The sequence below is a fragment of the Triticum urartu genome, chromosome 2 (assembly GCF_003073215.2).
Source record: "Triticum urartu cultivar G1812 chromosome 2, Tu2.1, whole genome shotgun sequence".
In the NCBI taxonomy this organism is placed as follows: domain Eukaryota; kingdom Viridiplantae; phylum Streptophyta; class Magnoliopsida; order Poales; family Poaceae; genus Triticum; species Triticum urartu.
This window is the reverse complement of record NC_053023.1, coordinates 724,572,526-724,644,614: the sequence shown is the minus strand read 5'-3', so window position 1 is coordinate 724,644,614 and position 72,089 is coordinate 724,572,526. Positions and strand designations below refer to the sequence as shown.

Below are 72,089 nucleotides of genomic sequence, written 5' to 3'. Positions count from 1 at the left end.
TTGCACTTTCTCGAAATACACGATTTTGCTGGGCTGATTCTAATTATAATGTTGGGTTGGGCCAGCAATATTATCAAAAAATAAAAAGGGGTTGAGCATTTTGTTATAAATATATTTAAATAATAAGTGATATTATTACATTCGTCCTTAAATCTTACCAAGCTTTTGTACACAATCACTAGGATTTTCGTGCCAAAACAATCTAGGATTTTATTTGTTAAGAAATTATTTTTATAAGTTAATAAGATGTGGGATATTGTTTTCTTACATATGTAGGTATCTGTTAAATATATGATGACAATAAAAATAATATATAATAACATATGAAATATATTTTTTAGAAAAACAGGGAGCATCTCCCCGGTTCCATTGCTGAGAACGAAACCACAACATATTCTGATACAGCAGCTCAAAGAGCAGTTCGAAAGCAAAGGTAGAAAAGCTACAAACTAGGGGGGTGGATGAACAAGTTCTCTGAATAACACAAATCACCCGAGCGGTGCCAAAGGCAGAGCGGATAGAGCACTCAAATGACACAAGGAGGGTCCAGCGAAGCCTTCATGGTCTTGAGCCGAGGGGCCGTGTCAGCCTGCGGCGACTAGTAAGCAAGCGGAGAGACCGGGCTGGAAGGCGTAGCATGGTGGATGTCCCTCTTTTTGGTGCCAGGTGCCCATCATCTTCATCAGAGATCTTGAGACGAGCCCACGGGTCCAGCCCCAGAGCAGGTCGAGCCTTGTTCAGCCACAAGTGATCGCCAACGGTTTCTGGAGGGATCTTGTTAGGGTTTCCACGAAGCTCATCAACTTGTCCTTGTCCGATCCAGAGGAGAGAATCGCCCAGTTCCTCACCATGTTCCTGATCAACCTCAAGACCTGCGGAATGGAAATCCAGGAGGTGTTACTGAAAATCATAGCATTTCTATATTTCTAGAGGCACCAAAGGACAGCTAAGCTAACAGTGTTTAAAACTGAGCACTTTTTGGTAGCAATCCAGAATCTGGCGACAGATTCGAAGGATGAGCCAATCTGACTAGAGAAATATTCCTCAATGTGGGCCCAGATATGTTTAGCAACTATACATTCAAAAAATAGGTGAGAACAAGACTCTTGTTCCAAGCAGTAAACACAATCAAGGGGTTTGATGATGTGTCTCTTCCTAAGGTTATCCCTAGTCATCATTTTGTTTTTGGAGAGAAGCCATAGAAATACATGAATTTTAGGGGGAACTCTCAATTTCCAGACAGCAGGGATAAACACGGGTTGAACCCCTCTAAAGTTGATAACATGATAGAGGGAGCTGGAGGAATACTTCCCCTTATTGTCCAGCTGCCAAATCAGGGCATCCGGCTCGGCAGTAAAGGTAATGCTTTTGTTAAAGAGAGTTTTAGGCATTGACCGTCCCAAACTTCATTGACACTTTTGTTAAGCTCATTGCGGACAGAGTAAATAGGCCAAAATTGGACTGCTAGGGGGGATGTGCCAAACCAACTATCTTCCCAGAATCTGGTTCTGCTCCCATCCCCTATGTTCCATCTGTAGCCAAATTTCACAGCATGCATAATAGATTTTAATCCTTTCCAGAATCTAGAGGTCTTAGGGTTGGAGGAAGGGACAAAAATATTAGGTTTATTTCCTAGGTATTTATGGGTAATAAGAAGCTTCCAGGTTTTAGGTCTTCCTCATAGAATCTTTTAATCCAAGACCCTAGAAGACAGATGTTAATTTCTTGGAGGTTAGGTATGCCTAGGCCTCCAAAATCTTTTTTCATAGAGACTAGGGCCCAATTAGCAAGGTGTAGCTTCCTATTTCCCTCAAAATCATTCCACAAGCAATGAGACATCTAAGAATTGATGAGGTTCACTGCCCATTTAGGGAACATGAAGAAGGAGAGGAGATACACTGGAATGCTAGCCAAATAAGCTTGTATGAGGATCAATCTACCTCTATAAGAGAGAAGTTTGCCCCTCCACCCAGCAATCATTTTAATGATTTTATCCAGAAGGGGTTGGATATCCTCTCTCCTCAGTTTATCATAGTGGAGAGGGATACCTAGGTACTTAATGGGGAAGTTACCTTTATTACAGACTAGAAAAAAGAGGAAGTCCGCTAACTCCTGATCATCCATGTTGATAGGGATGAGTTCACTTTTAGAGTAGTTGATTCTCATGCCTGAGACTTGTTCAAACCAGGTTAGAACAGTTTTCATATTGCTAGCATGTGTGGAGTCATTGTCTAAGAAAAGGATGGTATCATCCGCATATTGAAGGCAAATGATGCCACCAGGGCAGACCTCAGGACAGAGCCCTGCAATCAGACTATGATCAGCAGCTTTGCTCAGCATTTTAGTAAGAACGTCCACTACTAAATTAAACAAAAGCGGGGAGATGGGGTCACCTTGCCTAAGGCCTTTACCAGCAAGGAAAAAATCACTTTCACAGTTATTTAACTTGACCCTAACAGACCCCCCATGAGTAAGTTGCTGGATCAAACTCTCCTCTATGAAAGGCTTGGAAAAGATCTAAGAGATCATTTTTCACCAAGTACCAAAAATGCTGGTAAAACAAGAAGGGAATCACATCAGGACCAGGAGCCCCATCAGGATAAGAGCTAAAAATGGCTTCCTTCACCTCTGTCTCTGAAAAAGGGGCTTCTAGCAGCTCATTTTCAGCAGGAGAGACTTTTTCAGAAGCAGAGAAAAAATTGTTTTATAGAGAGAACCCAGAAGGGTTTTCTTTCTTAAACAGGTCTTTGTAGAAGTCACTAGCCACTTTCAGCATCTCATCTACCTCAGTAACAAGGCCATTAGGGCCATCAAGGGAGTGAATGAGGGTTTTCCGCCTCCTCTGGTTAGCTACTGCATGGAAGTAAGCAGTATCTCTATCACTTCCAACATATCTAGCAGAACTGTGGGTTTTCCTTCTGACAGGGCAATCCTCAAATTTATGGGTAACCATTTTGCAGATAAAACAACTCTTGGGCTTGACACATTTATCCAAATGATGCCCTGGTTCCCCACAGTTGTAGCAGATCACCTCAGAGTATGCCATAAGGCCCGAAGCAGGGGCAGGAGCAGTTTTTTGGATGTCCTATCTCTTCTTTTGTTGATTCTTGCCTTGAGATTTCCCACTGATCTGAGAGTCAGAACCACCAGCAGATTGATCTTGGGCAATTATAGGAGCCTGCCCAGATTGTGCCCCCATTTGGGGCGGAGGTGGGCCGTACCACTACCCAACCGGCGCTCCCCCCATTGTGATAGGGGAAATTCATCGGAGTTCCTGGTTCCTGCTCATCCTCCAGCCAGATGTTGTCTCTCAGGAAACAGAAATAACCACCAGACAGCTCAATTGAACCAGATTGCAAGCCTAATTTCAATCTTCTGCAGGTTTGGGGGAGAGGTAAGGTAGGGGATCCACCTGCTCCGGCTCCGGTGGCGTGCTGGTGGGTAGGAGTCCAGTCAAGCATTCCCATCTCGCAGCACGACGTGGATCTCCTGAATTCACTTCTCCTTTCGCCCATCGAACGAACGCAATCGGTGGCTCACTGGGGTGGGGCATCCTGTGCTTCTCCGAGAAATCTCCTTCGAAGTAGATCCGCAGGGCTAGATTCAGCAGCTCCCAATCCACATGATCCTTGCACATCCGAGCATACCTGCGCGAGTGAGAGAACGGATTCGGTCCCTCCTCGGCTTCCTCCCTCACAGCTTCCTCCTCTGCTTCCCTCCATTCGCGCGTGCACTAGGTCCAAGAGAGAGCGTCGTCGCCGATCCGCATCGCCCGCTCCCTCCATCTCCTCCCTCGAGTCTCTCGCAGCACCGCCGGCGCGACGGAGTCGAGCTGCTGGAGCATCCGCGGGAAAGCTTTGTAGACATATGGGAGATGCATCTTGTACATCTGCCTGTCTTCCAGCCATTCCCCTGTGGATATGGCCGGCGACTCCATGGGGCGCGCGAGCGGACTTGCTGAGGGGGGCAGGCGCGCCCGGAGTCAGGAGGCGGGGGGTGGCGGCGAGATCTATTTGCCAATTACTCTCTCCTTTTCGGTTTATAGGGCTCAATTCAAAAATTTCACCAACCAAGGTAGATGATGAATGGTGGAATAATTTTTGTAGTTTGCAAAAGCACCTAATTAATGCACTTGTTTTCCTCAAAAAATTATGTTTATTAATGCATAAATTGCAATGCATGCATGCATAAAGTACATGCATTGGTCAATTTTCTCTTAATACTTGCATGCAATGATTTAATGCACCTTGGAATCTGAACATGTGATGGAAAACAACCAAATTGAGCCTTATAAAATTGAAAAACTAAAATTTTGAGATAAGCCCTATAAACCGAAAAGGAGGGAGTATGTGAACTAAACAGTCAACATATAAAATAATTTAAATATATATAATATAGTTAGAAGGGAAACATAAGTTGGACCTGGCGTTCCTATTCTTATATAGAAAAATAGAACACACCTCTGCGTTTTCTTCAAAAAAATACATAAACTGGGCTGTCAAAAATAAAACCTCGGATGGGAAGTCCATAGGCCGGTCGATACATGACGGCCCTAAGAAAATACAAACAGGCCTATGGACCTCCCATCCGAGGTCGTGGGCTGCGCATGTTAAAAATAAAAGCCTAGACGGGGCAGCCCAAAACCACGTCCAACACTTGCCAAAACTTCGTCCCTCGTTTTCTCTGTGTTTCGCACACTCGACATTGTGTGGGCATTTTGACTGTGCATCATATGAAGATGTGCTATGCATGAATGTTGATCAGCATGATGTTAACTGGTTGGTAGTTCCATTTTCGACCATGAATAAAACTTCCAACATGATGTTAACCCTGTTTGAAAAGGCCGTGTTAATATAAATGCTCTGCCTCTAAAAGTTGTAGTTTCTTATCTGAAACTGAACTTGCAGTTTCTAATCTGAAACTGAAACTTGCAGTTTCTTCTCTGAGAATCACATTGTCTGCACTTTTATACTCCTATGAAACTACATTTTTTAAGTGCTAAAAATAGATCTCTGGAATTCATAAAATACTTCATATGCTCAATACTGCAAATCTGAAATTTAAAAGACATTCATATCTGAAAGTACTCTCAAAATACATAACACAAAACACAATTCACAACCTGCAAATACTGACAACCCTAAGCTCCTCCTGACAATTCACAACCTGCCCGACTATTGGGCTGGGGGAGGCAGCCCCCTCCTATTCCTCAGCGGCAGACAGCCGCCCCGTGAGACGATGTGAACGGCGAGGGAGACGATGGCGGGGAAGCGTCATCGGGCCAACTGCTTTTCTCCTCTTGCAGTTGGGTTCGGTCGACGAAGACTCCACCGGCTCGCTCTGGTAGGACACCCTCACAAACGGCACCCTGTAGATGCTCGATCCTTCAATCTCTGGTGGATGCTCCATCTGGGATCGATACTCCCACCACCGCTCCCTCATGATCGGATTCGGTGAATCTGTTTGCTCCATGGCCCAGAGGAGCAGCTCTATGTACTTCGACGCGACTCCCTCCGGGAGTATCGCCGCCTTTTCGCTCTGTTGCAGATATTTGGCCATGGATGTCGCCGTCGCTGCTAGTTGGTCCTTGTTGTCAAACCAAGACTGTATCTCCAACATCCTAGCTAGCTTCACAGGGTCGTCGTCTGCGATCCTCACGTATCGGTTGTACTCCTCCATCGATCTACTTCTCCACAGCACCTTCACTCGCCGGCGGTGGTTTTTGAATGGAAGAGGAGAAGAGCAGCGCTGGTTTTGGATTAGAGCGGGAGAGGAGCGACGCTGGTTTTGGACTGGAACAGGAGAGGAGGGGCGGTGGTTTTGAAATGGAAGAGGAGAGGAGCGGCGCTGCATTTAGATTGGAACAGGAGAGGAGCGGCGGTGGTTTAAGAGGAGAAGAGCGGAAGAGCGGCGCTGGTCTTGGAAGTTTTTTTTGTTGTTTCGCGTATTTTGGGTCAAAGTTTGACCACATACTGTATTTGACAAGCAAAATGTGAAGGCATGTCACCAAAAATTGTACCGTTTGGTTCGTATCTGAATGTACTTTCAGATTATACTCCCTCCATTTTTATACAAGGCCACAAACTCATATTACAGGTACCAAGGTAAAAATCAATGCTATGTTTAAGTCAATGTTGCTAGCTAGCTTGTCACCTTGATTGTCGTGTTAATTAATGTGGTTTTTCTCTCCCAAGCACAACAAGCCAACCTTCTTACTCCTCATTGGTTGATTAATGTTGGGAATGCAAGCTAACCTTCTCACTCCCGCATGCACACAAGGGATATTAATATCCTCGGGTGCTAGTACGAGGCAAACGCCATCAATTTTGCCTCGATTAATGTTAGTGGCCTTGTATAGTTGCAAATTGTAATTTTGATAGTGGCCTTGTATACAACGTATAACATATATTTTATGTGCGAAAATCATGGTCAATTATGACCCTGAATAAAAGGGAGACTAGTTAATGTCGGGTCGCTTTCTTAATTGAAGGGTAAATTGATTTTTATTTTGATCCAGTCAGAGCGCGCCGGCCCTCTCGTCCAATCCTAAATCGCTGTCGCACGCTCCTCTCCCTCTTATCCATTGCAAAATCACCTCCTCTCCTCTCCATCATCTCCATTCCAAAACCACCATCTCGCCTCTCCCTCTTCTCTATTGCAAGACCACCGTGTCTCCTCCGTTTTCTAGACGCTTTGCTCCAGGGCGCGGGCGCAATCCATGGATACAAAATTAGTATACTATATACTATTTAAAAGTCGAGGGCGGGGCTTTTCCTGCGCGGTAGGCGGCAGGGCAGTTCCGCCTAGTCGGTTCGACAGAGACGCGAGAAGACGAGGGAGTAGACTGCTGCAAACGTAGGGCTGTGTGATTTGACAGCGAGTTACTGCTGGACAGGTGGGGCCCCGTGATTTGACTTGCCATTATCATTTTAACTGCGGCGCTACGACCGGCGTGAGTCTCCCAGATTCCTGACCACCTCCATACAGGTGCCTCTCCCAATGCTCCACCATGTAGTAGAGGCTGGCTCTTGCATGAGAGCCCACTTCTCCACTTTTTCCTTGCCTCTCTTTCCTCCACATATGCAAAAATGCCATGTAAAGCGCACTATTGTACTTACTTTTACTTGGTCCTACAGGTGCTTAAGCTTGCCACATAGGCATAAAGTCTGATGTGGCAAGTTAATCAAGAAGAGAGAGACTAGTTTGGTGACCCAAGGAAGAAACGGTGCTAAGCGCATGTACCTAGGTGAAAAGACAATTTTGAGTCTATAGCTAATTAAATGAAGCAAACTTAACAACACCATTTCATTGGAGGAGGTCACTCCTTGGCAAATGCAATAAATACACGCGCTTACTAGCACCGTTTCTTCCTTGAGTATGAAGAAAGAGATAGAGAGGAGTAACAAAAAATACACTTTTAGCCAACCTTGTTGTAGTATGAGTGACTAAGTGATGATTATGTATGACATGCCAACATTAGATAGCCTAACGCACCGTGTTAAATCTCCAAGGGCGCGACCGCGCGAGCGACGCGACGGTCGTGGTAGGCGCGACCATGTTACGGGCTGCTGGCAGCCCTTGGATCTGAGATCAAACGGTCGCATGCTAAGTTGCTGAAAATTTGCAGAATAACCCTCCAGGATAGGATATTCACCCATAGGTCTAGAATCACGCCATGCAACCATTCGATCTCAGATCCAAGGGCTCTCGGAAGCCCGTATCATGGGAGAATGGAAAGCCACTACCCTACCGTTCGCATGCTGGCAGTTCGCTCCTACTCATCCCCGCATGTCCTTCAATACTACGTCGGTTCACTCCTAGTCGTCTTGTCCATTCACATTACGGCAGTTCCACTAATCCTAACCCTCCTCCCAAATCCATGGCGTCCCAAATCTCCATGATCGGCGATGAGTACAAGGTTAGAACCATCACCGGCGATGAGTTCGACGTCATCTACACCCGTTCTTCCGCGACAGTGAAATGATGCCTTTCTCGCTTCAGACGCATGTTCGAAAACTCAGATGATGAGTGGGTCGCTGGGCTAGATGTTGAGTACACCATAGTCCTGGGACGAGAGAAGGATCTAAAGGACGAAGAGAGGAAGAAGCCCGCCGTGATCCAGGTTTGCGTGCATGACTTATGCTTGGTCTACCACATATGCCATGCCGACGTTGAGTGCCAGGATTTTAAGGACTACCTCGGGAGCAACCTAGTCAAATTCGTTATTGTAGACTTTGGTAACGACAAAGAAATCCTGGGTCGGATAGGCCTCGTTGTAGGCAACCCCTTCGACCTCCAGAAGAATCGGCTGGTGCCCTCTCGTCAGCCTTCAATGCTGACCCTGGCAGGAGCCATGGTTCATCCTTCGTACGGTAAACTGGTGAAACCTCCATACACGTTTCATCGTCATGCATGGCAGCGGAATGTACTAGATATAGACCACATCCAGTACGCTGCAATGGATGGCTACCTTTGCTTCAATATCTACAAGGGTTGGATGAAGAGCAACGGCCAAGTGTGAGGTTCAAGCAAAGAAGTATCGGCCAAGAGGAAGAGGGACAAGGACGAAGTCGAGGACGTGGACGAGGACTCTGAGTAAGGTGGCAGTGTCGTTGCTCATGGTGGTTCTAATGTAGTGTCTACCGAAACAGTTGCAAAGTTTAATTTCAGGTGTGCTTAATTTAATTTCAGGGGTGTGTTGTGCTGAGCCCCCAGCAGAACTATGTTATGTTTCTTCTCGTTACATTAACTCTTCAGTACGTACATACTAGTATTTCTTACATTTCATCTTTTAGTTGGTATAGTACTACCACTCATTTCTTCACATTATATACGTACAATATATATGGCCAACATCATATAGCCAGCAGTTTAGTTGTCAAAGAATTTTAGGGTGCTTAGTTTTGTCAAAGAATTTCAGGATGCTTAGAGGGTGCTTGGATCCAAGGGACTTATTTTAGTCTGACTAAAAATAGTCTCTTTAAGAGGCTAAAGTTCCAAGCACCCCTGACTAAAGAGGGGCTAAAACTAGTCTTGAGACTAAATTTTTTTAGTCAGGGTTACCCCTACTAAAATGTGGATTAGTCATCTCTCTACTCATTTAACTCCTCTCCTTTAACACAGGTGAGTTCTAGATTGGAGGGTTTGGAGGATAATAAATGCTCATTAACTTGATTTTAGCCTTTTTGGTATTTGGATCCAAGCATGGGTGAGGCTAGCATGTTTTAGTCCCACTACTTTTAGTCATGGGACTAAAATGTATCCAAGCACCCTCTGAGTTTTATTTGAGGGGTGGGTTGTGCTGGACACCATTATTGTGACTAGCCTTTTTAATAGTACTATATGCATAATTTGGCGACGAGCGCTCTCTATATGTACAACCTTTTTTTTAATTTCAAGTTTTGCTCCATGGCGCAATCCATCGATACTACTGTTGTACAAAAGTATACATTTTTTAAAAGGCTAGAGGGCGGGGCAGTCTAGCTTGGTCGGTTTCATGAGAGGCGAGGGCCTTTGTGATTTGACGGCTCATTACTGCTGGAAGGCGGGGCCTTGTGATTTGACTGCTCGTATAAATGCGCCGACGACCTGATCGAGGAGGAGCAAAGAACCGTGCGGTATACTCAAGTTTTCCACTGGAGTAGTACTGCGACGGAGGAGCATGAAACACGGTAACCCTGTGCCATATGGCGATAAAAATGATCTAATTTGCTAGTCGTCTCATTGTTAGCATTGTTCTATTCATTCCCTCAAAAAAAACATTGTTCTATTCATGCCTCGCAGAGAACGTGACACGTGCGGCGAAACAACTGAAGCAAAAGATGAAGCACAGGAGCAAAAGAAGAAGGAAGATTATCACCCCAAATGATCTAATTCGCCGCAGAGTCGTAACTGCTTCTTCATCGCCTGCACGACCTCCATCTCCTTGCGCATCTCCTCCGCCATCTTCATCATTGTGTCCATGACGCGGCATTTCTCGACGCGAGCCTTCATCATCTGTTCCACGGCCATATTACGTACCTTGACAGCAGCCGAGTGCTCGATGCGGAGCTTCGCCAACTCTTCCTTCTGTTCCATGGCGAGGGCCTGCAGCATCTTCATCGAGGAACTACTATTCTCATGCAGCTTCTTCCAGCCGGCGTTCTTCTCCTTCAACAGGTCGATCTCGTGGCAGAGCTTCGCATTGTCCTCCCGAAGTCGCAGGATTTCGCCGGTCGCCTTCTTCTCCTTGGCAATGCTCTTCTTCAGCAGCATCACCAAGCCGGCGGTCAACTCCCCCTGCTGATTGAGCTCAGCGGGCATGTCATCGAGGCTCTCCTTCAGCAACTCCATCAAGCCTTGGATGAACTCCTTCTGCTTATTGAGCTGATCGGGCATGCTATCGAGGGATAACGACTCCAGCTCCGCCGGCTCGGCATGTTCGCCTCTGCGGCTAGGGCGCTCCTGGGAGCCATCGCCTTCCCGTGAGAGATCTTTCGAGGTCTCTGCGTGGCGGCGAGCCCTCTTTTTTTTTCCGCAGCCTTGGTTGCCGCTCCCTTGTTATGAGTAGTTCTCGACCTAGAGCTCCACTCACCGGCCATGGCAACAACGGACGAAGAAGAAGCACTTATGAGGAGGAAAGGTAGAGTGATTTTCGGTTAGGTAGTTCCCCTTTTTATAACCTAAGTACTAGCACTAGTACTAATACCTGCATAGTGGGAACAAGTTCAGGTTTGGTACGTACTACTAGTAGGTGTGAGCAGGCTTTCGAATGTGATGGGAACAAGGTAAAGATTAATTGATGGTTTTGGTTTCGAGGCCCGAAACGGCTCCCGATGAGTTTAGAGGAACATAAATTTCAAGTACTACATTGCTCAAATGCGTAAATATTGAGTAGTATGTTACTGTCAGAAATTGGCATAAAATACGAAGGAGAGCAATGGAAGTACTACTAGCAACCCACGATTTAACTACTCGCATGCGCGCAGTGGAGTAATAATGTCTTTCTTCCGCCCTCACGTCCACTCAATTTGCATGCGCTGTATTAATCGACCATCAATGAAGTGAACGACTATACACGCGTCAAATTATCACATGGGGTGGATCTTGGTACAAAATTGCATCCGCCCGTGTACCTGCGTGTGCGTGCGAGGAATGAGTGCGTGCATGGCGTGCATGCACACATCTTCGCTTCGTGCATGTACCGCCAGTATGGCTCAGGGAGGACGAGTACATTCTTGTGGAACCAGCAGCACGTCACTGTGATCAATCCACGCAAGGAGGTCGCGACAACGCCTACACATGTGCAGTGGCTTCATGAACTGTAAGAGAGACACTGTGTAGCGTGCCATTGGTATTCTAGTTTACGTGTTTTGCACAAACTCGAAATACTAGTAAGGTACACGTGCATTGCACGCATCAGATTTTGCAACCAAATTATGAATAAATACCACACTATAACATGTAAGCTCTGAGTCATATATGCCTGATGTAGCCCTTCGTTTAATTCTTATAGTTCATCTCATTCAAAATCAATTAGTTTTTATAAAAAAGCTAAGAACACGGGAATAGGAAAAACATGGGATTATAGTGGAATGTCGTCTTGAATCCTACAGGATTGTACGAGTGTTTGATTGTGCATAGAAAAAACGCAGAATTCTTTCAAAGAGGTTTGAGTGGATGGGATGTTTCCTATGAAATCTAGTGCAAATGAATCATATTGAAAAATTCCTATGGTTTACAATCCTACGAATCAAAAAACCAAGATAGGAAAAATTCCTAATGATTAGAGTCCTCCAAAATTCCTTTGAGAATCCTTTGAATCAAAGAAGCCCTTAATATATTTTATGATTCATGGAATTGTGCGTTGTAAAGCATAAAGTAAAAACAAATAATGGCAATTCAACTAGAAAAAAAGTTTGGGCAGTTATGATACGGAAGAATCTAGAACAAAAGAGAACCACTGTTGTTTTGAGGTTTGTGCATTATGCTTAAGTTCAACCATGGAGTCTGCTAGATTATACATGTGGCAAAATCCGGTGGGTGGGCTAGAAGATGGTGCGAGGGGCCGAGTGGAGGGAGACTATGAAGGAATGCACAAGTGGAGATCGATATTTAGAGAGAGGGGGCGAACACGTCCGCTGATGCGCGCAGTGGCGGAGCCATGAAAAATAAATGAGCTAGGGGGCCAAGCATTGCTAATCCTTTACGAGGAGGGTCAATTCATGAACTTAAACCATTTTTAGAAGCAATTGTCTAATGATCACATTCATATTAGCCTTGATATATAGTGATGTTAGGGGGGAGGGGGGCAGGGCCCTTACTGCCCCTGTCTTCGCCATTGTGCACGCGTCTGAGAATGAAGAGGAAGGCATGGATGATGAGAGGGGGACGCTGGATACATAATTAATGTGGGTGTATTAGCTATATATGTTAATCCTATATAGAGAGATATAGATTGATCTATGTGGACGTGGGAAAGAGGGTGAGACCTCACTGGATATATCGATTGATCGATTTGTGTGGAAAACTATTAAAGACCTAGCTATATACACACATACATAGAGGAACATCGATCGTTGCGCATGCACGCGTGAGAGATAAAGAATGCCTGATATGATGGAGAGGGGGATGTGTGTTGGTGTGTGCCTTCATGGGAGACCGACCTGAAGAAAAAGATTGCATGCGTGCGATGGATAATGCCGACTGCTAGTGTGTGTGCATGCATGCATGAGAGAAAGTTAGTTGTACAATTATAAAGAGAAGACTACTGTGTGGGTGTAAAAGAATAGGTGAATAGGTGAGGTCACAATCAATGTAAAGTTGAATTTAAATATTTGAATAAGAGATCCTGATGTTTGAAACCCATGCATGCATGAATATAACGGAGATCTGCATGGTGTGGTTTGGAAACGAGCATGTTGTAATGTATACACATTGAACAAGGTCAGACTGATTTGAATTTGAGATACCGATGGCACACATCATTTGGCCACGTCGCATCCGTGCATGGACACACTATTCTAATTGGAGATGATGGGCATCTTTTGCATCACGTATCTATATCTATACCCCTATATATATTATATTTTTTTTATATTGTGTGCGGCTAACTTTAACATTGAAGATGGTCGTTGGATAAGGCGAATCCGATGGTCCAAAGATGGCAAATTTGAGCACTACTGGCCGTTGGATATCATCTAGATTCCACCAGATTTCGCCACATGTATAATCTAGAAGACTCCATGGTTGAACTTAAGCATAATGCACAAACATCAAAACACAAGCACTTCTTATTTGTTCTAGAATCTTCCATATCAGAATTTCCCAAATGTTTTTCTACATGATTTGCCATTATTTGTTTTTACTGTATGTCTTACGACGCACAATTCCATGAATCTTAAAATAGATTAGCTTTCTTATAAAAACTAGATGATTTTGAATGAAATGAACTATAAGAATTAAACGAACATCTACATCATGCATATATGACTCAAAGTTTGCATGCTATAATGTGGTACTTATTCATAATTTGGTTGCCAAATCTCATGCGTGCAATGCACGTGTACCTTACTCTAGTCTAAATGGTATTTGTGTGTGTGTTGTGCGTGTTGAGGTGCAAATTGTCTTTTTTTGGGTACACGTTAAGCTTGTTCTTCCAAAATTTCAAGCCGCGCCTTGTTATGCCGAAAATTCAAGTGAGCGTATCTATCTATCGTGCTGCGAAACTCCCGCCTCTTCAACCCGCGCCTTGTTAGCCCGAAATATTTAAGATATATCTTTGTCTCGTTGTGCTCCGACTACTCCCTCCATGTCAACCCGCGCCTTGCTATTCTGAAATTACAACGCGCGCGAAAACTCCCACCTCCTGTGAAATCCAGACACGCGAAATTCCTGTGGTACCCCTGAACCGAAAGAACTGCCTCAAATCGGTGGGGGTACTTTCGCAACTTACCCCACATTTCGGACAAGCGCGTCTCTAAGCCATGGTTCCCCACTGCCATCCCATACGCCCACCCATTCGTACACCGAGGCCGCGAAAACCCGCGACGAAACCCCACACCCTGCTCCGTCTGCCACCCAGCCGGAGCCTCTTCCCCGATGACGTCGTCCATAGCAACACCTCGACGGCCCTCATCCACCGTACCGGATGAGGATCCATCGTCGATCTCATCGTCCCGCCGGTTCAGCCACCCCATCCTCCACCTCCAAGGAGCTGCCCCGACGTTCCCCTCGTCTTTTGCGCCACCTCCATTCCCACACTGCCGTCTTCACCTGCACCACAGGAAGAGCATCATCATCACCATTTCCTCGGATGAAGCTGCGGCCCAATCGGTGCCACCAAAGAGGTTGTACACTAATCGCCGCATTTTCTTCTTGATTCGATCTCACGGTGCTGCCAGCGCTCGGTCCCGAGCCGACACGGCGCGGCTCCATCCACGGCGGCGTCGCCAGCCACTTCCTCCACGGCGTCGCTCCCTCGGCGGCGATGTCCACATTAGTAGGACCTGCTGCTACTTTAGCTCTCGCTCGCGTTGCTGCTCTGCTCTTGCTCTCGGTCCCCTGCCTGGTCTGCTCTTGCTATTGCTCTTGCTCGCGCTGCTGCTCTCGCTCTTGCTCTTGCTTGCGATGCTGCTCCGATTTAGCTACACTTCAGTCGACTGAATCGACTTTTGGGTCAGTCGATTTTCAGGTGGTGGGGGGCTCGCCGGGGTGAAGGAAGAACCAGCCGCAGCAAGGAGGGGGGTCGCCGGAGAGATACCCCACTATCTATCTTAGGGTTCAGGATGGGGGCGGTGGTCACCGGCGGTGGCGGGGCGTTGGCGGGGCGGTGGTGTGGGGATCGCCGAAGAAAAAGCTCGGCACGGGGTGGCCTAGAGGGATGGCCGGGGCGGCGGCGGACCGGCGGTGGGGAGTGTTTTCGGGGCAGGCGGGGCGGCGGGGGGCTGTTATTTGGTCGGCTCAGGGGGGTGAAGGTTGAAGATGAACCGTAGGCCCTTGATTTTGTATCCAACGGCTGCAAAATCGACTGACCAGAGATGAAAAAGTCAGTCGACCGACGTGTAGCCTCACCTTGCTAGTGCGTTCAGTTTCGACAGCAAAATTCAGTTTTGACAGCAAAATTCAGTTTTGACAGTTAAGTTCAGTTTCGATAGTTAAGTTCAGAGATGAGCGGCTGATGTATTTTACATCTAGCACTTTGTGGTTATGTATTTTACGTCATGTATTGGAGATTCTATTAGAATTCCACTCAGGTTAACGTTGTTCGTTGTCTCTCTTGTCCTGCTTCAGCCTCGGCGTCGTACAACTCACCGGAGCTGCTCCAACGAGGAAACCCTCCATCACAGCGGAGCAGTACCTCGGGCTCCATCTCCAAACGCCTAAGATCTTCTTCCCCACCTCCGACAGCCAAGTCAGCCGGAGCATCCTCACCGGCCAACCCAGTCACGCTGAGATCGACATGGCTTCACCAAAGAGGTTCTACAGTTGTTGCATCTCTTTTTTACTCTACATGTTATATATATTGTCCACTGAGCACTCGTAGTAACGGGAAATACGATTATTTTATCCTACTATATGACAAGCAGTGAGGTACTAGGTAACTTAGCTATCCGTGATGGACTCTCTTGAATGCCATCATTATTTATCTCTGCGCGTTTCAGCTGTGCATTTGTCGATGGGCCTGGGAGTTGAGCTAGTATGGCAGTGGCTTGGGTCCAAAGTAATAGGAGTAGCACAAAAACATTTTTTTAGTGTAGGATTTTCCTTGCTCAAGCCTGCCTACTAGAATTTCCAGTGCTTGAAAGGAAAAGTGAATGAAAAACATCGGAATTGGAAAGTTTCCTATGGCACTACTTTTCATGAATTTGGTGCAAAGGAATGGAGCAAAGCTAAACTGTAGGATTTGTTCCTTTAGTGTCTCCTTGAAAGAAAAACCATAGGAATTCTAATTTCCACTTCTCCTCCTTTTCATATTCCTATTCATCAAGCACAAGACTAAGAGATAGTAGCATAATAGCATTATAATCGTACATTTTCTTGTGGTTTGACTTAATCTCACCATGCTTTTTTTGCATCCTATGATCTTCCAATTGTTGTGAATCAAACACCTAGATTGGCAGAAATCCTGTCTTTTTAAATTCTCTGTTTTGCACATGCATTCCTATCCTATTCCTGTCTATTTCCTATCCCTACATTGTTAGAATCCTCAAATTCAAACAAGCCCTTACTCAATTACTTCTGTTACAGATATGTGTCAAAGAAAACCTTGTGTGGTTTGTCCTGCTCCTGCGGCGCTGTGTTCCACCCCAGCTCAGCTGCTCCAACGATGGAAGGGTTCACTACAACAGGGATCCGCTCTCCAGATTGTCTTTCGCCGCCTCAGATCTTCTTCCCCGCCGCCGACAGCCACGGCAACTGCATTACCATCATCAACTGAGCAGATGACCTTGAGGACTACACGGGTCCGCAAGAGAGGTCGCACTCTTCTGTGTCTTCTTACGTTATGCGTTGCTTAATATGATGACATGCTACATTATCGTCGTGTTCACCTATTAGACTCCGAGTCAGTTCCAAACTAATGTTGAAACTTGAGTTTTTAAATGGTTGTGGGGTACATATTGGGGCAGCAATCAGTATTATCTGTCTACTATCTGGTTAATCTCCGGTGTCTACTATGAGTTTCATATTGGGTGCAAACAAACATTAAAGGAGCCATTATCTGTATTTTTTAACTAAAGCTATTATCTGCCTGCTATCATTGGTTTTGGGTCTATCCACAGTTTGCTACCATCACTCTGGATTTGTGCATGCACTCCTTACATAATCTCACTATGTTTTATTCCTATGCATGCCAGTTATTGTACACAATGGAACTGATCATGTAGAGCAAAAGAGACGAGCCTTGCGTGGCAATAAAATTTCATGCAGACATCGTTCCATGGTGGGCGCAAAGGCAGCCCCCCCCCCTCCACCCATTTCGGATCGTAATCAAGAGGAAGATAACTGTTATGAGGGGGATTCAGAAGGAGAAGACCACTCCTATTTACCCCATGAGGTCTTCGCTCTAACTTGGCATGCAGATGTTGGTAATATCATGCATATGGTGCCTTGCATTGCTTACTGTATACATTAAAGATGTCATCTACTTAGTTTACACATGCTTTGTGTCAATGCCATCTGTTTAGTTTCTTTATCATATATGTAAATCATGCAATGCCATCTTGTCTAGCCAGGCATCATATATGTGAATTTTGCAATGCCACCCTGGTTAGCCAGTCATCTTATATGTGAATTATATCATGCCATCATTTTTTTATTACGTGTTAAATTTGTCAACAATTTTGGTACATTCAATTACTATTCCTGTGCATCAGCCATTTGGCACGGTCATGGAAAAATCTGGAGTGGAAACAAGGTCTTCAGAGCAGACAATGCTATCTGACGAAGCGCATGTCTTGCTGGTTACCGATAGCTCCTCAGAGGAGGATTCAGAGACAGATGACCAGTCATATTCCCTCCCCCCCCCCGAGGTGCATGCCCTAACTTGGCAGGGTTATGTTGCTCATATCGTGCGTATGGTATCTTGCATTGCTATGTCATTTGCTTAGTTTAGACATGCTTTGTGTGAATGCCACCTGTTTAGTGTCTAATTACCATATATGTGAATTATGCAATGCCATCTTGTTGCAAGACATTATATATGTGAATTATGCAATGTTATCTTTTTGCAAGGCATTATGTATGTGAATTATGCAATGCCATGCTGTTTAGGCAAGCGTCATATATGTGAATTATATCATGCCGTCCTTTTTTTGTATTTCTCGTTGCTTTTGTCGACAATGTTTGTATATTCAACTGCTCTTCCTGTGCATCAGCCATTTGAATTGGTGATGGAGAAATATGGAGTGAAAACAAGGTCTTCAGAGCAGACAATGCTACTTGCTGAAGAAGATATCTTGCTGGTTACAGATAGCTCTTCAGAGGAGCATTCAGAGGCAGATGACCAGTCCTATTATCCCCCTGAGGTGTATGCTCAAACTTGGTAGGGTTATATTACTCATATAATGCATATGTTGTATTGCAATGCTTAGTATTTACATCATATACACAATATTGAATGTCATCTCCTTAGTTGACACATCATATATGCTATTGCCCTCTGCTCACTTCCTTAGTATATAAATCATATATTTGAATTATGTCATGCTATGATGTTTACATAGACAGCATGTATCTGAATTATGGCATGCCAACCCATTTTCTAAAGACATAATATAGTTATATCATCTCATCCTGTTTACATAGTCATCATATTTAAATTATGTCATTCTATCTGTGAATTATATCGTGCCATCATGTTTCCATCGATGGCATGTTTGTGATTTATGGCATGCCATCCACTTTAATAGACACATCGTATAGTTATATCATGTCATCCTGTTTACATAGTCATCATATTTTGAAGTATGTCATTCTATCCTGTTTAGTTAGCCATCATACATGTGAAATTGTGTCATGCTATCCTGTTTAATTAGCCATCATATATGTGAAATTATGTCCTGCTATTTTGTTTGCTTAGACAACATAAATGTGAATTATTTCATGCCCTGTTTTCTTCCCTACTATCCATTGCACCTGTCTATCTTACAATGTCTGTACATTCAATTACTTTTCTTGTTTATCAGCCATTTCAATTGGAGGGAGTGATGGCAATATCTGTGGGAGTAAAAACACGGTCTTCAGAAAAGATCGTGCTACCTGTCGATGCAGGTAGAACCACGGTTGTACTTGCCCAAGAACCAGCCCCACCACACATAACCCACACTCATGCAGATTGTACCCCTACCCAGTTGGACAGAGAACCAGCTACACCCCTTCTAACCCCAACCCCAGCAGATAGACACCCAGTTCCCGTTGACACAGCACCGTCTCCACCACAGAGCACCCAAACACGAGCAGTTAGTAAGGCAACTGCAGTGCCCAAATCACGAGGACCACCACTCCGAACCTGAAGTCAACGCTTAAAGCAGAAGAAGAATTGTTCTTAGGTCAGGTTCCGTAGCTATGGTTCATAATACTTTGCTCTTGCATCACTGTATTTACTGATACCAACTAATTTCAAATTTGAAGGATGCAATTGAAACTACAATGGCGCAACAGGTATGTTTTAAACCTGTTTCTTCAACGTGTTTGGCTGTTTGCTGTTGTAACTTGCTCTATGTTGATTTCAGTTTCAATTGAATAAATAGTTATGTTCTCATGCCATGCACATTACAAGTGTTGTTATTGCTGTGTAGTTTCCCACACTTATATTCTGTCTATGCTGCTTTGTCTTAAATAGATATGATTCGAACTGTATCTATCTTGATTTGGCAACATAAACTAGAATGATATAGACCATACAGTGACCATACTACATAGATATATGTTTGTTTCATGTTGTTATCCTGTCCACCTTACTACTGAACTGGTAAACCTGAGATGTGTTTGTTTGTTTCTCTTTTAGAACGCGGATAAAATATTGGAGAAGAGTACCCTGTTATGCAATGGTAAAGGATGTAATGCAGATAAGGTTCAAGATAGTGAGACATCCCTGTTGGTCTCCAAGAAAGCTGATAAAAACTATATTGAAGACACTGAGACAACCCGAAAGTCATGTATTGATGTAGTGTTCGAGTTACTGGCTACCACTGCTGGCACCAGCTCTTCGAACTCGTTGCCTGAATCAGTTCGGCTTCTTGAGTTTCAACTTCAAGTTGAAAGACATCGATCAGATGTTATGCGACAGGAAGCCGAAGGACTAAGGAAGTCCCTACAGAATTCAGATGCATACTTTCTAGTGCAATAGCAAGCGCTGGAGGACTTAAGCGCCAAACAAGAGAAAGTTAATAAGCTTGCTAAGAATCTTGCCAGCATTATGGGTACCCAGGATATTGTTTCTTGAGCTCTTCTCAAGTGGTTTTAGTTCTGGACTTGTTTTGCTGCGGCGTTTATATGTTGTTGTGTTCCCTATATTTGCACTGGTGGCGAACTTTGATGCCCAGTGGATGTAATATGTGTAATAGCCGTGATAGACTAGTGTAAGTTGCTTGCTTATTTATTTCCTTGTTGTCTTGTTTATTTATTTGCTTATAGTCAGTGCAGTTCTTTTTCTGCGGTTTGCTAGTGGCTGCAATAACCTATTTTTTAAAACTAGGCCACAATAACCATGGGCTAATATTTACTGTAGTGACACTGGGCCTCCTACGGGCCGTAGAAACTGTGGGCCTTCTATGGGCCGTATAAACAGTGGGCCTTCTACGGGCCGTAGAAGCAGTGGGCCTTCTACGGGGCCGTAGAAACAATGGGCCTTCTACGGGCCGTATCATCAATGGGCCTTCTACAGGCCGTATCATCAATGGGCCTTATACGGGCCATATGATCGATTGGCCAAACATGGGCCGAACAGACCGCATTCTGGCCGTAAATGGGCTAGAGTTGGAATCGTCCGTTCATGGGCCGACCATAATGGACCATCGTTAATAGGCCGTATTTGATGACGCTATGAAAACGGCCTAACGTATTAACGGACCACAAACGGGCCGACTGTAACCACGGGCTGAATTTGGCCCACAAGTAGAAAATGACAGTAACGGGCCGTAAGTAAACGAATGTTGGAAATGAGCCCAAGAATAAATGGGCTCTGAAGAAGGCCGGAAGATAACATGGGCTGGAAACGGCCCAACGGTATAACGGGCCGTTAATGGGTATAAAGTGATACACTGTTCATCACGGGCCAGTTTCACCACGGGCCGTTAACGGGTGTAAAGTGATACATTGTTCATTACGGGCCAGTTTCACCACGGGCCGTTAATAGGCCAAGAGTTACATAGGGCCTCATATGGGCCGAAAGACGTCATGGGCCATACATGGGCCAGAAGTGAAAACAGGCTGGAATCATATTGGATGGCCCAGATGACGCTACTGGGCCTAATTCAGATAGGGCGTAACGGGCCTTGGGTTAGCGGGCTGTAAATGGGCTATATTCGAGCAGGCCGTTAACAGGCTTTCCATGGGCCGGCCCGCCAGCTTTTGACCAAGTCAAACGTGCCGGCCTTTACACAGGAATGGGCCTCTGTTGGGCCGTGCCACGTGTCGATGTATCATAGGCGCCTATCTGACCCACTGACGAGCTGACACGTGTTTCGCCCGGCCAATATGAATTTTACACGTGGAAATTTCCCATTGGTCGGGGCTGTTAACGGGTTATCGGATCCAAAACCCGACCCGATAGCTTAACGGCGTTCCGTTACGGTGGATGCCACGTGTCGGTCACCCTTGACGAAAGCACTTCTATGACGCGCGATTTATCGTCATGGAAGTGGACACTTCCGTGATGATAATTTTGGTAATGTCATGGAACACTTCTACGACAACACAGGTATGACTATCTTGATTCTGTCATAAATTTGTCATGGATGTACATGCATGACAAAAAAACGACCTACTGTGACAAACACGTATCATCACGGAAGTGTATTTTTTTGTAGTGTCACATGTGGCTCGACTGACCACTATTCGAGTTCTACTTTCACTAGCTGCCTCGCATGGTCTTTTCGTTCATCAAATGGATGTTAAGACTGCTTTCCTGAATGGAGAGTTGGACGAGGAAATTTATATGGAACAACCAGATGGGTTTGTACTAGATGGTCAGGAAGGAAAAGTGTGCAAGTTGCTGAAGTCTTTGTATGGACTCAAGCAAGCACCCAAACAGTGGCATGAGAAGTTTGAAAGAACTTTAACAGCTACATGCTTTGTTGTAAACGAAGCTGACAAATGTGTGTACTATCGCCATGGTGGGGGCGAGGGAGTTATCCTTTGCTTGTATGTTGATGACATACTGATTTTCGGAACAAATTTGAATGTTGTTAAGGAGGTCAAGGATTTCCTATCTCGTTGTTTTGAGATGAAGGATTTAGGAGTGGCTGATGTCATTCTGAACATCAAGTTGTTGAGAGACGATGATGGTGGGATTACATTGCTTCAATCTCACTATGTGGACAAGATCTTGAGTCGCTTTGGCTATAGTGACTGCAAGCCCTCTCCAACACCATATGATGTGAGTGTGTTACTTCGAAAGAATTGAAGAATTGCTAGAGATCAATTGAAATATTCTCATATTATTGGCTCGCTTATGTACTTAGCAAGTGCTACAAGACCTGACATCTCTTTTGCTGTTAGCAAACTGAGTCGGTTTGTCTCAAAACCAGGAGATGTGCATTGGAAAGCTCTAGAGAGAGTTTTGCGTTATTTGAAAGGCACTGCAAATTATGGAATTCACTACACCGGGCACCCAAAGGTGCTTGAAGGGTATAGTGACTCAAACTGGATCTCAGATGCTGATGAGATAAAGGCCACGACCGGTTATGTATTACCTCATGGAGGTGGCGCTGTTTCTTGGAAGTCTTGCAAGCAGACCATCTTAACGAGGTCAACAATGGAAGCAGAACTCACAGCACTAGATACAGCTACGGTTGAAGCAGATTGGCTTCGCCGGCTCTTGAATGACTTGCCGGTCGTTGAGAAACTTGTACCGGGTGTCCTTATGAACTGCGATAATCAAACTGTGATCACGAAAGTGAGCATCTCAAAGGATAACATGAAGTCATCAAGACACGTTCAAAGAAGGTTAAAGTCTGTCAGGAAAATGAAAAACTCCGGAGTTATTGCATTGGATTATATCCAAACGTCTAAAAATCTGGCAGATCCTTTTACTAAGGGTCTATCACGTAATGTGATAGATAATGCATCGAGGGAGATGGGTATGAGACCCACAATATGAGTTGTTCACAGTGGTAACCTATTCTTTGTGATCGGAGATCCCGTGAATTAGATGTGGAAGACAATCTGTTGGTCAACTGAGAGGAGAGTATCCTTACTATTCACAATACCACTCCATGAAGATGCAATACTCTCCTAATCTGCATGGCAGGTTGATATATATCTTAATGTGTTCTAAGTGGCTCATTAAAGCAGAGATGTTATCCTGCAGAACATCTTTTGAAGAACACACCTATATGAGTCTCATTGTCAAACGTCGCAATCTATGAGAGTAGGGTTCTCTCTAGTAAACTCATGAAAGGTCACGGAGTATGACGCATAAGCTCCACCCGTGGGGAAGACCCACGGTAGCCACGTATCGGTCAAGGCTTTATGTGAAGCTAGATTCGCAGAAAACTTGCAGTTCAAGGCCCAGTCCACTGTTCAAGTTGCTTACTAGTGTGGCATAGAGTTCTAGGTGGAAGTTGAACTTAACAGTTTCCACTGCAGTACCGGTATATAAAACAGTGTTTTGGAACCAAAGGCAAATTTCTGTGTGCCTCTGGGATCTGGTGGGGGATTGCTGGAATTTAGTCTATTTTGGGCAGCCTAATAACTATTTCAGAAATTTCTAATAAATCCTAGAGGCCCACTTAGCCCATTTGTGCAAGGCAAGGGATACTACTAAAGTTTAGTTCCACATTGCTAGTTTAGTGGGAGTTGGACCTCCTTATAAGGGAGGTTCTTTCCCCACTTGTATGAGCATGAGAACAAGAGGGATATCCACACGCGCTCCTCCTCCGCCGCCTGCCTCGCCACGCCACGCCACGCCACGCCTTGTCACGACGCGTCGCGGGTTGCGGGAATGAGCCGAGCCGATATCTAAATTTTTGCCACGCACTACGGGTATACGAAAGGTCACACGGAAGCTGAAAAGATTTTTGCGAAAGTGGAGTTCGAATGTGAATGATGCAGCCCTTCGGCTACTGGATGTTCGCTTCGCCTCTGTCTCTTCGTTTCGCCTCCCGTCGCTGCCCTCTCGCCTCCTTCTCTTTCGCCTATAAAAGGGAGGTCGCTCCTCCCAGAGAGATGCACCAGAACCTCTTCCTCCTCTCCCCACAAGTTCCTGAGCACTGCGCTGCTGCTACGATCTTCCCCATCCCGGCTTGCGGCGTGCACCGCAGGTCAGGACAGTAGGCCTCCGAAGCCACACCTTTTGAGTCCTGTACGGGAGAAGGGTGATAAGGTTTTTGGGGAGCGCTCAGCGCGACTACTGGCTACTTCATCACGGACGATTCGGTCACCGACGACTACTTCCCCGACAACGACTTCTTCCCCGACGTCCACGACCTCCTCGACGACATGGCAGGTGAGGACACCGACCCCAAGTCCAGCACTTCTAATGCTGCTGTCCCGTACGTGTTCTTGCTCTTTCTGTTAGATGTCATGACACAGTTCTTTGCTCTACTTTCCGTCCTACATGTGTTAGGTTCTACTTCATATATGCAACTTCATCTAGTGTATGTTCTAGATGTGTTTAGTTCAAGTTCATATATGCAGATGCTCTTTACCTTCTCTCTGTCCGAACGCATGACTTGTTTTACCTCTACTATATTAGTCATGCTTTATCTAGTATTTCTGTTAATAAAATCATTCGGTAAATTGCTCATATTTCCAACAATCCAAAAACCTTATTATAGGCAATTTACACCAAGTGGTTTTGCTGCTTCCATGAGACCTCTTATGTTTGAGGGTATCCACTATAAGAGGTGGCGCATGAGAGCAGTCTTATGGTTTCAAACCATGAGTTGCTATGACGCCACTCTTGGCAAACCTGAAGGGGAGCTTGATGCTCAACAGGCACAAGCCTTTCAGAAAATGGATACTCTGTTTAAAGCTACTCCCTTGAGTGTTCTTGGTGAGAACATAGTTGATGCTTATGCGTCAATTGATAATGGAAAAGATATGTGGGATGCACTCGAGGCCATGTTTGGGGTCTCGGATGCTGGCACTGAGCTGTACATCATGGAGCAATTCTATGATTATAGGATGACTGAAGAGCGCTCCGTGGCTGAGCAAGCTCATAAGATACAGTCATTTGCTAGAGAACTTGAGCACTTCAGTTGTATGCTACCGGACAAGTTTGTCGCCGGAGGTATCATCACTAAGCTTCCTCCTTCGTGGAGGAACTTTGCTACCTTGTTGAAGCATAAGAGGCAGGAGTTTTCCGTTCCGGATCTCATTGGCACTCTTGATGTGGAAGAAAAGGCGAGAGCAAAGGACACACGTGCTCGAGGTATTGAGGGAGGATCTAGTGCCAATCTGGTACAAAAGAAGAACTTCCAGCCCCACAAGTTCAAGAACAAGGGCAAGTTTGATGGGAAGAACAAGGCTGTGCAACACACGAACTTCAAGAAGAAGAATGATAAGAAGAAAGGTGCTTGTCATGTGTGTGGGGATCCTGATCATTGGGCTCCTAGTTGCCCTAATCACTATGACAAGCGTCATCCTGGGAAAGGCGGCAAGACCGCTAATGTTGTCATTGGAGACACTGACATGAAGGATGCTGGGTATGGTATATTTCCCACTATTCTTTCAGTATGTCATTCTCCTGATTGGTTGATTGACACGGGTGCTAATGTGCATGTATGCGGTGATATTTCTATGTTTTCGTCTTATCAGACCATAGGGACTTCAACCGTGCTGATGGGAAACGGTTCAAGTGCTTCTGTTCATGGTGTTGGCACGGTCGATCTGAAGTTTACTTCGAGGAAGATCGTGCGGCTGAAGAACGTGCATTATGTCCCCTCCTTCAATAAAAATCTTATTAGCGGATCTCTTCTGTGTAGAGATGGCTACAAGTTTGTCTTTGAGTCGAATAAATTTGTAATATCCAAGTATGGAACCTTTGTTGGTAAAGGCTATGAGTCAGGAGGTCTGTTTCGTTTATCCTTATCAGACGTTTGCAATAAAGTTGTTAATCATATTTGCAACAATAGTGAATCCAATGTGTGGCATTCACGTCTTTGTCATGTTAATTTTGGTTGCATGTCACGACTAGCAAAGTTGAACTTAATCCCTAGCTTCACCACTGTCAAGGGATCTAAGTGTCAGGTGTGTGTGCAAGCTAAGCAACCTCGTAAGTCTCACACGACTGCGGAAATGAGAAATCTTGCACCACTAGAGCTCATACATTCAGATCTATGTGAAATGAATGGTGTGTTGACAAAAGGTGGAAAGAAATATTTCATGACGTTAATTGATGATTCCACTAGATATTGCTGTGTGTATCTTCTGAAATCTAAGGATGAGGCTTTGAACTTTTTCAAGATCTATAAAGTTGAAGTGGAAAACAAACTTGATCAAAAAATCAAGAGGCTTAGGTCCGACCGTGGTGGAGAGTATTTTTCCAATGAATTTGATGCTTTTTGTGCGGAACATGGTATAATCCATGAGAGGACGCCTCGCTATTTGTTGGGGAACATCGCAGGATTTTAAAATTTTCTACGCATCACCAAGATCAATCTATGGAGTCATCTAGCAACGAGGGAGAGGGGAGTGCATCTACATACCCTTGTAGATCGCGAGCGGAAGCGTTCAAGAGAACGGGGTTGATGGAGTCGTACTCGTCGTGATCCAAATCACCGATGATCTAGCGCCGAACGGATGGCACCTCCGCGTTCAACACACGTACGGTTGGGAAGATGTCTCCTCCTTCTTGATCCAGCAAGGGGAAGGAGAGGTTGATGGAGATCCAGCAGCATCTCGGCAGGGCTTCGCCAAGCTCCAACGAGAGAGAGAGAGAGAGAGAGAGAGAGGTGTTACGTGGGGAGAGGGAGGCGCCAGAGACTTGGTGCAGCTACCCTCCCTCCCCCCCCCACCCACTATATATAGGGCCCCTAGGGGGGGCGCCGACCCTAGGAGATGGGATCTCCAAGGGGGGTGGCGGCCAAGGGGGGGGACTTGCCCCCCAAGCCAAGTGGGGCGCCCCCCACCCCTAGGGTTTCCAACCCTAGGCGTAGGGGGAGGCCCCTGGGGGGCGCACCAGCCCACGAGGGGCTGGTTCCCCTCCCACTTCAGCCCATGGGGCCCTCCGGGATAGGTGGCCCCACCCGGTGGACCCCCGGGACCCTTCCGGTGGTCCCGGTACAATACGGATTACCCCCGAAACTTTCCCGATGGCCGAAACTGGACTTCCTATATATAAATCTTCACCTCCGGACCATTTCGGAACTCCTCGTGACATCCGGGATCTCATCCGGGACTCCGAAAAACTTTCGGGTTACCGCATACTAATATCTCTACAACCCTAGAGTCACCGAACCTTAAGTGTGTAGACCCTACGGGTTCGGGAGACACGTAGACATGACCGAGACGACTCTCCGGTCAATAATCAACAGTGGGATCTGGATACCCATGTTGGCTCCCACATGTTCCACGATGATCTCATCGGATGAACCACGATGTCGAGGATTCAATCAATCCCGTATACAATTCCCTTTGTCAATCGGTACGTTACTTGCCCGAGATTCGATCGTCGGTATTCTAATACCTCGTTCAATCTCGTTACCGGCAAGTCACTTTACTCGTACCATAATGCATGATCCCGTGAACAAACACTTGGTCACATTGAGCTCATTATGATGATGCATTACCGAGTGGGCCCAGAGATACCTCTCCGTCATACGGAGTGACAAATTCCGGTCTCGATCCATGTCAACCCAACAGATACTTTCGAGGATACCTGTAGTATACCTTTATAGTCACCCAGTTACGTTGTGACGTTTGGTACACCCAAAGCACTCCTACGGCATCCGGGAGTTACACGATCTCATGGTCTAAGGAAATGATACTTGACACTGGAAAAGCTCTAGCAAACGAACTACACGATCTTGTGCTACGCTTAGGATTGGGTCTTGTCCATCACATCATTCTCCTAATGATGTGATCCCGTTATCAATGACATCCAATGTCCATAGTCAGGAAACCATGACTATCTATTGATCAACGAGCTAGTTAACTAGAGGCTTAATAGGGACATGTTATGGTCTATGTATTCACACATGTATTATGATTTCCGGATAACACAATTATAGCATGAACAATAGACAATTATCATGAACAAGGAAATATAATAATAATCATTTTATTATTGCCTCTAGGGCATATTTCCAACAGTCTCCCACTTGCACTAGAGTCAATAATCTAGTTACATTGTGATGAATCCAACACCCATAGAGTTCTGGTGTTGATCATGTTTTGCTCGAGGAAGAGGTTTAGTCAACGGATCTGCGACATTCAGGTCCGTATGCACTTTGCAAATATCTATGTCTCCATTTTGAACATTTTCACGAATGGAGTTGAAGCGACGCTTGATATGCCTGGTCTTCCTGTGAAACCTGGGCTCCTTGTCAAGGGCAATAGCTCCAGTGTTGTCACAGAAGAGAGTCATCGGGCCCGACACATTGGGAATAACTCCTAGGTCGGTAATGAACTCCTTCACCCAGATTGCTTCTTGTGCTGCCTCCGAGGCTGCCATGTACTCTGCTTCACATGTAGATCCCGCCACGACGCTTTTCTTGCAACTGCACCAGCTGATTGTCCACCATTCAAAATATACACGTATCCGGTTTGTGACTTAGAGTCATCCAGATCTGTGTCGAAGCTAGCATCAACGTAACCCTTTACGACGAGCTCTTTGTCACCTCCATACACGAGAAACATATCCTTAGTCCTTTTTCAAGTACTTCAGGATATTCTTGACCGATGTCCAGTGTTCCATGCCGGGATTACTTTGGTACCTTCCTACCAAACTTACGGCAAGGTTTACATCAGGTCTGGTACACAGCATGGCATACATGATAGACCCTATGGCCGAGGCATAGGGGACGACACTCATCTTTTCTCTATCTTCTGCCGTGGTCAGGCATTGAGCTGTGCTCAATCTCACACCTTGCAATACAGGAAAGAACCCCTTCTTGGACTGATCCATATTGAACTTCTTCAATATCTTGTCAAGGTATGTACTTTGTGAAAGACCAATGAGGCGTCTCGATCTATCTCTATAGATCTTGATGCCTAATATATAGGCAGCTTCTGCAAGGTCCTTCATTGAAAAACACTTGTTCAAGTAGGCCTTTATGCTTTCCAAGAATTATATATCATTTCCCATCAATAGTATGTCATCCACATACAATATGAGAAATGCTACGGAGCTCCCACTCACTTTCTTGTAAACGCAGGCTTCTCCATAAGTCTGTGTAAACCCAAACGCTTTGATCATCTCATCAAAACGAATGTTCCAACTCTGAGATGCTTGCACCAGCCCATAGATTGAGCATTGGAGCTTGCACACCTTGTTAGCATTCTTAGGATCGACAAAACCTTCCGGCTGCATCATATACAACTCTTCCTTAAGGAAACCATTAAGGAATGCCGTTTTGATGTCCATTTGCCATATCTCATAATCAGAGAATGCGGCAATTGCTAACAAGATTTGGACGGACTTCAGCTTCGCTACGGGTGAGAAAGTCTCATCGTAGTCAACCCCTTGAACTTGTCGATAACCCTTAGCGACAAGCCGAGCTTTATAGATGGTCACATTACCATCCGCGTCTGTCTTCTTCTTAAAGATCCATTTATTTTCTATGGCTCGTCGATCAACGGGCAAGTCAGTCAAAGTCCATACTTCGTTTTCATACATGGATCCTATCTCGGATTTCATGGCTTCCAGCCATTTGTCAGAATCTGGGCCCGCCATCGCTTCTTCATAGTTCGAAGGTTCACCATTGTCCAACAACATGATTTCCAGGACAGGGTTGCCGTACCACTCTGGTGCGGAACGCGTCCTTGTGGACCTTCGAAGTTCAGTAGCAACTTGATCTGAAGTTTCATGATCATCATCATTAACTTCCTCCCTAGTCGGTGCAGACACCTCAGGAACAATTTCTTGAGCTGCGCCACTCTCCGGTTCAAGAGGCAATACTTCATCAAGTTCTACTTTCCTCCCACTTACTTCTTTCGAGAGAAACTCTTTCCCTAGAAAGGATCCATTCTTGGCAACAAATGTCTTGCCTTCAGATCTAAGATATAAGGTATACCTAATAGTTTCTTTAGGGTATCCTATGAAGACGCATTTTTCCGATTTGGGTTCGAGCTTTTCAGGTTGAAGTTTCTTGACATAAGCATCGCATCCCCAAACTTTCAGAAACGACAGCTTAGGTTTCTTGCCAAACCACAATTCATACGGTGTCGTCTCAACGGATTTCGACGGAGCCCTATTTAAAGTGAATGTGGCAGTCTCTATAGCATAACCCCAAAAAGATAGCGATAGATCGGTAAGAGACATCATAGATCGTACCATATCCAATAGGGTGCGATTACGACGTTCGGACACACCATTACGCTGTAGTGTTCTAGGCGGCGTGAGTTGTGAAACTATTCCACATTTCCTTAAGTGCGTGCAAAATTCGTGACTCAAATATTCTCCCCCACGATCTGATCGTAAGAACTTGATTTTCATGTCACGTTGATTCTCATCCTCACTCTGAAATTCCTTGAACTCTTCAAAGGTCTCAGACTTGTGTTTCATTAAGTAGACATACCCATATCTACTTAAGTCATTAGTGAGGGTGAGGACATAACGATAGCCACCGTGAGCCTCAACGCTCATTGGACCGCACACATCAGTATGTATGATTTCCAATAAGTTGGTTGCTCGCTCCATTGTTCCGGAGAATGGAGTCTTGGTTATTTTACCCATGAGGCATGGTTCGCACGTGTCAAATGATTCATAATCAAGAGACTCCAAAAGTCCATCTGCATGGAGTTTCTTCATGCATTTGACACCAATGTGACCAAGCGGTGGTGCCACAAGTATGTGGGACTATCATTATCAACCTTACATCTTTTGGCATTCACACTATGAATGTGTGTAACATCACGTTCGAGATTAAATAAGAATAAACCATTGACCAGCGGGGCATGACCATAAAACATGTCTCTCATATAAATAGAACAACCATTATTCTCAGATTTAAATCAGTAGCCATCTCGCATTAAATGAGATCCAAATACAATTTTCATGCTCAAAGCTAGTACTAAATAACAATTATTGAGGTTTAAAACTAATCCCGTAGGTAAATGCAGAGGTAGCGTGCCGTCGGTGATCACATCGACCTTGGAACCATTCTTGACGCGCATCGTCACCTCGTCCTTCGCCAGTCTCCGTTTATTTCGCAGTTCCTATTTTGAGTTACAAATATGAGCAACTGCACCGGTATCAAATACCCAGGAGCTACTACGAGCACTGGTAAGGTACACATCAATAACATGTATATCACATATACCTTTGGTATTGCCGGCCTTCTTTTCCGCTAAGTACTTGGGGCAATTCCGCTTCCAGTGACCGTTTCCCTTGCAATAAAAGCACTCAGTCTCAGGCTTGGGTCCATTCTTTGACTTCTTCCCGGCAGCTTGCTTACCGGGCACGACAACTCCCTTGTCGTCCTTCTTGAAGTTCTTTTTACCCTTGCCTTTCTTGAACTTAGTGGTTTTATTCACCATCAACACTTGATGCTCCTTTTTGATTTCCACCTCCGCTGATTTCAGCATTGAATATACCTCGGGAATGGTCTTTTCCATCCCCTGCATATTGAAGTTCATTGCAAAGCTCTTGTAGCTAGGTGGGAGTGGCTGAAGGATTCTGTCAACGACCGCATCATCCGGGAGATTAACTCCTAGCTGAGACAAGCGGTTATGCAGCCCAGACATTTTGAGTATGTGCTCGCTAACAGAACTATTCTCCTCCTGTTGGGGAACGTAGTAATTTCAAAAATTTCCTACGCACACGCAAGATCATGTGATGCATAGCAACGAGACGGGAGAGTGTTGTCTACGTACCCAACACAGACCGACTGCGGAAGCGATCACACAACGTAGAGGAAGTAGTCGTACGTGTTCACGATCCAACCGATCAAGCACCGAAACTACGGCACCTCCGAGTTCGAGCACACGTTCAGCTCGATGACGATCCCCGGACTCCGATCCAGCAAAGTGTCGGGGAAGAGTTCCGTCAGCACGACGGCGTGGTGACGATCTTGATGAACTACAGCAGCAGGGCTTCGCCTAAACTCCGCTACAGTATTATCGAGGAATATGGTGGCAGGGGGCACCGCACACGGCTAAGGAATAGATCACGTGGATCAACTTGTGTGTCTAGAGGTGTCCCCTGCCTCCGTATATAAAGGAGGAGAGGAGGGGAGGCTGGCCGGCCAAGGGGGGAGGCGCAGGAGATTCCTACTCCCTCTGGGAGTAGGATTCCCCCTCCAATCCTAGTCCAACTAGGATTCCTCGGAGGGGAAAAGAGGAGGAGGGGGCCGGCCACCTCTCCTAGTCCTAATAGGACTAGGGGAAGGGGGGGCGTGCAGCCCATCTAGGGCAGCCTCTTCTCTTTTCCACTAAGGCCCACTATGGCCCATATAGCTCCCGGGGGGTTCCGGTAAACCTCCCGGTATTCCGGTAAAATCCCGATTTCACCCGGAACACTTCCGATATCCAAATATAGGCTTCCAATATATCAATCTTTACGTCTCGACCATTTCGAGACTCCTCGTCATGTCCGTGATCACATCCGGGACTCCGAACAACCTTCGGTACATCAAAATGCATAAACTCATAATATAACTGTCATCGTAACCTTAAGTGTGCGACCCTACGGGTTCGAGAACAATGTAGACATGACCGAGACATGTCTCCGGTCAATAACCAATAGCGGGACCTGGATGCCCATATTGGCTCCTACATATTCTACGAAGATCTTTATCGGTCAGACCGCATAACAACATACGTTGTTCCCTTTGTCATCGGTATGTTACTTGCCCGAGATTCGATCGTCGGTATCCAATACCTAGTTCAATCTCGTTACCGGCAAGTCTCTTTACTCGTTCCGTAATACATCATCTCGCAACTAACTCATTAGTTGCAATGCTTGCAAGGCTTATGTGATGTGCATTACCGAGAGGGCCCAGAGATACCTCTCCGACAATTGGAGTGACAAATCCTAATCTCGAAATACGCCAACCCAACATCTACCTTTGGACCTGTAATGCTCCTTTATAATCACCCAGTTACGTTGTGACGTTTGGTAGCACCCAAAGTGTTCCTCCGGCAAACGGGAGTTGCATAATCTCATAGTCATAGGAACATGTATAAGTCATGAAGAAAAGCAATAGCAACATACTAAACGATCGGGTGCTAAGCTAATGGAATGGGTCATGTCAATCAGATCATTCAACTAATGATGTGACCTCGTTAATCAAATAACAACTTATTGTTCATGGTTAGGAAACATAACCATCTTTGATTAACGAGCTAGTCAAGTAGAGGCATACTAGTGACACTTTGTTTGTCTATGTATTCACACATGTGTTATGTTTCCGGTTAATACAATTCTAGCATGAATAATAAACATTTATCATGATTATAAGGAAATAAATAATAACTTTATTATTGCGTCTAGGGCATATTTCCTTCACCTCCATCTTACAACTGTAGAACTTGTCAGAGACTTCATATCTCTCGACCCGGGAGTGAGCTTGGAAAACCATTTTCAGCTCTTGGAACATCTCATATGCTCCGTGTTGCTCAAAACGCTTTTGGAGCCCCGGTTCTAAGCTGTAAAGCATGCCGCACTGAACCAGGGAGTAATCATCACTACGTGTCTGCCAAGCGTTCATAACGTCTTGTTCTGCAGGGAAAACAGGTGCTTCACCTAGCGGTGCATCAAGAACATATGCTTTCCTGGCAGCTATGAGGATAATCCTCAGGTTACGGACCCAGTCCGTGTAGTTGTTGCCATCGTCTTTCAGCTTGGTTTTCTCTAGGAATGCGTTGAAGTTGAGGGCAACATTAGCGTGGGCCATTTGATCTACAAGACATATTGCAAAGATTTTAGACTAAGTTCATGATAATTAAGTTCATATAATCAAATTATTTAATGAACTCTCACTCAGATAGACATCCCTCTAGTCATCTAAGTGATACATGATCCGATTCAACTAGGCCGTGTCCGATCATCACGTGAGACGGACTAGTCATCATCGGTGAACATCTTCATGTTGATCGTATCTTCTATACGACTCATGTTCGACCTTTCGGTCTTCCGTGTTCCGAGGCCATGTATGTACATGCTAGGCTCGTCAAGTCAACCTAAGTGTATTGCGTGTGTAAATCTGGCTTACACCCGTTGTATGCGAACGTTAGAGCCTATCACACCCGATCATCACGTGGTGCTTCGGAACAACGAACCTTAGCAACGGTGCACAGTTAGGGGGAACACTTTCTTGAAATTATTGTGAGGGATCATCTTATTTACTACCGTCATTCTAAGCAAATAAGAAGCAAAAACATGATAAACATCACATGCAATCAAATAGTGACATGATATGGCCAATATCATTTGCTCCTTTTGATCTCCATCTTCGGGGCGCCATGATCATCATCGTCACCGGCATGACACCATGATCTCCATCATCGTGTCTTCATGAAGTTATCTCGTCATCTATTACTTCTACTACTATGGCTAACGGTTTAGCAATAAAGTAAAGTAATTACATGACGTTTATGTTGACACGCAGGTCATAAATAAATTAAGACAACTCCTATGGCTCCTGCCAGTTGTCATACTCATCGACATGCAAGTCGTGATTCCTATTACAAGAACATGATCAATCTCATACATCACATATATCATTCATCACATCCTTTTGGCCATATCACATCACATGGCACATGCTGCAAAAACAAGTTAGACGTCCTCTAATTGTTGTTACAAGTTTTTACGTGGCTGCTATAGGTTTCTAGCAAGAATGTTTCTTACCTACGCCAAAACCACAATGTGATATGCCAATTTCTATTTACCCTTCATAAGGACCCTTTTCATCGAATCCGATCCGACTAAAGTGGGAGAGACAGACACCCGCTAGCCACCTTATGCAACTAGTGCATGTCAGTCGGTGGAACCAGTCTCACGTAAGCATACGTGTAAGGTCGGTCCGGGCCACTTCATCCCACGATGCCTCCGAATCAAGATAACACTAGTAACGGCAAGTAAATTGACAAAATCAACGCCCACAACAACTTGTGTTCTACTCGTGCAAAGAAACTACGCATAGACCTAGCTCAGGATGCCACTGTTGGGGAATGTAGCAGAATTTTAAAATTTTCTACGCATCACCAAGATCAATCTATTGAGTCATCTAGCAACGGCGGAGAGGGGAGTGCATCTACATACCCTTGTAGATCGTGAGCGGAAGCGTTCAAGAGAACAGGGTTGATGGAGTCGTACTCATCGTGATCCAAATCACCGATGATCTAGCGCCGAACGGACGGCACCTCCGCGTTCAACACACGTACGGTTGGGAAGACGTCTCCTCCTTCTTGATCTAGCAAGGGGAAGGAGAGGTTGATGGAGATCCAGCAGCACGACGGCGTGGTGGTGGAAGCAACAGTGATCTCGGCAGGGCTTCGCCAAGCTCCAACGAGAGAGAGAGAGGTGTTACATGGGGAGAGGGAGGCGCCAGAGACTTGGTGCGGCTGCCCTCCCTCCCCCCACTATATATAGGGCCCCTAGGGGGGCTACAGCCCTAGGAGATGGGATCTCCAAGGGGGGCGGTGGCCAAGGGGGGGGGGGACTTGCCCCCCAAGCCAAGTGGGGCGCCCCCCCCCCCCCCTAGAGTTTCCAACCCTAGGCGCGGGGGGAGGCCCATGGGGGTGCACCAGCCCACCAGGGGCTGGTTCCCCTCCCACTTCAGCCCATGGGGCCCTCCGGGATAGGTGGCCCCACCCGGTGGACCCCCGGGACCCTTCCGGTGGTCCCGGTACAATACCAATTACCCCCGAAACTTTCCCGATGGCCGAAACTGGACTTCCTATATATAAATCTTCACCTCCGGACCATTTCGGAACTCCTCGTGACATCCGGGATCTCATCCGGGACTCCGAATAACTTTCGGGTTACCGCATACTAATATCTCTACAACCCTAGCGTCACCAAACCTTAAGTGTGTAGACCCTACGGGTTCGGGAGACACGTAGACATGACCGAGATGACTCTCCGGTCAATAACCAAGAGCGGGATCTGGATACCCATGTTGGCTCCCACATGTTCCATGATGATCTCATCAGATGAACCACGATGTCGAGGATTCAATCAATCCCGTATACAATTCCCTTTGTCAATCAGTACGTTACTTGCCCGAGATTCGATCGTCGGTATCCCAATACCTCGTTCAATCTCGTTACCGGCAAGTCACTTTACTCATACCGTAATGCATGATCCCGTGAACAAACACTTGGTCACATTGAGCTCATTATGATGATGCATTACTGAGTGGGCCCAGAGATACCTCTCCGTCATATGGAGTGACAAATTCCAGTCTCGATCCGTGTCAACCCAATAGATACTTCTGGGGATACCTGTAGTATACCTTTATAGTCACCCAGTTATGTTGTGACGTTTGGTACACCCAAAGCACTCCTACGGCATCCGGGAGTTACACGATCTCATGGTCTAAGGAAATGATACTTGACACTGGAAAAGCTCTAGCAAACAAACTACACGATCTTGTGCTATGCTTAGGATTGGGTCTTGTCTATCACATCATTCTCCTAATGATGTGATCCCGTTATCAATGACATCCAATGTCCATAGTCAGGAAACCATGACTATCTATTGATCAACGAGCTAGTTAACTAGAGGCTTACTAGGGACATGTTATGGTCTATGTATTCACACATGTATTATGATTTCTGGATAACACAATTATAGCATGAACAATAGACAATTATCATGAACAAGGAAATATAATAATAATCATTTTATTATTGCCTCTAGGGCATATTTCCAACACTATTCGCCTCAGTCAAATGGGGTGGCCGAAAGAAAGAACCGTACTCTAACTGATTTGGTTAACGCCATGTTAGACACATCGGGTCTCTCCAAGGCATGGTGGGGGAGGCGATATTGACGGCATGTCATGTCCTAAACCGAGTTCCCATAAAGAACAAAGAGATAACTCCATTCGAGGAATGGGAGAAGAAAAGGTTAAAACTCTCTTATCTACGAACATGGGGTTGTTTGGCGAAAGTCAATGTTCCAATTCCAAAGAAGAGGAAGCTTGGACCAAAGACTGTGGATTGTGTTTTCCTGGGATATGCTTTTCATAGCATTGGCTATAGCCTATAGATTCTTGGTTGTAAAATCTGAGGTACCTGACATGCATGTCAGTACGATCATGGAGTCGAATGATGCGACTTTCTTTGAAGATATCTTTCCCATGAAGGATATGGCTACCTCATCTAATCAGGAGATGCCTAGTTCATCGAATCAGGAACCAGTTACAATTACCAAACCTGCCATTTCAATGGAAAACTTTGAAAGTCCTGTGGAGGAAAACAATGAAGTTCCTAAGTCCTCTGGTGATGATTTTCTTGTGTATCTCATAGATGACACTCCCAGTTCTATTTCAGAGGCTTATGCATCTGAAGATGCTGACTACTGGAAGGAAGCAGTTCGTAGCGAGATGGATTCCATCTTAGCGAATGAAACTTGGGAGATAACTGATCGTCCTTATGGGTGCAAACCTATAGGATGTAAATGGGTATTCAAGAAGAAGCTTAGGCCTGATGGTACTATTGAAAAGTACAAGGCTCGGCTCGTGGCTAAGGGTTATACCCAAAAGGAAGGTGAAGACTTCTTTGATACTTACTCACATGTGGCTCGGCTGACCACTATTCGAGTTCTACTTTCACTAGCTGCCTCGCATGGTCTTTTCGTTCATCAAATGGATGTTAAGACTGCTTTCCTAAATGGAGAGTTGGACGAGGAAATTTATATGGAACAACCAGATGGGTTTGTACTAGATGGTCAACTGAGAGGAGAGTATCCTTACTATTCACAATACCACTCCATGAAGATGCAATACTTTCCTAATCTGCATGGCAGGTTGATATATATCTTAATGTGTTCTAAGTGGCTCATTAAAGCAGAGATGTTATCCTGCAGAACATCTTTTGAAGAACACACCTATATGAGTCTCATTGTCAAACGTCGCAATCTATGAGAGTAGGGTTCTCTCTAGTAAACTCATGAAAGGTCACGGAGTGTGACGCATAAGCTCCACCCACGGGGAAGACCCACGGTAGCCATGTATCGGTCAAGGATTTATGTGAAGCTAGATTCGCAGAAAACTTGCAGTTCAAGGCTCAGTCCACTGTTCAAGTTGCTTACTAGTGTAGCATAGAGTTCTAGGTGGAAGTTCAACTTAACAGTCTCCACTGCAGTACCGGTATATAAAACAGTGTTTTGGAACCAAAGGCAAATTTTTGTGTGCCTCTGGGATCTGGTGGGGGATTGCTGGAATTTAGTCTATTTTGGGCAGCCCAATAACTATTTCAGAAATTCCTAATAAATCCTAGAGGCCCACTTAGCCCATTTGTGCAAGGCAAGGGATACTACTAAAGTTTAGTCCCACATTGCTAGTTTAGTGGGAGTTGGACCTCCTTATAAGGGAGGTTCTTTCCCCACTTGTATGAGCATGAGAACAAGAGGGATATCCACGCGCGCTCCTCCTCCGCCGCCCGCCTCGCCACGCCACGCCTCGTCACGACGCGCCGCGCCGCGGGTTACGGGAATGAGCTGAGCCGATATCTAAATTTTTGCCACGCACTACGGGTATACGAAAAGTCACACGGAAGCTGAAAAGATTTTTGCGAAAGTGGAGTTCGAATGCGAACGGTGCAGCCCTTCGGCTGCTGGCTGTTCGCTTCGCCTCCGTCTCTTCATTTCGCCTCCCGTCGCTGCCCTCTCACCTCCTTCTCTTTCGCCTATAAAAGGGAGGTCGCTCCTGCCAGAGAGATGCACCAGAACCTCTTCCTCCTCTCGCCACAAGTTCCTGAGCACTGCATTGCTGCTACGATCTTCCCCATCCCGGCTTGCGGCGTGCACCGCAGGTCGGGACAGTAGGCCTCCGAAGCCGCACCTTTTGAGTCCTGTACGGGAGAAGGGTGATAAGGTTTTTGGGGAGCGCTCAGCGCGACTACTGGCTGCTTCATCACGGACGATCCGGTCGCCGATGACTACTTCCCCGACGACGACTTCTTCCCCGACATCCACGACCTCCTCGACGACATGGCAGGCGAGGACACTGACCCCAAGTCCAGCACTTCTACTGCTGCTGTCCCGTACGTGTTCTTGCTCTTTCTGTTAGATGTCATGACACAGTTCTTTTCTCTCCTTTCCGTCCTACATGTGTTAGGTTCTACTTCATATATGCAACTTCATCTAGTGTCTGTTCTAAATGTGTTTAGTTCAAGTTCATATATGCAGATACTCTTTACCTTCTCTCTGTCCGAATGCATGACTTGTTTTACCTTTACTATATTAGTCATGCTTTATCTAGTATTTCTGTTAATAAAATCATTCGGTAAATTGCTCATATTTCCAACAGAACTATGCTCCAACCCAGAGGTACCACGGCACCTAAGCTCTGGAGCAATTCCTCTCGCTTTGGAGTACACTTCAAACCTTCCACTTCACCCCTCTGACCCAGGCTTCATATTATGGAAAGTAATATCATCTACTATGGTAGCTCAACTCCCTCTTACAAATTGTAGGTTTATTTCACCGCACATTCCTAGAGATTAGTAGGAGATTAAAAATCCTCTGACATGCCAATTCTTTCCATGGCTTGTTATCTAGGAGAAATGCTTGGCAATACAGCTAAGCAAGGCTTGGCGTCGTAATCCATCTGCCCCTATTGCCACGTTTATCAAGAGTCTTCTTGCCACCTCATGGTTAACTGGTCCTACTCCATTGATATGTATTGTCCAATCATCACAACCTCTCCTTTAACCTATTCCTACTAATCATATTTTCCTCTCCTTGTGGATTCATGGTACTGCGCTACTCTCCAACTCCATGAAAGAGAAGTGGTGTGTCTTGGTTATGATAATCTCTAATTGAAAGAGCACAACTCTTGAATCTTCCAACTCTAAAGCGGCTTCAGTGGCTATGACTTTCGAGGCCATCTCCGCTAAACTCATTTCATGGCGTTATGCCGGATGAAGGTAACTATATGCTTCCACCGCCACCCACCCCACCATTATTCATAGCTCTGTGGCCGCAACTTAGTCTTAGTTGTTGCATCTTTGTATAGATTTTCTGTTAGCTTAATTAGTAGGTATTTTTTCCACTCGACTCGGTCATCGTAAAAAAAGCATTTTAATGAATGAGTGCATTGTTGTCTTTCATAATTAAAAAAAAGGTGCAAAAACTACCATTGTTTAGCCGCAGAAGTACAATGAAACAAATTTGATTCACCCATAAAAAGAAAAAGAAAAACTTCCGTTTCTTACCTCTTTGTGGTTGGGTGCATCACTTGCAGGTTCCTTTTAAGAAATGACAGCATTGGGAGAACGTCCTTTTGGAGCTCGGCCTCCATGGAGGCCGGATTTTTTGAAAAAAAAATCAAAATCCGTACTTTTTGGCTTTAAAAAATTGAAAACAATTATACAAGTATACAAGGATGTGATTTGTATGTGTGTAAAATTTTAGAATGAAATATCTTGAGATGTGATTTATGCAAAAAGAACACACTCATGGACTTTTGGGATGAATAATATCATGTGTTGAAAAGCCACCGATTTTTCTTTTTTGCACAGTTCTCGTTTCAAGGTATTTCGTAAAAATTTACACACATGTGTGCTATGCCTTCATGTATATCTGTATTTATTTTCAGATTTTTTAAATGTAAAATTATAAATTTTAATGAATTGTGAAAATTTTAAAAACCAGCCCCCGTGGAGGCCAAGCTCCAAAAGGAATTTTCGCAAGATTGATTCTTGTAAGAAGAAAACAATTTAACAGCCCTCTCTGTATCCAAACTTATGAAGCCCGGCGGAATGTGCAGCCACCTTTGGAGAAATGGAGCCCGCCGGAGCTAGGCTGGACCCTTGCTAATGTGGACGGGGTTGTATCAAAAGGCTCGGACAATGGAGGCGGAGGCGTGGTCTTGCGGGATCACGAGGGTGCCTTTCGGGGCGCGGCTTCCCACTTCTTTCCAAACTGCTCTAGCCCTGAAATGGCTGAACTGAAAGCGTCGTAAAGCACTTCTCTTTGGACGGGAGATGGGGGTGCAACGTATTCAGGTTGAAATGGACTGCAGTGAAGCAGTTAGCATGATCAATAGCTCGTCCAGGAACCTCCGCTAGTAGAAGAAATCAAAAGCCTCATGCATGGCTGGCAAGGATGCAGAGTGACATGGAAACGTCGATCGGCTAATCGGGCTGCTCACATTTTGGCTAAGCTAGCTGTTGGACAGGAGGTTTTTTTTGCGGGGAATTAAGGAGCTTTTTATTCATACGATGATCCACCGGACACATCAGCCATAAAGCTAGTAACCAGGAACCCCGGGGGGAGTCCATCCAACACTCTGTCATCTCCAATGTGCATGCATGTTTTGCACAAAGGTGGGCAGGGACATTGGCATGTCTCCTTACATGAAGAATGTCAAAATAATTAAACTGAGCAACAAGCTCCTCAATATCTAAAAGTAACGGCGCTATTACAGAGCGCGAATTCCGGCGCGATTTTCAGAGGTTGACCACTTCCAAACAGTCTGTTTCAATTTCGACCCGCGCAAAATCACGAAGCATTGCCACCACTACACCCTCACGCACCGCAGTTGCCTCTGCAACAAGAGGATCTGTGATACCTAGGCACGGTTTGCACCAAGCTGTGATAAAAGCCGAAGATGATCGAGCCACACCCCCAATACCTCCTCTATGCTCGAGCATAGCAACACCGGCATCTGTGTTAATTTTGATGCATTCTCCATCCGGCGGTCTCCATCCGTGCCCTGGCAGCACGATTGCATGTTTGATCGGGAGCTCTAGCACTGCTAACGCATCTCTGATCATTTTTAGTGACTGGACAGGTTCCATACTAGCTTTGTCATGCGTGATATTGTTTCTAGATGTCCATATTGCCCACATCACCGTAATGATCTTTGCCCTGTCTGACCCATCAAATCGATCATCACAGAGAACATCTCTAGACCATGTCATCATATGCAGCTCCGACAGCTTTACGTCCCACCACTGACGGGCTTCTCTCCAGAAATTTTGTGCATGGCTGCAATTGATGCATGGTACATATCCTCCTCAGCTGCAAGGCAAACCTTGCACCTTGTTGTTGTCGTAATATGCCTGTAGTGGAGCGTGCCCTCTACGGGAAGAATCCCTCGCAGCACTCGCCACCAGAACACACGAACCTTTGGTAACACGTTCAACTTCCAAAGCCTCGTCCATAGTTGTTTATTTGTCTCGGAAGATTTCGGTGACCGACCCTTCTTCTAGAGCACGATGCTCGTTGCAAATCATAAGAGTGCGGTACGCTGACTTGACAGTATAGACTCCTGCTTTTTCTGCCGACCATACCCATATATCATCTCCTCCAAACCGCCTCAAAGGTATATTGAGAATAGCTTCTGCTTCAGACGGAATGAAATTTGCATGTACCTCATTAGGTTTCCATGACTCCGAATCAGCATCGATCAGATCTGAGACCCTGACAAGATCGGCGGCCCCAATCTGCACCGATGGCTTCATGGAAATAAGACCTGGGATCCAAGGATCATTCCATATCGACACCGTCGTCCCATCCCCATCCGCTTAATCATCCCAACCTCCAAAGCTTCCCTCCCCGCCAAGATTGCACGCCAGGTGGAAGACGCATGGGATGGCGAAGTAGCTTTGAGGAAATTTGTCGTCGGGAAATACTTCCCTTTGAGCACCCGTGCACAGAGCGACTCCGGGCTCGTGACGAGTCTCTAGCCATGTTTTCCCAGGAGGGCAAGATTAAATAGTTGAAGATCTCTGAAACCCATCCCTCCTTTCACTTTCGGAGAAGTAAGCGTGTCCCAATCCGTCCAATGTAAAGACCGACGATCAAGGGAGCTACTCCACCAGTAACGGGCCATGCATGATCTGAGACCCTTACAAACTTTCTTTGGTAACTTAAAACAGCTCATCGAAAAGGCCAGGATAGCTTGCGCCACAGATTTCAGGCGAACCTCGCGACCCGCACATGAAATCATGCGTTCCATCCCACCCTGCAGCTTGCTTCGAAGTCTCTCCGTCAGATGCTCAAAGGTACCGCTAGTGATACGCCCCGTCGCAGTAGGTAATCCGAGATACCTCTCATTGAGCGCTTCAACTGTTATGCCAAGGAGATTCTTCAAATTTTGTCTAACGGGTTCCGGCGTGTTCGGACTGAAATAGATGGAGCTTTTCTCTCTGTTCACACACTGTCCCGAACTATCGATGTATATCCTCAGAACTTGGTTCAACCTTTGGGCGCTTGATTCCTTGGCATTCATGAATATCAGGCTATCATCTGCAAAGAGGAGATGATTTACCCAAGGTGAATTGGTACTCACTCTAATCCCCTTGTCCACCTGTGCACCACCCAGATTTTTCAAGAGTGTAGTGAAGCCCTCAGCACATAGGAGGAAGAGATAAGGCGAATAAGGATCTCCTTGCCGTAGACCCCGAGAAGGGGTAAAGTAGGGCAGCAGCTCCCCATTCACCCGAACGGTAAACCTGACAGAAGTCACGCACTTCATTGTCAGTCTAACAAATCTCGAACTGAACCCCGTCTTTAACATGATAGCTTCCAAATAGTGCCATTCAACTCTGTCGTACGCTTTCATCATGTCAAGTTTGACGGCACAGACATGATTTTTCCCTTTCTTCCGACGCCGCATCGCATGGATGCTCTCATAGGCGATAAGGACATTGTCAGTGATAAGGCGCCCCGGGATAAAGGCACTCTGTTCTTCGCTAATAATCTCATCCATAAACTCACTTGCCCTGATCGTGATACACTTGGAAGCAATCTTATATAAAACAGGACATAAAGAAATTGGCCTATATTGTGATATGAGTTGCGGGTATCTTACTTTAGGTATAAGAGTTATTGAAGTGTCATTCATTCCCACCGGCAACTCACCACCATTTAGGAAATCCAAAACAGCCAGCACAATGTCCTCCTGAAGGAGATCCCAGTGCCGCTGAAAAAACCCTGTTGTGAAACCATTAACACCCGGAGCTTTGGATGGGGCCATTTGAAATAAAGCTTCCTTGACCTCCTAGGCTGTGAATGGTTTATCTAGATGCTCGTTCATAAGCGGAGTCACCTTTTGCGGGATAAGATTGAGCAGCTCTTCCATAGGCCTGAATCCCTGGGAAGTATATAACGCTTCATAAAAACCTTGGACTTCTGCATGATTCTCATCCATAGTCTGACATGTCGAGCCATCTGCTCTTGTTAGCAACTCAATTTTATTTATACGTTTCTGTTGAACTGCCTGGGCATGAAAATATTATGTATTCCGGTCACCCCGACGCAACCAAAGAACTCTGGATCTTTGACGCATCCAGATTTCCTCTTGTCGGAGGGCTTCACGCAGTTCCTTTCCGACTGCACGCTCTTCGTCAGTTGGGCCCCGCCCCATAGAGCGGCCCCGAGGGCGTTCAAGTTTAGTGCGCAGCTTCCGAACCTTGCGTGCTAAGTCTCCGAACTCCTTGGCTCCCCAACTTGCAAGTTTCTGCTGCATATTGTTGAGAGCGCCAACCACACCAGCCAACCCATGCCATCCCGCACCTTTTTGCCATTGCTGAAGTACTAGCTGGTCGTAATCGACGTGAGTCTGCCAAACGTCCTCGTAACGAAACTGTCTAGCCGTTCGTATTCTTATTCCTGACAAACTTTCCCGTGGATCAACTAGTACAAAACAATGGTCCGACTCCATGGTTGCAATATGTCGAACATGCGTATCAGGGAACATATGGATATACTGAGGGTTTCCAAAACCTCTGTCCAGTCTGGCCTTTACGTTTGCGCCTCCTTGCTGTCCATTGTCCCAAGTATACTCTGTCCTAGACCAACCAAGATCCTACAAAGAGCAATCATCAACTGCCTCTCTAAACGCCCTCATTTGATATTCAGGTCGGGCCGCTCTCGAGAAGTGTTCGGAGGCAGTAAGTGTCTCGTTGAAATCACCAACACACAACCACGCTTCATGCTGGATTGCATGAAGTGTACGTAGGAACCTCCAACTATGTGGCCGGTCTTCCACTTTCGGGGCTCCATAAAAACCGGTGACCCTCCACTCCTTCGAGCCTTGGGTCTTCTTCCTCACTAGAACGTCGATGTGGCAAGAACTATAATTTTTCAGCTCCACTTCCACCACATCCGTCCAGAACAGAACAATACCGCCACTAAGGCCCATACTGTCCACGGCATAACATCCTGAAAAACCAAACAAAGTCTTCATGCTCTCCATCCTTTTGGCTGAGATTTTAGTTTCCATCACAAAAAGGAGAGCGGGCCCTTCCTGCTTCACCACACAGCGAAGCTCTTGAACTGTCGATGGATTCCCAAGCCCTCGACAGTTCCAACTCAAGCAACTCATTGGCTCGGGCAGGGCTGCACCGCAGCCTCTGCCGACTTTTCCGAATTGCTCGAGGTAGGTTTCTTCTTCTTAGGTTCTCTTTCAGAAACAGAATCCTCAACAGAATCACTTTGAACAACATTCTCAGTAGCTCTCTCTCCCTCATCCTGGTGAGGAGAATTCGTAAGAAGGGGTCGATCCACCTTCCTATAAACTTGGTTCTGACTATGAGGTCCCCCCTTTCTTTTTTGCTAAAACCTTGTGTCCTTTGCAGGGGATGTCACCTCAGTTGTACCATTGGCCGCAGTACTCGAGTTTTTGGTGTCAGCCTTGCTTTTCGGGGGGGCGAGCCCTCCCGTGTCGAACTCTCGCTTGAAGCAGACTTTCTCCAATCATCTTGCGCTCTCAGACCTTTGCCGAAGGGGAGATCGCCGTTCTCATCCCTCGTTCCAGGTGTCATACAAACCAAATCCGAGTGGCCCAACTTGCCACATGAGAAACAGAAGTGTGGCACGTTCTCATAGACAATATCATAAGGACCCATGCACTTCCTCCTCTTAGATTCAATCAGTATCCACCTTCTCAAGGGTTTATTAACATCCACAGATACTCTCGCCCTTAGATACCCCGCATTATGATCAAACTGCACTGATGATGCCTCTTTGTCAATCTGATGAGCAATCGCCGTACTCCATGGTTCCGCCCGTAGGGTGAACGGGAGGTTTAGCACTCTAGCCCAGATCTGCAGTTTATCAAACTTCAACTCGGAGGGCCGCATGCAGTCTTCAAACGCCGAGAGGATCACCGCGTTCTTGCTGACGTGCCATGGCGAACCCTCCCACACGCGATCACGATCTCGCTGGCCCGCGAATTCTGCCACAAACGTATTCTCCCCCGCCGGCCTGAAGTGAAGTCCTTTAGGGTTTCCCCACGCCGGCCGGAGCGCGCTGGATATCGTCTGGATGTGAAGGATGTGTCGATTCAGAACTTTCCCAGCCAGCATCCACTTCTCCTGCGCCTCTTCCTCTAGATCATCAAGCACCAAAGGAGTCGCTTCTTCATCAGTTATGTCCATCTTCCCCAGCGCCTCCGCTAGTTTCTCCCTCGCCGCCCTGGGCGAGAGCGCCTCCTTCGCCTTCCCCCGATCAGCAGATGAAGCCATCGCCAACCAGGAGATCAGAAACCAGCCCTGCGCCCCGCCGATCAGATCGAGCGGGCGCCGCCACAAGTCCTCCCGAAAACCCTAGTCGCCTCCCGAGAGGGCTCCTGTTTTTCGGAGGAAAAATAACATTTGTCTCAGCGGTTACTTTGTGGTTGGACAGGAGGTTTGTGAGGAGTGGTATGATGTGCCCCTGATTGTACTCCCTCCGGTCCTTTTTACTCTGCATATTAGATTTGACCGAAGTCAATCTCATCCAACTTTGACCAAGTTTATACAAAAAATTATAGACATTCACATAACAACACCAATATCATTAGATTCATCTTGGAATATATTTTCATATTATATTTATTACATATTATAGATGCTAATAATTTTTAATATAAATTTGGTCAAACTTAGCAAAGTTTGACTTTCGGCAAATCCAATGTGCAAAGTAAAATGGACCGGAGGGAGTATTCTACATGTAGGCGTTACATGTAATAGCGGAAGAGATCTCAGACGTTGCTTAAATGAAGTCTCCCTGATTGTACTCCCTCCGGTCCTTTTTACTCTGCATATTAGATTTGACCGAAGTCAATCTCATCCAACTTTGACCAAGTTTATACAAAAAATTATAGACATTCACATAACAACACCAATATCATTAGATTCATCTTGGAATATATTTTCATATTATATTTATTACATATTATAGATGCTAATAATTTTTAATATAAATTTGGTCAAACTTAGCAAAGTTTGACTTTCGACAAATCCAATGTGCAAAGTAAAATGGACCGGAGGGAGTATTCTACATGTAGGCGTTACATGTAATAGCGGAAGAGATCCCAGACGTTGCTTAAATGAAGTCTATGTCTCCCCTCAAAAAAAAAACAGGTTGCCGAAGTAAAAACAAAAACAAAAAAGTAATACGGAACCCTACGTGAATCGAACACGCAACCTTCTGATCTGGAGTCAGACGCGCTACCATTGAGCCAAGGATCCGGTTGGTGTTGGAGTGAGTACCATAAGCGACACTTTACTTACGTAAACATGGCGGAAACAGAAAAGATCGATGATGGCGCAGAAGAAGCTAGTAGTACCTACGTAGTGATCCATCTGCTGGCCAGCGGAGGACCAAGAGATCCATCTCGCTGGGTCCAAGGGAGAAGAGGTAGGCGTTCAGAGCCGCGCCGAGTAATGCTCACACCCATCAGGTGAGCTGCACTTTTATCTTGCTATTTCTTGATAGTTGATCCCCAGGGCGGAGTCGGTTCCATCCCCGAAGACCGGATCAGGGGAATGGATCACATTTTCTTCTCGGGTGAGTTGTAACCCGGCAAATTTCTGCCCGCCCGTGCCGCTGGGACGTCAATTCCATGCACCAAGGTGACCACTTGCAAAAAGAAAAAGTACCACGAATTTAAAAAAAGCTAACGATTTGAAAGAAGTTTGCGAATCGAAAATTTTCCATCAATTTGAAAAAATTTTATGACTGTGACAAAAAAAATCATGAATTTGATAAAATTTTGCGAAATTGATAAACATTCATTCATTTGGAAAAAGATCATGGATTCAAAAAATAAGTTCACGGATTTGAAAAAAAGTTCATAAATTGAAGGAAATGATCACGAATTTAAGAAAATGAAAATAAAAGAGAAAAGGAAGAAGAAATAAAGAAAATTAAAAAGGAATAAAACTGGGGAAAAAAGGCCAACCAAAATCAAAGAAGAAGAAAACTGGACTGAGAAGATGCACAACAAGAAGAATAAAAGAAGTAACTAGGCACAACAAATGAGATGTCCCAGTTGGAGGTAAACTAATAGGTTGGGAGTTTGAATCATGCACTTATTATTTGAAGGTTAAAAAAAGAAAAAAATGTGCCAAGCCCAGAACGAAGGTTTGGGTGCCCGGCGGGCGGATCGGCTATATATGTTTACATATAGCTCGTACACGGGATCCGGACAATCACAAGCCTACTTTGTTTATAGAAAAGAGAGTATAATCTTGATCCCTACCTGTTGTGGAACCTATCATGGGCCTCCTCTTCTGTGTCATTTGCCACCTAGTAATGCACTATTTTAGTATATTGTTGTTTGATTCTTTCTATTTTTAGGAAGAAACTTTCAATCTAGTTGTAATCAATTATGGTAGTACAAAGAACAACAGAGGTAGCTAAATTTCAAGGCCAATGGATGAAATTTAGTCTTCTAAATCCAAATAAACATCATTTTATTTGTTTACCAAGTGTCTGTTAAAAAACACTTGGCAAAGACATATTTCCGAGTGTTATAAAACACTCGGCAAAGTCCCTACTTTGTCGAGTACAGTACTCAACAAAGTTTCTATTTGCCGAGTACCCTTGCTTGCCAAGTGTTTTGTATGAGATACTCAGCAAAGGACTTGTTTGCCAAGAACCACGTGAAAAATCACTCGGCAAACAGCCCGACACTCTACATATAATATTTTTCCATAGTGTATAAATAATTCACATGAGTAACAATCTATGGAAAGAAATGATATATTTTGTAAATTCAAATTTAATTATGCCCATTGAACCTTGGTCAGAACTATTTGACTCGGCCGGCCAACTAATCCCCTCTTGATTGTAAATATGTGTGTTGCGACAAACGCTGATGATGAAAGCTTCCCCAATTCGAGTTCACATTGCCCTGCTCCAGAAGGAAACGTTCACAGTGCGCCCCAAACCAGTATGCCCCCTTCGGATTCTTCTGGATGATTATTGCTTCGAGTTGGTTCTTGTCCCGGTAGCTAGCATACACACATGATTTTGTTTTATTTCTTCGAATTATCCCGCTTCTGGTTTCATTCAAATGAAACCGTCCAGAGAACCTCAGGCCTGGCACAGATTATTACAGCATCCTTAAACGTCTAGTCTAGAGGGAAAAAGAGAGACCAGCAACTGCAGCTCAATGGTTGACGCTTCAAGTACTACGTCTGTTCATTTTTATAAGACGTTTTAGATATTCAGACACTGTTCAAAATAGTACAAAACAAGTTGTCTGAAACGTCTTATAAAAACAAACGGAGGGAGTACTAAACTTTTCTCATCAATTTTAGAAAGATTACTTCACCTTTCTTCAGTAACACCCTGACCACATGTTTTTTTGACCACATGTTCAATCATGCACAGCCAGTCTTCTCCATTGTTGACAAGATACTGTCTGCCCCTTCCAGGTTGAGACACAGGTTGACCAGAAGGTCACAAGACTAACAAAATAATCAACTCCTGCGATTTCCACAACAGAAAGCCAGAGAATAATGCAGTATTTATTTGGTTTCAGAGACAAGCATTGTGTTTCAACCAAAGGAGCTACAGACTATGTGTAATGTGTGCATCCATTGGAGGCCTCCAGATTGCACAACTTTTTATCTAAAAAAATTCTTCAAGGTAATTGCAAAACACCCTAGAATGCACCATGACAAATATTGGAGATGAGAATCCCGATGGCAGTATAGCACTGATCCTTCACGCTCTGTTCGTGATCAGTCAGTCAGTCAAAACAATGAATAAAGGTAAATATTTCTTACCGGAGAGACCTAAGACATCTACAATGTATTTTTACAGTCAGCAGTTCCTGGGAGTAGCTTAACGCTTCTCATCTTCAAAACATGTTTAGCACATAACACCAGAATACTAACTAAAGTGCACTAGCTAGCGGAGACAACTAGATTTTAGATGAAAACAACCCACTTAACACTTCACAGAAAAAAATAGCACTACTGTTGAGAGAGGTATAACTGAAAGTAACCAGGATATCACTGGTGGCAAATTAGGTTTACATGCAATGGTTGCTGAAATTTAAAAATGCAAGCATTTAACCTAGAGCAACCTAGCTTTCTGTAACATTATGAAGAGAGAGATCACAGCTTAGTTGGAGTTTCAAGAGTGAACATAATAGTAACTATCATCAACAGAGGGCAAAAGCAGTGCATCAACCATCTCACAATTATTAAACAGACTATTTTATATCTGGGTTGTGTTGCACTCCTTGATCATGCCTTCTTGTTGCATGAATCCATAAACGCCGAGATGAGGTATTCCCAGAGGCAAGTAGGCAAGTACTTTGCCAAAAACTTGGATGCTGATAAATATGTAATGTGTGACAGATATCCAAACATTCCAGATCAGAGTTACACTTTCTTCATCACAAAAAGGGGGAAATTCATATGACCCTCAGGAGTCAGGCTTGTTATTTTAATTTACCACCTTGTTTTTCAGTAGGAAGTTTCAAGTATACTCTTTCAATTGTCAGCCGAACTCTCAGGAGGCTGGTACTTTACTGGAAGCAACTCTACATGCTCCCTTAGTTTCCCTTCCCCTGAGAAGAGAGATACTATTAACGAAATCGTTGAAGCTTCAACTGACAGCTGTTTAGCATCAAGTTTAGCGAGATAAGTTGCAGCCTTTACAACTGCACCTTTTTCCAGCAACGCCCTGACCACTTGATTTAGCAGACTGGAGTTGGGAGCACAGCTAGCCTTCTCCATTGCTAAAAACATATCATCAGCCTCTGCCAACAACCCTTCTTTTATGAAATTCGTCATCATTACACTGTAAGTCACAACAGAAGGCACCAACCCAATGGCTGATATAGTAGCAAACAAATCCTTGGCTTCTTCAATTCTCCTAGTTTTAAACATTGCAGAAATCATGGTATTGAGTATTATGACATTAATCTTCACGTTCATAGCACGTAATTTCTTGAACAGCTCTATTGCTTCATCAGTGCAATTATTTTTACAAAGTCCACTAAGAACTATGTTGTATGTGTCAACGCCCACTGGTATGCCACTTTCATTCATCGTATGGAATATTTCCTTTGCAGAAACTGTTCTCCCGGAGAAAAACAACCCATGGAGTATAATGTTGTACATAATAGTCGTGGGCTTAACCCCGTTGAGTGACATTTCCCTGAAAAGACTCAATCCATCGGCGATCTTGCCAATTTTACAGTAGCCATTAAGAAGTATACCGTACGTAAAAGCATCAGGTTGGAGGCCAGCAGACTTCATAGCATCAAGTACTCTCAGTGCTTCCTCCACTTTGCCAACAAGGCAATATCCATCCATCAGTGAATTGTACATAATCACATCAGGCCGCTGACCAATACCTACAATGAAGTCAAACATATCCTGTGCCTCCTTCACCTTTCCTTCTTTGCACAGGTCGTTTATTACAGGATAGAAGAACACACTGTTAGAACACAGACCTCTATTAACTGCTTCAGAAATCAATTCCTTGGCTTTCTCAAAATCACCATGAGAGCAAGAACCCAGAACTAGGCATCGGTAAACAACTATGTCAGGTGAAACTCCTTGATTGACCATCTGATTAAATTTGTCCAGAGCAGCATCCATCCTACCCATTTTGCAAAGTGAATCCATTACAATTTGATAGCTAAATACATCTGGGTTTACTCCTTGTTGCCTCATTACTTCGAACATGTGCATAGCCGCATCCATCAGTCCACGTTTAGCATATGCATTGATCAGTATGTTGAAAATACGGTGGTTAGGTACAACACCATTCTGTAGCATCGAATTAAAGAGACAAGTCATATCATCGAAGCATCCTTCTTTTACATACCCGCTAAGCATAGTAGAGTAGGAGACGACATCAGGTTTTTGGCCCTTTGCAGCCATGGAGTCAAAAATAACTCTAGCTTCCTTTGTCCTTCTATGCTTGCAAAGTGAATCCATAAATGAGTTCAAAGTGACAGCATTTGGTAGAACACCAACACTTGCCATTTCCTTGAATACTCTAACTGCCGCCTTCCACTGACCCGAAGCGGAATATCCATGTATCAGGGTAGTATATGTCCTGATGTTGGGTTCAATGCCTTGATCAACCATTTGCTGAAGGACCACTTCTGCCTTGTCCATGGCTCTGCACTTGCTTAGTGCATCGATAATTGAGGTGTAGATGGCCACATTAGGTTGAACTCCCAGTTGGATCATCCCATGGAAGAGATTGCACGCTTTGTCTACTTCACCTTCTTTAAACCAGCCGTTGATTACGATGCTGTACGAGAAGACATTAGGCACACAGTCCAGTTCAGGTGTCCCGTGGAGCAGCAAGGCCACCGCCTCATTTGTACGCTTGGCCTGGCAGAGCCCCTTGAGGAGATTGCTGAAGGAGATGACCTCCAAGCGCAGCCCCAACCTGATGAGGCGACCGAAGAAGGCAACCACCAAGTCCGGGCGGCCTGCGCGGCAGCAGCAGTCCATGAGGATGGAATAGGTACAGAGCGTGGGCGACACCACCCGTGCACCAGCGCCTCGGGACATGCGGTTGAAGAGGGCGATGGCAAGGCCGGGGCCATCGCTGCAGGCAGGTGAGGGTGGAGCACGGGCGAGTGTGGCAAGAAAGTTGTTCAACCCGCGTTCCGGGACGGCGGCGGCTTGGCCTAGCAATTCGCCGAACAGGTGGTGCGCGTCCTCCCGGGTTAGCGTTCCAGCGCGCACGCGTTCCGTGGCGGCAGCCAAGGCGGCGAGGGGGGCTCGTGAAGGATCCCTGAAGGAGGAGGTGAAGATGGAGGACAGGCGGGCGGTTGGCATTGCTGGCCGATTCCAGCCGAGCTCGACTCGCCCTCTGGGGAGGTGCGTGCGTCCGCTGAAGAGGTGCACTGCGATCGAGTGGCGTCACCTGCGACGCTCGGCGCGCGCGCGTAGCAATCGGCGCCGCCGCCGAGGAAGGGAACGCAGGAGGCAGGACCGGTGGACTTGCCCGCCGGCGAGCGGCCTCGTACGCGGCTGACGAATCTGGCCGCGCCGGGGGCGTGTGCTTGGGGTGTCGGGTGGGCCGTACAACGGCACTTTTGCTCCCTTTCAAGCACAAAAAAGGTGATTCAATCTCATACACATTTTTACCCCATCACAGATTTATTATTTTCCGAGTCTTTTCCATGGCTGCTCACACCCATCACGTGAGCTGCACTCTTATCATGCTATTTCTTGATCCCATGGCGGAGTCGGTTCCATCCCCGGAGATCGGATCAGAGGGATACATCACATTTTCTTCTCCGGTGAGTTGCAACTCGGGCAAATTTTTGCCACATGTAGCGACCAGCGCGCGTGCGGCAGGGACGTCAATTCCATGCACCAAGCTGATCACTTGCCAAAAGAATAAAAAAAATCCATGGATTTAACAAGAAGTTTGCGTAATTGAAAAGATTCATCGATTTGAAAAAAGTTTACGAATTTGACAAAAAAAGTTCATGAATTTGATAGAAGTTTGCGAAATTGATAAACATTCATTCATTTGAAAAAACGTTCATAAATGTAAGGAAATGATCACGAATTTAAGCAAATGACAATAAAAGAGAAAAGGAAGAAGAAATAAAGAAAAATAGAAAAGAATAAAACTGAAAAAAGGGCCAACCAAAACCAAAGAAGAAGAAAACTGGACTGAGAAGATGCACAACAAGAAAAATAAAAGAAGTAACTAGGCACAAGAAATGAGGAAAACTAATAGGTTGGGAGTTTGAATCCTATGACATGCACCTATTAGTGTGAGCACTAATAGGTTGGGAGTTTGACGTCATGTATTTCGGTACGTGCGTGCTTACGTGTTTTCTAGGCGATGACAGAATAAACCAGGGTAATTAAGGTTGATCGCACTTGGCATGCTAGCACCTGATAAATAAAGAGCTCAGGGGGATCAGGATGTGTAAATACGTACATGTTTTGGTGTGATGATGTTGATGGCGTAGCGATGAAATTGCTATAAGAAAGCAGGGATAAATTGTAGCGATGGTGATCCGGTATATATCATGTAATTGTTTGTGATTGGTGTTGATCGTACTGTATATAGAGGAAATGTTTTGCTAAAGCACATCTAGATTTGCTCTAAATATTGCACAGCTAAGTTCATGTATCACCTCGCATCACTTGTGTTACTTGAAGGTACCTTCAAGTCTATTACCAAATTGCAATGAGCTGTCCTCTGGGTCAGATCCAATAAGGGTTAGGAGCAAAATGTAAGTGGGACTTTGTAAATAAGTGCATGAATGAACCTCGGTATATATGAACCCACTTTAGAAAACACATTTTGCAATGTCAAAAAATTCTGAAAAAAAAAGTGCATGGACATCTTCTATGTGTGTGCAGAAAGTTTCATAGAAAAACAACTTTTTTTGGAGCCTGTGCAAAAAAGATAAAATTTTGTGCCGTGAAACGCTATTTAGAAGCAGTAAAATTTTTCTTTTTTACTGAGACAAAATAAAAATACCTTTTTACACAAAACTTTGTGTCGTGGACATACCTTTGCCAACATGTATGCATAATTTTTTTTAGAATTTTTGAACATTACAAAACGCGTAAAAAGTACATTTTTGAAAAACGGGTGCAGATGCCTCCATATGCAGATCGTCCACTCTCAGACTTTGTATGTCCATAGACGGCTATTGGTGGTCTCAACATCCTAGACATGGAAAAATTTGAGCGAGCATTGCGACTCCGACGGTCGTGGCTTGCTTGGGGAATAAGGGGGTATGAGTAGAGCTTGGGTTGGTCCAGGTCACCCTTGCAGCGTGAAAGACATGGATTTATTTTTTGACATGACCATAGTCACCACCGGCAATAGAAAAATTGCTTCCTTCTTGCACTCACCTTGGCTTGGGGGCTGCAAATCAAAAAATGCAGCTCGGTCCATCTTTGTTATATCCAAGCGCAAAAAACATAACGGTGCAAAAAGCTTCAAAGCATGAGCATTGGGTTGCGAACCTAAATCTAAATCTTGGCTTCACAATTAAATGCATCGTTGAAAATTTTGAGCTATGGGTCCCTATCAACGAAACACACTTTCATGAGGAGGCTAATGATGCCATTGCGTGGAACTCACCTCGGGTACCTGGGGAAACTCCTTAGGGCTCATTTGGTTGCGTGGGTTCTCCCCCGGGATCCCCACGTTTTTCCAGGACCCAAAATCCACATGGAGACCCTCGCCTGGGAAAACAGCCTCGTCATTTGGACGACCCATTCGACGGGGTGTGCCTGCCCGAACTCTGCCCTTTCCCCGGGAAAAGGTCCCACACCTCCACACTCGTGGAAAATCCTCCCGTCGTTCCCCTCGTGCGATCTGAGCTCCGTTGCCTCGCTCTCCCTCCCTCGCCCGTGCCTTCCATCCCTCTCTTCCCCTCCTCTGTACCAACAAATGAGGAGAAGATCTCTCCCGTGGAAAAGGAAGGGAATTACGTGTGCTCCTGAAATTCCCCCGACAGGATGTAGTACCCTGGGCGTTCTTCCCTGAGTCACCAAACAAAGCCTTAATGTAGCTTACATTTTGGAATAATTGGACGCCCCTGAAGCTCAAGTTCTTAGCATGGCTCAACTTGCAAGAGCGGTGTGGAGGAAGCATGGTCTCCAATGTAAATGATGGCCTTACTATGGCTTGTGTTAATTGTGCTAAAGGGAGCCGGAAATGGTGGCACGGATTCTCTTCATGTACTACTACATACACACGATGCATTTGGAGCAATACTAAGGCTTGTTGAGTTGCACACTGATTTTTGAGTGAGGCATCGGTTGCAGTGTTGCAGGTAATGACAGGATTGCTGCTTGTGAGAAGAAAACAATTTAAGGGTAGCTGAAGTAAAAAAATAAAAATAAAAATCCGGACTTTGTTCAGGGATTGAACCCTACGTGAATCGAACACGCAACCTTCTGATCTGGAGTCAGACGCGCTACCATTGCGCCAAGGATCCGGTTGGTGTTGGAGTGAGTCCCATCACCTCCTTATAGAATGTTCAAAGCGTTCTTCAGTTGTACTACATGACACGCCAAGCCGACGGTACTCTTGCACGAAAAAACACTAATAATCTACAGTAGTTTGGGGCTCTGGGCATACACATGTATAGTAGGAACCATTAGTTGGGGGTAGTGCCGTCTGTTAGATGCGTGGGAAATGACGAAACGTGAGATGCATCCATTTCCGGTCCCGTCTATGCCATGAACTGAACCTGAGCACTCCCTTGCTTTTCTCATAAAAATTTAGCTGTTGGTTGGTTCGTCACCGTCCACGGGACCACCCCCCGCCGGCCAACTTCCACAGCTCAGTCGTCCAGTGAAGCAACTCTCTCTAGGATAACAATTAACTAATCATAGACATGTCACTCTTGATGGTATTCCTTGTCATTTACCCAGTTCACGCATCAAACATAGGTAGAACTATGCTCCAACCCAGAGTAATATCCCTAAGGTTTAGTTCACCGCTCATTCCCAGAGATTAGTGGGAGATAAAAAATCATGTGACAAGCCAATTCTTTCCATGGCTTGTTATTTGGGAGAAATCCTTGCAATATAGCTAAGCGAAGCTGGCGTCATGATTCATCTGCCCCATTTTGCCACATTTATGAAGAGTCTTCTTGCCATCTCATCGTTAACTGACCATTGGTATCTAGTGTCCAATCATCACAACCTCTCACATGTCGGCCTCTCCGTTAACCTATTCCTACCAATCATACCTTCCACTCCTTCCGGATTCATGGTAGTGTGCTACTCTCCAACTCCATGAAAGAGAAGTGGTGTGTCTTGGTTATGATAATCTACTGCTTCTAACTGAAAGAGCACAACTCTTGAATACTCTAAAGCGGCTTCAGTGGCTATGACCTTCATGGCGTTATGCCGGATGATGGTGACTAAATGCTTCCACCGCCACCCACCCCACCATTATTAGTAGCTCTTTGGCCGCAACTTAGTCTTAGTTGTTGCATCTTTGTATAGATTTTATGTTAGCTTAATTAGTAGGTATTTTTCCCTCTCGACCGGTCATCGTAAAAAAAACACTTTAATGAATGAGTGCAGTGTTGTCTTTCATAATTTAAAAAAAAGGTGAAAAAAACTACCATCGTTTAGCCACAGAAGTACAATGAAACAAATTTGATTCATTGATAAAAAGAAAAAGAAAAATTGTCGTTTATTACCTCTTTGTGGTTGGATGCATCACTTGCAGGTTCCTTTTAAGAAATGACAGGATTGAGAGAACGGCCTTTTGGAGCTCGGCCTTCATGGAGGCCTTTTTTTTGGAAAAAAATAATCAAAATTCATACTTTTCAGTTTCAAAAAGATATGAAGAAAATTGTACAGGTATTCAAGGGCGTGATGTGTATGTGTGAAATTTCAGGATGAAATAACTTGACATGCGATCTGTGCAAAAAGAACAAATTCATGGACTTTTGAGATGAATAGTATCATGTGTATTATACCTCCATGTATATCTGTATATATTTTCAGAATGTTTTGAAATGCAAAACTATAGATTTTGATGAACTTTGAAATTTTCGAAAACCTGCCTCCGTGGAGGCCGAGCTCCAAAAGGACTTTTTGCAGGATTGATGCTTGTAAGAAGAAAACAATTTAGTACTAGATTGCTGAAGTGAAAAATCAAAATTTGTTCAGGAATTGAACCCTACGTGAATCGAACACGCAACCTTCTGATCTGGAGTCAGACGCGCTACCATTGCGCCAAGGATCCGGTTGGTGTAGAATTGCGTACCATAAGCTAAACGTTACTTACGTAAACATGGGGGAAGCAGAAAAGATCGATGATGGCGCAGAAGAAGCTAGTACGTACGTAGTGATCCATCTGCTGGCCAGCGGAGGACGAAGACTCGAAGAGATCCATGTCGCTGGGTTGAAAGGAGAAAAGGTAGCTAGGTACGTGCGTGCTTGCATGTTTTCCAGCGGAGGACGAAGAGATCCATGTCGCATTCAGAGCCGCGCCGTAGGTATGTGCGTGATTGCATGTTTTCCAGACGATGACAGAGTAAAGCAGGGTAATTAAGGTCGATCAGGTGGCCGGATCAAGGGGATCAGGATGTGTAAAAACATGTTTTGGTGTGATGATGATGATGATGATGATGTAGCGATGAAATTGCTATAAGAAAACAAAGAGGAATTGTAGCGCTCGTGATCCGGTATATATCATGTGTAATTGTTTGTGATTAGTGTTGATCTTATTGTATATGGAGGAAATGGTTTGTTAAAGCTCATCTAGATTTGCTCTAAGTATTGCACATCTAAGTCCATGTATCATCTAGCATTGTTTGTGTTACTTAGGTACCTTCAAGGCTTCGAGTCTATTACCAAATTGCAATGAGCTCTCCTCTCGGTCGGATCCAATAAGGGCATTTTTAACCGATCCCCAATAATTAGTTAGAGGAGTAAAAACCCGGTTTTACTTCTCTAACCGGCACCTAGCTGATCCACCTGCCCCCTTTGCTGTTGGGGAACGTAGCAGAAATTCAAAATTTTCTACGCATCACCAAGATCAATCTATGGAGTAATCTAGCAACGAGGGGAAGGAGAGTGCATCTACATACCCTTGTAGATCGCTAAGCGGAAGCGTTCAAGTGAACGGGGTTGATGGAGTCGTACTTGTCGTGATCCAAATCACCGATGATCCTAGTGCCGAACGGACGGCACCTCCGTGTTCAACACACGTACAGCCCGGTGGCGTCTCCTGCGCCTTGATCCAGCAAGGGGAGAAGGAGAGGTTGGGGAAGACTCCATCCAACAGCGGCACGACGGCGTGGTGATGGTGGAGGATCGCGGGACTCCAGCAGGGCTTCGCCAAGCACTACGAGAGACGAGGAGGAAGAGGGGTAGGGCTGCGCCAACAGGGAGATTGAATCGTGTGTATGGCAGCCCAAAACCCCCACTATATATAGGGGAAAGGGAGGGGCTGTGCCCCCATCTAGGTTTCCACCCCTAGGGGTGGCGGCCAGCCCTAGATCCCATCTAGGGGCGGCCAAGGGGGGAGAGAGGGGGGGCGCACCACTAGGTGGGCCTTAGGCCCATCTGAGCCTAGGGTTTCCCCCTTTTCCCTTCTCTCTTCGCCTTGGGCCCTGGTGGGGGGGCGCACCAGCCCACCTGGGGCTAGTCCCCTCTCACACTTGGCCCACGCAACCCTCTGGGGCAGGTAGCCCCACCTGGTGGACCCCCGGGACCCTCCCGGTGGTCCCGGTACGTTACCGATAGCACCCGAAACTTTTCCGGTGACCAAAACAGGACTTCCCATATATAAATCTTTACCTCCGAACCATTCCGGAACTCCTCGTGATGTCTGGGATCTCATCCGGGACTCTGAACAACATTTGGTAACCACGTATATCTATTCCCTATAACCCTAGCGTCATCGAACCTTAAGTGTGTAGACCCTACGGGTTCGGGAGTCATGCAGACATGGCCGAGACAACTCTCCGGTCAATAACCAACAACGGGATCTGGATACCCATGTTGGCTCCCACATGTTCCACGATGATCTCATCGGATGAACCACGATGTCAAGGATTTAATCAATCCCGTATACAATTCCCTTTGTCCATCGGTACGATACTTGCCCGAGATTCGATCGTCGGTATCCCGATACTTTGTTCAATCTCGTTACCGGCAAGTCTCTTTACTCGTTCCGTAACACATCATCCCGTGATCAACTCCTTGATCACATTGTGCACATTATGATGATGTCCTACCGAGTGGGCCCAGAGATACCTCTGCGTTTACACGGAGTGACAAATCCCAGTCTCGATTCGTGCCAACCCAACAGACACTTTCGGAGATACCTGTAGTGTACCTTTATAGCCACCCAGTTATGTTGTGACGTTTGGCACACCCAAAGCACTCCTACGGTATCCGGGAGTTGCACAATCTCATGGTCTAAGGAAATGATACTTGACATTAGAAAAGCTTTAGCAAACGAACTACACGATCTTTGTGCTAGGCTTAGGATTGGGTCTCGTCCATCACATCATTCTCCTAATGATGTGATCCCGTTATCAACGACATCCAATGTCCATGGTCAGGAAACCGTAACCATCTATTGATCAACAAGCTAGTCAACTAGAGGCTTACTAGGGACATGGTGTTGTCTATGTATCCACACATGTATCTGGGTTTCCTATCAATACAATTCTAGCATGGATAATAAACGATTATCATGAACAAGGAAATATAATAATAACCAATTTATTATTGCCTCTAGGGCATATTTCCAACATGTCTCCCACTTGCACTAGAGTCAATAATCTAGTTCACATCGCCATGTGATTAACACTCACAGGTCACATCGCCATGTGACCAACATCCAAGAGTCTACTAGACTCAATGATCTAGTTCACATCACTATGTGATAAACACTCAAAGAGTTCTGGGTTTGATCATGTTATGCTTGTGAGAGAGGTTGTAGTCAACGGGTCTTGCCATATTCAGATCCCTATGTATTTCGCAAAACTTTATGTCATATCGTAGATGCTGCTACCATGTTCCACTTGGAGCTATTCCAAATTGTTGCTCCATTATACGTATCTGGTATCTCTACTCAGAGCTATCCGGATAGGTGTCAAGCTTGCATCGACGTAACTCTTTACGTCGAACTCTTTATCACCTCCATAACCGAGAAACATTTCCTTATTCCTCTAAGGATAATTTTGACCGCTATCTGGTGATCTACTCCTAGATCACCTTTGTACCCTCTTGCCAGACATGTGGCAAGGCACACATCAGGTGCGGTACTTCAGCATGGCATACCGTATAGAGCCTATGTCAAAAGCATAGGGGACGACCTTCGTCCTTTCTCTTTCTTCTGCCGTGGTCAAGCTTTGAGTCTTACTCAACTTCACACCTTACAACTCAGGTAAGAACCCCTTCTTTGACTGATATATTTTGAACTCCTTCAAAAACATGTCAAGGTGTGCGTTCTTTCTTTTTGAAAGTACCATCAGGCGTCTTGATCTATCTCTATAGATCTCGATGCCTAATATGTAAGCAGCTTTATCCAGGTCTTCCTTTGAAAAACACTCTTCAAACAATCGTTTATGCTTTCCAGAAATTCTACATTATTTCGGATCAACAATATGTCATCCACATATACTTATCAGAAATGTTGTAGTGCTCCCACTCACTTTCTTGTAAATACAAGTTTCTAACAAACATTGTATAAACCTAAAAGCTTTGATTACTCCATCAAAGCATATATTCCGACTCCGAGATGCTTGCTCTAGTCCATAGAAGGATTGCTGGAGCCAGCATACCTTTTAGCATCCTTAGGATTGTCAAAACCTTTTATTGTATCACATACAACTTTTCTTACAAAAACCGGTAAGAAAATTTGTTTTGACATCCATCTGTAAGATTTCATAATCGAAAAATACAGCTAATGCTAACATGATTCCGACGGACTTAAGCATCGCTACGGGTGAGAAATTCTCATCGTAGTCAACTCCTTGAACTTGTGAAAAGACTCTTTCTCACAAGTCGAGCTTCATAGACGGTAACATTACCGCCCACGTCCGTCTTCTTCTTAAAGATCCATTTATCTCAATGGCTTGCCGATCATCGGGCAAGTCCACCAAAGTCCATACTTTGTTCTGATATATGGATCCTATTTCGGATTTCATGGCTTCTAACCATTTGTCGGAATACGGGCCCACCATCGCTTCTCCATAGCTCGTAGGTTCATTGTTGTCTAACAACATGATATCTAAGACAGGATTACCGTACCACTCAGGAGTAGTACATATCCTTGTCGACCTACGAGGTTCGATAGGAACTTGATCCGAAGCTTCATGATCACTATCATTAACTTCCTATTCAACAGACGTAGGCGCCACAGAAAACATCTTTTTGTGTTGCGTCACTCTCTGGTTGAAGTAAAGGTTCGACAACCTCATCAAGTTCTATCTTCCTCTCACTCAATTCTTTCGAGAGAAACTCCTTCTCAAGAAAGGACCCGTTCTTAGCGACAAACAATTTGCCCTCGGATCTGAGATAGAAGGTATACCCTACTGTCACCTTTGGGTATCCTATGAAGATGTTGTTGGGGAACGTAGTAATTTCAAAAAAATTCCTACGCACACGCAAGATCATGGTGATGCATAGCAACGAGAGGGGAGAGTGTGATCTACGTACCCTTGTAGATCGACAACGGAAGCGTTTGGTTGATGTAGTCGTATGTCTCCACGGCCCGACCGATCAAGCACCGAAACTACGGCACCTCCGAGTTCTAGCACACGTTCAGCTCGATGACTATCCCCGGACTCCGATCCAGCAAAGTGTCGGGGAAGAGTTCCGTCAGCACGACGGCGTGGTGACGATCTTGATGTACTACCGTCGCAGGGCTTCGCCTAAGCACCGCTACAATATTATCGAGGATTATGGTGGAAGGGGGCACCGCACACGGTTAAGATATGATCACGTGGATCAACTTGTGTCTCTGGGGTGCCCCTGCCTCCGTATATAAAGGTTCAAGAGGGGGAGGCCGGCCGGCCATCATAGGGCGCGCCAGGAGGAGTCCTACTCCCTTCGGGAGTAGGACTCCCCCCCCCCCCAATCCTAGTTGGAATAGGATTCGCGAGGTGGGAACAGAGAGAGAGAAGGAGGGGGGGCGCCGGCCCCCTCTCTCCTTGTCCTATTCGACTAGGGGGAGGGGCGCGCGCCCAGCCCTGCCGCTCTCCTCTTCTTCACTAAGGCCCATTAAGGCCCATGTACCTCCCGGGGGGTTCCGGTAACCTCCCGGTTTTCCGGTAAAATCCTGATTTCACCCGGAACACTTCCGATATCCAAATATAGGCTTCCAATATATCAATCTTTATGTCTCGACCATTTCGAGACTCCTCGTCATGTCCGTGATCACATCCGGGACTCCGAACAAACTTCGGTACATCAAAATGCATAAACTCATAATACGACTATCATCGTAACCTTAAGCGTGCGGACCCTACGGGTTAGAGAACAATGTAGACATGACCGAGACACGTCTCCGGTCAATAACCAATAGCGGGACTTGGATGCCCATATTGCTCCTACATATTCTACGAAGATCTTTATCGGTCAGATCGCATAACAACATACGTTGTTCCCTTTGTCATCGGTATGTTACTTGCCCGAGATTCGATCGTCGGTATCCAATACCTAGTTCAATCTCGTTACCGGCAAGTCTTTACTCATTCATAATACATCATCTCGCAACTAACTCATTTAGTTGCAATGCTTGCAGGCTTATGAATGTGCATTACGAGAGGGCCCAGAGATACCTCTCCGACATTCGGAGTGACAAATCCTAATCTCGAATACGCCAACCCAACATGTACCTTTGGAGACACCTGTAGAGCTCCTTTATAATCACCCAGTACCGTTGTGACGTTTGGTAGCACACAAGTGTTCCTCCGGCAAACGGGAGTTGCATAATCTCATAGTCATAGGAACATGTATAAAGTCATGAAGAAAGCAATAGCAACATACTAAACGATCGGGGTGCTAAGCTAATGGAATGGGTCATGTCAATCAGATCATTCAACTAATGATGTGATCCCGTTAATCAAATAACAACTCTTTGTCCATGGTTAGGAAACATAACCATCTTTGATTAACGAGCTAGTCAAGTAGAGGCATACTAGTGACACTCTGTTTGTCTATGTATTCACACATGTATTATGTTTCCGGTTAATACAATTCTAGCATGAATAATAAAAATTTATCATGATATAAGGAAATAAATAATAACTTTATTATTGCCTCTAGGGCATATTTCCTTCAGTCTCCCACTTGCACTAGAGTCAATAATCTAGATCACATTGCCATGTGATTTAACATCAATAGTTCACATCTTTATGTGATTGGTTCACATCTCCATGTGACTAACACCCAAATGGTTTACTAGATTCAATAATCTAGTTCACATCGCTATGTGATTAAGACCCAAAAAGTGATCATGTTTTGCTTGTGAGAGAAGTTTAGTCAACGGGTCTGCCACATTCAGATCCGCATGTATTTTGCAAATTTCTATGTCAACAATGCTCTGCATGGAACTACTCTAGCTAGTTGCTTCCACTTTAAATATGTATCCAGATTGAGACTTTAGAGTCATCTAGATCAGTGTCAAAACTTGTATCGACGTAACCCTTTACGACGAATCTTTTTTCACCTCCGTAATCGAGAAACATATCCTTATTCCAGTAAGGATAATTTTGACCGTTGTCCATTGATCTACTCCTAGATCACTATTGTACTCCCTCTCTTAACACAATGTATGGTATACAATAGATCTGGTACACAGCATGGCATACTTTATAGAACCTATGACTGAGGCATAGGGAATGACTTTCATTCTCTTTCTATCTTCTGCCGTGGTCGGGCTTTGAGTCTTACTCAACTTCACACCTTGTAACACAGGCAAGAAACTTTTTCTTTGACTGTTCCATTTTGAACTACTTCAAAATCTTGTCAAGCTATGTACTCATTGAAAAAACTTATCAAGCATCTTGATCTATCTCTATAGATCTTGATACTCAATATGTAGGCAGCTTCACCGAGGTCTTTGTTTGAAAAACTCCTTTCAAACACTCCTTTATGCTTTGCAGAATAATTCTACATTATTTCCAATCAACAATATGTCATTCACATATACTTATCAGAAATGTTGTAGTGCTCCCACTCACTTTCTTGTAAATACAGGCTTCACCGCAAGTCTGTATAAAACTATATGCTTTGATCAACTTATCAAAGCGTATATTCCAACTCCGAGATGCTTGCACCAGTCCATAAATGGATCGCTGGAGCTTGCATATTTTGTTAGCACCTTTAGGATTGACAAAACCATCTTGTTGCATCACATACAACTCTTCTTTAATAAATCCATTAAGGAATGCAGTTTTGTTTATCCATTTGCCAGATTTCATAAAATGCGGCAATTGCTAACATGATTCGGGCAGACTTAAGCATAGATACGAGTGAGAAACTCTCATCGTAGTCAACACCTTGAACTTGTCGAAAACCTTTTGCAACAATTCTAGCTTTGTAGATAGTAACACTACTATCCGTGTCCGTCTTCCTCTTGAAGATCCATTTATTATCAATGGTTTGCCGATCCTCGGGCAAGTCCAACAAAGTCCACACTTTGTTCTCATACATGGATCCTATCTCAGATTTCATGGCCTCAAGCCATATATCGGAATCTGGGCTCATCATCGCTTCCTCATAGTTCGTAGGTTCGTCATGGTCAAGTAACATGACCTCCAGAATAGGATTACCGTACCACTCTGGTGCGGATCACACTCTGGTTTACCTACGAGATTTGGTAGTAACTTGATCTGAAGTTACATGATCATCATCATTAGCTTCCTCACTAATTAGTGTAGTAGTCACAGGAACAGATTTCTGTGATGAACTATTTTCCAATAAGGGAGAAGGTACAATTACCTTATCAAGTTTTCTACTTTCCTCCCACTCACTTCTTTCGAGAGAAACTCCTTCTCTAGAAAGGATCCATTCTTAGCAACGAATGTCTTGCCTTCGGATCTGTGATAGAAGGTGTACCTAACTGTCTCCTTTGGGTATCCTATGAAGACATATTTCTTCGATTTGAGTTTGAGCTTATCGAGATGAAACTTTTTCACATAAGCATCGCAACTCCAAACTTTAAGAAACGAAAGCTTAGGTTTCTTGCCAAACCATAGTTCACATGGCGTCGTCTCAACGGATTTAGATGGTGCCCTATTTAACGTGAATGTAGTTGTCTCTAATGCATAACCCCAAAACGATAGTGGTAGATCGGTAAGAGACATCATAGATCGCACTATATCTAATAAAGTACGGTTATGACGTTCGGACACACCATTACACTATGGTGTTCCAGGTGGCGTGAGTAGTGAAACTATTTCACATTGTTTTAATTGAAGGCCAAACTCGTAACTCAAATATTTCACCTCTGCGATCATATCGTAGAAACTTTTATTTTCTTGTCACGATGATTTTCCACTTCACTCTGAAATTCTTTGAATTTTTCAACTGTTTTAGACTTGTGTTTCATTAAGTAGATATACCCATATCTGCTCAAATCATCTGTGAAGATCAGAAAATAATGATACCTGCCACGAGCCTTAATATTCATCGGACCACATACATCAGTATGTATGATTTCCAACAAATTTGTCGCTCGCTCCATTGTTCCGGAGAACGGAGTCTTAGTCATCTTGCCCATGAGGCATGGTTCGCAAGCATCAACTGATTCATAATCAAGTGATTCCAAAAGCCCATCGGCATGGAGTTTCTTCATGCGCTTTACACCAATATGACCTAAACGGCAGTGCCACAAATAAGTTGCACTATCATTATTAACTTTGCATCTTTTGGCTTCAATATCATGAATATGTGTATCACTACGATCGAGATCCAACGAACCATTTTCATTGGGTGTGTAACCATATAAGGTTTTATTCATGTAAACAGAACAACAATTTATCCTCTTACTTAAATGAATAACCGTATTGCAATAAACATGATCAAATCATATTTATGCTCAACGCAAACACCAAATAACACTTATTTAGGTTCAACACTAATCCCGAAAGTATAGGGAGTGTGCGATGATGATCATATCAATCTTGGAGCCACTTCCAACACACATCGTCACTTCACCCTTAACTAGTCTCTGTTCATTCTGCAACTCCCGTTTCGAGTTACTACTCTTAGCAACTGAACTAGTATCAAATACTGAGGGGTTGCTATAAACACTAGTAAAGTACACATCAATAACATGTATATCAAATATACTTATGTTCACTTTGCCATCCTTCTTATCCGCCAATCACTTGGGGTAGTTCCGCTTCTAGTGACCAGTCCCTTTGAAGTAGAAGCACTTAGTCTCAGGCTTAGGACCAGACTTGGGCTTCTTCACTTGAGCAGCAACTTGCTTGCCGTTTTTCTTGAAGTTCCCCTTCTTCCCTTTGCCCTTTTATTGAAACTAGTGGTCTTGTCTACCATCAACACTTGATGCTCTTTCTTGATTTCTACCTTCATCGATTTCATCATCATGAAAAGCTCGGGAGTCATTTTCGTCATCCCTTGCATACTATAGTTCATCATGAAGTTCTACTAACTTGGTGATGGTGACTAGAGAATTCTGTCAATCACTATCTTATCTGGAAGATTAACTCCCACTTGATTCAAGCGATTGTAGTACCCAGACAATCTGAGCACATGCTCATTAGTTGAGCGATTCTCCTCCATCTTTTGGCTATAGAACTTGTTGGAGACTTCATATCTCTCAACTCGGGTATTTGCTTGAAATATTAACTTCAACTCCTGGAACATCTCATATGGTCCATGACGTTCTAAACGTCTTTGAAGTCCCGATTCTAAGCCGTTAAGCATGGTGCACTAAACTATTAAGTAGTCATCATATTGAGCTAGCCAAACGTTCATAACGTCTGCATCTGGTCCTGCAATAGGTCTGTCACCTAGCGGTGCATCAAGGACATAATTCTTCTGTGCAGCAATGAGGATAAACCTCAGATCACGGATCCAATCCGCATTATTGCTACTAACATCTTTCAACACAATTTTCTCTAGGAACATATCAAAATAATCACAGGGAAGCAACAACACGAGCTATTGATCTACAACATGATTTGCAAAATACTACCAGGACTAAGTTCATGATAAATTTAAGTTCAATTAATCATATTACTTAAGAACTCCCACTTAGATAGACATCCCTCTAATCCTCTAAGTGATCACGTGATCCAAATCAACTAAACCATAACCGATCATCACGTGAAATGGAGTAGTTTTCAATGGTGAACATCGCTATGTTGATCATATCTACTATATGATTCACGCTCGATCTTTCGATCTCAGTGTTCCGAGGCCATATCTGCATATGCTAGGCTCGTCAAGTTTAACCTGAGTATTCTGCGTGTGCAAAACTGGCTTGCACCCGTTGTAGATGGACGTAGAGCTTATCACACCCGATCATCACGTGGTGTCTGGGCACGACGAACTTTGGCAACGGTGCATACTCAGGGAGAACACTTTTATCTTGATAATTTAGTGAGAGATCATCTTATAATGCTACCGCCAATCAAAGCAAGATAAGATGCATAAAAGATAAACATCACATGCAATCAATATAAGTGATATGATATGGCCATCATCATCTTGTGCCTGTGATCTCCATCTCCGAAGCACCGTCATGATCACCATCGTCACCGGCACGACACCTTGATCTCCATCGTAGCATCGTTTTCGTCTCGCCAATCTTATGCTTCCACGACTATCGCTACCGCTTAGTGATAAAGTAAAGCATTACAACACGATTGCATTGCATACAATAAAGCGACAACCATATGGCTCCTGCCAGTTGCCGATAACTCGGTTACAAAACATGATCATCTCATACAATAAAATTTAGCATCATGTCTTGACCATATCACATCACAACATGCCCTCTACTTTGATGTTGCAAGTTAGACGTCCTCTACTTTGTTGTTGCAAGTTTTACGTGGCTGCTACGGGCTTAAGCAAGAACCAATCTTACCTACGCATCAAAATCACAATGATAGTTTGTCAAGTTAGTGCTGTTTTAACCTTCGCAAGGACCGGGCATAGCCACACTCGGTTCAACTAAAGTTAGAGAAACTGTCACCCGCAAGCCACCTATGTGCAAAGCACGTCGGGAGAACCGGTCTCGCGTAAGCGTATGCGTAAAGTCGGTCCAGGCCGCTTCGTCCAACAATACCGCCGAACCAACGTATGACATGCTGGTAAGCAGTATGACTTATATTGCCCTCAACTCACTTGTGTTCTACTCGTGCATATAACATCAACACATAAAACCTAGGCTCGGATGCCACTGTTGGGGAACGTAGTAATTTCAAAAAAATTCCTACGCACACGCAAGATCATGGTGATGCATAGCAAAGAGAGGGGAGAGTGTGATCTACGTACCCTTGTAGATCGACAACGGAAGCGTTTGGTTGATGTAGTCGTACGTCTCCACGGCCCGACCGATCAAGCACCGAAACTACGGCACCTCCGAGTTCTAGCACACGTTCAGCTCGATGACGATCCCCGGACTCCGATCCAGCAAAGTGTCGGGGAAGAGTTCCGTCAGCACGATGGCGTGGTGACGATCTTGATGTACTACCGTCGCAGGGCTTCGCCTAAGCACCGCTACAATATTATCGAGGATTATGGTGGAAGGGGGCACCGCACACGGTTAAGAATATGATCACGTGGATCAACTTGTGTCTCTAGGGGTGCCCCTGCCTCCGTATATAAAGGTTCAAGAGGGGGAGGCCGGCCGGCCATCATAGGGCGCGCCAGGAGGAGTCCTACTCCCCCGGGAGTAGGACTTCCCCCCCAATCCTAGTTGGAATAGGATTCGCGAGGTGGGAACAGAGAGAGAGAAGGAGGGGGGGTGCCGGCCCCCTCTCTCCTTGTCCTATTCGGACTAGGGGGGGAGGGGCGCGTGGCCCAGCCCTGGTCGCCTCTCCTCTTCTTCCACTAAGGCCCATTAAGGCCCATGTACCTCCCGGGGGGTTCCGGTAACCTCCCGGTTTTCCGGTAAAATCCTAATTTCACCCGGAACACTTCCGATATCCAAATATAGGCTTCCAATATATCAATCTTTATGTCTCGACCATTTCGAGACTCGTCGTCATGTCCGTGATCACATCCGGGACTCCGAACAAACTTCGGTACATCAAAATGCATAAACTCATAATACAACTGTCATCGTAACCTTAAGCGTGCGGAACCTACGGGTTCGAGAACAATGTAGACATGACCGAGACACGTCTCCGGTCAATAACCAATAGCGGGACCTGGATGCCCATATTGGCTCCTACATATTCTACGAAGATCTCTATCGGTCAGACCGCATAACAACATACGTTGTTCCCTTTGTCATCGGTATGTTACTTGCCCGAGATTCGATCGTCGGTATCCAATACCTAGTTCAATCTCGTTACTGGCAAGTCTCTTTACTCGTTTCGTAATACATCATCTCGCAACTAACTCATTAGTTGCAATGCTTGCAAGGCTTATGTGATGTGCATTACCGAGAGGGCCAGAGATACCTCTCCGACATTCGGAGTGACAAATCCTAATCTCGAAATACGCCAACCCAACATGTACCTTTGGAGACACCTGTAGAGCTCCTTTATAATCACCAGTTACGTTGTGACGTTTGGTAGCACACAAAGTGTTCCTCCGGCAAACGGGAGTTGCATAATCTCATAGTCATAGGAACATGTATAAGTCATGAAGAAAGCAATAGCAACATACTAAACGATCGGGTGCTAAGCTAATGGAATGGGTCATGTCAATCAGATCATTCAACTAATGATGTGATCCCGTTAATCAAATAACAACTCTTTGTCCATGGTTAGGAAACATAACCATCTTTGATTAACGAGCTAGTCAAGTAGAGGCATACTAGTGACACTCTGTTTGTCTATGTATTCACACATGTATTATGTTTCCGGTTAATACAATTCTAGCATGAATAATAAACATTTATCATGATATAAGGAAATAAATAATAACTTTATTATTGCCTCTAGGGCATATTTCCTTCAGATGTTTTTGTCCGCTTTGGGTTCGAGCTTCTCTGGCTGAAGCCTTAAGCATCGCAGCCCCAAACATTAAGAAACGACAACTTTGGTTTCTTGCCAAACCAATGTTCATACAATGTCGCAGACTTAGATGGTGTCCTATCTAAAGTGAATGCAGTTGTCTCTAACGCATAACCTCAAAATGAAAACGGTAGATCGGTAAGAGACATCATAGATCGCACCATATCTCATAAGGTTCGATTACGATGTCCGGACACACCATTACTCTGCGGTGTTCCAGGTGGCTTCAACTGTGAAACAATTCCACGATGTCTTAAGTGATTGCCAAACTCATAACTCAGAAAATCCCCTTTTGATCAGATCGTAGGAACATGATCTTTTTGTTATGATGATTCTTAACTTCACTCTGAAATCGCTTGAACTTTTCAAACGTTTCAGACTTGTGCTTCATTAAGTAAATGTACCTATATCTACTCAAATCGTCAGTGAAGATGAGAAAATAGCGATATCCACCGCACGCTTCAATTCTCATTGGATCACACGCATCAGCATGTATGATTTCCAACAAGTCACTTGCCCGTTTCATTGTACCTGAAAATGGGGTCTTAGTCATCCTGCCCATGAGGCATGGCTCGCATGTGTCAAGCGATTCAAAATCAAGTGACTCCAAACATCCATCGACATGGAGTTTCTTCATGCATCTTACGCCAATATGACCTAAGCGGCAGTGCCACAAGAAAGTGGTACCATCATTATTAACTCTACATCCTTTGGCGTGAACATGTGTATCACCACGACCGAGATTCAATGAACCATTCACATAGGGTGCATGACCATGAAAGGTATCATTCATGTAAACAGAATAACCATTATTCTCTAACTTAAATGAATGACCGTATTGCAATGAACATGATCAAATCATATTCATGCTCAACGTAGACACCTGATAACATTTATCTAGGTTCAATACTAATCCCGAAGGCAGATGGAGCGTGCGATGGTGATCTCATCAACTTTGGAAACACTTCCAACACACATCGTCACCTCGCCCTCAGCCAGTCTCCGTTTAGTCTGTAGCTTTTGCTTCAAGTTACCAATAATAGTAACTGAACCGGTATCCAATACCCAGGTGCTACTGGGAGTACTAGTGAGGTACACATTAATGACACGTATAAATTTTGTTGAAGTTGCCAGCCTTCTTATCTACCATGCATTTGGGGTAATCCCGCTACTAGTGACCGTTCCCTTTACAATAGAAGCACTTAGTCTCGGGTT

At 44.9% G+C, this 72,089-nt stretch overlaps 1 protein-coding gene and 3 non-coding genes across 4 annotated transcripts; all 4 read right to left on the bottom strand.

Annotated features, from left to right (window-relative positions):
- Positions 1–47,370: 47,370 nt before the first annotated feature.
- TRNAW-CCA lies at positions 47,371–47,442 on the bottom strand. Its single transcript has one exon. It is a non-coding gene; the product is annotated as a tRNA-Trp (tRNA).
- A 2,732-nt stretch (positions 47,443–50,174) lies between these two features.
- Positions 50,175–53,278, bottom strand: LOC125540144 (protein Rf1, mitochondrial-like). Its single transcript, XM_048703734.1, has one exon. It carries the CDS (start codon positions 53,017–53,019, stop codon positions 50,704–50,706), a length of 2,316 nt encoding a protein of 771 aa, XP_048559691.1. The 5' UTR covers positions 53,020–53,278; the 3' UTR covers positions 50,175–50,703.
- Positions 53,279–56,093: 2,815 nt separating this feature from the next.
- On the bottom strand, positions 56,094–56,165 carry TRNAW-CCA. The gene has a single exon. It is a non-coding gene; the product is annotated as a tRNA-Trp (tRNA).
- A 1,697-nt stretch (positions 56,166–57,862) lies between these two features.
- TRNAW-CCA lies at positions 57,863–57,934 on the bottom strand. The gene has a single exon. It is a non-coding gene; the product is annotated as a tRNA-Trp (tRNA).
- Between the last annotated feature and the right edge of the window lie 14,155 nt (positions 57,935–72,089).

Excerpts from the sequence above, each read along its gene's own strand:
- LOC125540144 (XM_048703734.1), bottom strand. The coding sequence starts at position 53,019 with ATGCCAACCGCCCGCCTGTCCTCCATCTTCACCTCCTCCTTCAGGGAT.